Source organism: Schistocerca serialis, chromosome 5 (genome assembly GCF_023864345.2).
Source record: "Schistocerca serialis cubense isolate TAMUIC-IGC-003099 chromosome 5, iqSchSeri2.2, whole genome shotgun sequence".
Lineage (NCBI taxonomy): Eukaryota > Metazoa > Arthropoda > Insecta > Orthoptera > Acrididae > Schistocerca > Schistocerca serialis.
This window is the reverse complement of record NC_064642.1, coordinates 803,993,609-804,065,697: the sequence shown is the minus strand read 5'-3', so window position 1 is coordinate 804,065,697 and position 72,089 is coordinate 803,993,609.

Sequence of the window (72,089 nt, the reverse complement as noted above, 5' to 3'; positions counted from 1 at the left end):
CATGCTTTACTTCAGGTTTACTGTATCACTTGGACCATCACTTTGACGATGAAACACAAAAATGGCATCGGAATTAAATACAAAAGCCACAATGCAGACTTAATTACAAGTATACTGAGTCTTCTTACTGTCTATGCTTTTGAGCCTTTCCTGTAGGACCAGTTTTACATTCCGATGCTTTACTTCAGGTTTACTGTATCACTTGGACATTCACATTGACGATGAAACACATAAATCGCATCGGAAATAAATACAAAAGCCACAATGCCGACTTAATTACTAGAATACTGAGACTTCTTACTGTCTATGTTTTGAGCCTTTCCTGTGAGACCAGTTTTAGATTCCGATGCTTTACTTAAGGTTTACTGTATCACTTGGACCTTCACATTGACGATGAAACACATAAATCGCATCGGAATTTAATACAAAAACCACAATGTTGACTTAATTGCAAGAATACTAAGTCTTCTTACGGTCTATGTTATGAGCCTTTCCTGTGGGACCAGTTATAGATTCCGATGCTGTACGTCAGGTTTACTGTATCAATGGACCTTCACTTTGACGATGACACATTGAAATTGTGTCGGAATTAAATACAAAAGGCACAATGCCGACTTGAGTACAAGAAGACTGAGTCCTGTTACTGTCTATGTTTTGACCCTTTCCTGTGTCACCAGTTTTAAAGCAAGAAGCACAACTGCAGGTTTGCTGTATCCCTGGGACCTTCACAATGACGATGAAACACAGAAATTGGAACGGAATTAAATAGAAGTGGCACAATGCCAACTTAAGTACAAGATGACTGACTTTTCTTAGTGTCTATGTTTTGACCCTTTCTGTGTCACAAATTTTAGAGTCCGATGCACAACTGCAGGTTTACTGTATCCCTGGGACCTTCAAATTGACTACGAAACACAGAAATTGCATCGGAATTAATTACAAAAGGCACAAGTCCGATTTAAGAACAAGAAGACTGAGTCTGCTTACTGTCTATGTTTTGAGCCTTTCCTGTGAAACCTGTTTCAGATTCCAATGCTTCACTTCAGGTTTACTGTATCCCTTTCGACCTTCACTTTGACGATGATACACAAAAGTTACATCGGAATTAAATACAATTGGCACAATGCCGACATAAGAACAAGAAGACTGACTTTTCTTAGTGTCTATGTCTTGGGCCTCTCCTGTGTCACCAGGTTAATCGTACGATGCACTACTGCAGGTTTACTGTATCTTTTGGACCTTCACGTTGACGATGAAACACAGAAATTGCATTGGAATTAAATACAAAAGGCAGAATGCCGACTTAAGTACAAGAAGACTGTGTCTTCTTAATGTCTATGCCTTGACCCTTTCCTGTGAGACAAGTTTTAGATTCCGATGCATCACTTCAGGATTACTGATTCCCTTGGACCTTCACGTTGACGATGAAATACAGAAATTGCATCGGAATTAAATACAAAAGGCACAATGCCGACTTAAGTACAAGAGGACTAACTTTTCTTAGTGTCTATGGTTAGGTTAGGTTAGTGGTGTTTAACGTCCCGTCGACAACGAGGTCATTAGAGACGGAGCGCAAGCTCGGGTTAGGGAAGGATGGGGAAGGAAATCGACCGTGCTCTTTCAACGGAACCATCCCGGCATTTGCCTGAAACGATTTAGGGAAATCACGAAAACCCTAAATCAGGATGGCCGGAGACGGGATTGAACCGTCGTCCTTCCGAATGCGAGTCCAGTGTGCTAACCACTGCGCCACCTCGCTCGGTCTTAGTGTCTATGATTTGAGCCTTTCCTGCGTCACCAGTTTTAGAGCCCGATGCACAACTGCCGGTTTACTGTATCCCTTGGACTTTCACATTGACGATGAAACACTACATAGCGTCGGAAATAAATAGAATAGGCACAATGCCGACTTAAGTACAAAAAGACTGACTCTTCTTTATGTCTATGTTTTGAGCCTTTCCTGTGTCACCAGTTTTAGACTCCGTTGCACTACTGCAGGTTTACCGTATCCCTTGGACCTTTACATTGACGATGAAACACAGACATTGCATCGAAATAAAATACAATAGGCACAATGCCGACTAAAGTTCAGGATGACTGCCTTTTATAGTGTCTATGATTTGAGCCTTTCCTGTGTCTTCGGTTTTAGATTCCGATGCACAACTGCCGCTTTACTGTTTCCCTTGGACCTTCACTTTGACGATGAAACACTAAATTGGGTCGGAAATAAATAGAAATGGTACAATGCCGACTTAAGTACAAGATGACTGAACTTTCTTAGTGTCTATGATTTGAGACTTTCCTGTGTCACCAGTTTTAGAGTCCGATGCACAACTGCAGGTTTACTGTATCCCTTGGACCTTCACATTGACGGTGAAACACATAAATCGCATCGGAATTTAATACAAGAACCACAATGTTGACTTAATTGCAAGAATACTAAGTCTTCTTACGGTGTATGTTATGAGCCTTTCCTGTGAGACCAGTTTTAGATTCCGATGCTGTACGTCAGGTTTACTGTATCACTTGGACCTTCACTTTGACGATGACACATTAAAATTGTGTCGGAATTAAGTACAAAAGGCAGAATGCCGACTTAAGTACAAGAAGACTGAGTCTCCTTAATGTCTATGCCTTGATCCTTTCCTGTGAGACAAGTTTTAGATTCCGATGCATCACTTCAGGATAACTGTCTCCCTTGGACCTTCAAGTTGACGATGAAATACAAAAATTGCATCGGAATTAAATATAAAAGGCACAATGCCGACTTAAGTACAAGATGACAGACTTTCCTTAGTGTCTATGATTTGAGCCTTTCCTGTCTCACAAGTTTTAGAGTCGGATGCACAACTGCCGATTTACTGTATCCCTTGGACTTTCACTTTGTCGATGAAACACTAAATTGCGTCGTAATGAGATAGAAAAGGCACAATGCCGACTTAAGTACAAGAACGCTGACTTTTCCTAGTGTTAATGTTTTGGGCCTTTCCTGTGTCACTAGTTTTAGATTCCGATGTTCCACTTTAGGTTTACTGTATCCCTTGGACTTTCACATTGAAGATGAAACACAACAATTGTATCGGAATTAAAGCAAAAGGCACAATGCCGATTAAGTTCAAGATGACTGACCTATCTTAGTGTCTATGATTGGAGCCTTTCCTGTGAGACCAGTTTTAGATTCCGATGCTTCACTTCTGGTTTCGTGTATCCTTTGGACCATTACTTTGACAATGAAACACAAAAATTGCATCGGAATAAAATACAAAAGGCACAATGCAGTCTTAATTACAAGAATACTGAGTCTTCTCACTGTCTATGTTTTGAGCCTTTCCCGTGAGACCAAATTTAGATTCCCATTCTTTACTTCAGGTTTAATGTATCACTTGGACCATCACCTTGACGATGAAACACAAAAATGGCATCGGAATTAAATACAAAAGGCACAACGCCGACCTAAGTACAAGACGAATGACTTTTCTTAGTATCTATGATTTGAGCCATTCCTGCGTCACCAGTTTTAGAGCCCGATGAACAGCTTCCGGTTTACTGTATACCTTGGACTTTCACATTGAAGATGAAACACAAAAATTGCATCGGAATTAAATGCGAAAGGCACAATGCCGACTTAGGTACAAGTTGACTGCCTTTTCTTTGTGTCTATGTCTTGAGCCTTCCCTGTGTCACCGGTTTTAGATTCCGATGCACAACTGCCGGTTTACTGTATCCCTTGGACCTTCAATTTGACGATGAAACACTACATAGCGTTGAAAAAAATAGAAAAGGCACAATGCCGACTTAAGTACAAGAAGACTGACTCTTCTTTGTGTCTATGTTTTGAGCCTTTGCTGTGAGACCACTTTTAGATTCCGATGCTTTACTTCAGGTATACTATATCACTTGGACCTTCACTTTGACGATGAAACACAAAAATTGCATCGGAATTAAATACAAAAGGCACAATGCCGACTTGAGTACAAGAAGACTTAGTCCTCTTACTGTCTATGTTCTGACACTTTCCTGTGTCACCAGTTTTAGAGTTTGATGCACAACTGCATGTTTACTGTATCCCTGGGACCTTCACAATGACGATGAAACACAGAAATTGCATCGGAATTAAATAGAAAAGGCACAATGCCGACTTAAGTACAAGAAGAGTGACTTTTCTTAGTGTCTATGTTTTGACCCTTTATGTGTCACCAGTTGTGGCGTCCGATGCACAACTGCAGGTTTACTGTATCCCTGGGACCTTCACATTGACGATGAAACACAGAGATTGCATCGGAATTAATTACAAAAGGCAGAATGCCGACTTCAGTACAAGTAGACTAAGTCTTCTTACTGTCTATGTTTTGACCCTTTATTGTGAGACCAGTTTTAGAGTCCGATGCTCCACTTCAGGTTTACTGTATCCCTTGGACCTTCACATTAACGATGAAACACAAAAATTGCATCGTAATTAAATGCAAAAGGCGCAATGCCGACTTCAGTACAAAAAGACGGAGTCTTCTTAGTGTCTATGTTTTGAGCCTTTCCTGTCAGACCAGTTTTAGTTACCGATGCTTGATTTCAGGTTTCGAGTATCCCTTGGACCTTTACTTTGACGATGAAACACAAGATTTGCAGCGGAATGAAATACAAAAGGCACAATGCCGACTCAAGTACAAGAAGACAGCCTCTTCTTAGTGTCTATTTTTTTAGCCTTTCCTGCGTCACCAGTTTTAGAGCCCGATGCACAACTGCCGGTTTACTGTATCCCTTGGACTTTCACTTTGACGAAGAAACACTACATAGCGTTGAAAAAAATAGAAAAGGCACAATGCCGACTTAAGTACGAGAAGACTGACTCTTCTTTGTGTCTCTGTTTTGAGCCTTTGCTGTGAGACCACTTTTAGATTCCGATGCTTTACTTCAGGTTACTATATCACTTGGACCTTCACTTTGACGATGAAACACAAAAATTGCATCGGAATTAAATACAAAAGGCACAATGCCGACTTGAGTACAAGAAGACTTAGTCCTCTTACTGTCTATGTTTTGACACTTTCCTGTGTCACCAGTTTTAGAGTTTGATGCACAACTGCATGTTTACTGTATCCCTGGGACCTTCACAATGACGATGAAACACAGAAATTGCATCGGAATTAAATAGAAAAGGCACAATGCCGACTTAAGTACAAGAAGAGTGACTTTTCTTAGTGTCTATGTTTTGACCATTTTGTGTCACCAGTTGTGGAGTCCGATGCACAACTGCAGGTTTACTGTATCCCTGGGACCTTCACATTGACGATGAAACACAGAGATTGCATCGGAATTAATTACAAAAGGCAGAATGCCGACTTCAGTACAAGTAGACTAAGTCTTCTTACTGTCTATGTTTTGACCCTTTATTGTGAGACCAGTTTTAGAGTCCGATGCTCCACTTCAGGTTTACTGTATCCCTTGGACCTTCACATTAACGATGAAACACAAAAATTGCATCGTAATTAAATGCAAAAGGCGCAATACCGACTTCAGTACAAAAAGACGGAGTCTTCTTAGTGTCTATGTTTTGAGCCTTTCCTGTCAGACCAGTTTTAGTTACCGATGCTTCATTTCAGGTTTCGAGTATCCCTTGGACCTTTACTTTGACGATGAAACACAAGATTTGCAGCAGAATGAAATACAAAAGGCACAATGCCGACTCAAGTACAAGAAGACAGCCTCTTCTTAGTGTCTATTTTTTTAGCCTTTCCTGCGTCACCAGTTTTAGAGCCCGATGCACAACTGCCGGTTTACTGTATCCCTTGGACTTTCACATTGACGATGAAACACAAAAACTGCATCGGAATTAAATGCAAAAGGCACAATGCCGACATAGGTACAAGATGACTGCCTTTTCTTAGTGTCTATGATTTGAGCCTTTCCTGTGTCACCGGTTTTAGATTCCGATGAACAACTGTCGCTTTACTGTTCCCTTGGACCTTCAATTAGACGATGAAACACTAAATTGGGTCGGAAATAAATAGAAATGGCACAATGCCGACTTAAGTACAAGATGACTGACCTATCTTAGTGTCTATGACTTGAGCCTTTCCTGTGTCACCAGTTTTAGAGTACGATGCACAACTGCAGGTTTACTGTATCCCTTGGACCTACACATTGACGATGAAACACATAAATCGCATCGGAATTAAATACAAAAGTCACAATGCCGACTTAATTACAAGAATACTGAGTCTTCTTACTGTCTATGTTTTGAGCCTTTCCTGTGAGACCACTTTTAGATTCCGACGCTTTACTTCAGGTTTACTGTATCCCTTGGACCTTCACATTGACGATGAAACACAAAAATTGCATCGGAATTAAATGCAAAAGGCACAATGCCGACTTAGGTACAAGATGACTGCCTTATCTTTGTGTCTATGTCTTGAGCCTTTCCTGTGTCACCGGTTTTAGATTCCGATGCACAACTGCCGGTTTACAGTATCCCTTGGACCTTCACTTTGACGATGAAACACTAAATTGGGTCGGAAATAAATAGAAATGGTACAATGCTGACTTAAGTACAAGATGACTGAACTTTCTTAGTGTCTATGATTTGAGACTTTCCTGTGTCACCAGTTTTAGAGTCCGATGCACAACTGCAGGTTTACTGTATCCCTTGGACCTTCACATTGACGGTGAAACACATAAATCGCATCGGAATTTAATACAAGAACCACAATGTTGACTTAATTGCAAGAATACTAAGTCTTCTTACGGTGTATGTTATGAGCCTTTCCTGTGAGACCAGTTTTAGATTCCGATGCTGTACGTCAGGTTTACTGTATCACTTGGACCTTCACTTTGACGATGACACATTAAAATTGTGTCGGAATTAAATACAAAAGGCAGAATGCCGACTTAAGTACAAGAAGACTGAGTCTCCTTAATGTCTATGCCTTGATCCTTTCCTGTGAGACAAGTTTTAGATTCCGATGCATCACTTCAGGATAACTGTCTTCCTTGGACCTTCAAGTTGACGATGAAATACAAAAATTGCATCGGAATTAAATACAAAAGGCACAATGCCGACTTAAGTACAAGATGACAGACTTTCCTTAGTGTCTATGATTTGAGCCTTTCCTGTCTCACAAGTTTTAGAGTCGGATGCACAACTGCCGATTTACTGTATCCCTTGGACTTTCACTTTGTCGATGAAACACTAAATTGCGTCGTAATGAGATAGAAAAGGCACAATGCCGACTTAAGTACAAGAACACTGACTTTTCCTAGTGTTAATGTTTTGAGCTTTTCCTGTGTCACTAGTTTTAGATTCCGATGTTCCACTTTAGGTTTACTGTATCCCTTGGACTTTCACATTGAAGATGAAACACAACAATTGTATCGGAATTAAAGCAAAAGGCACAATGCCGATTAAGTTCAAGATGACTGACCTATCTTAGTGTCTATGATTGGAGCCTTTCCTGTGAGACCAGTTTTAGATTCCGATGCTTCACTTCAGGTTTCGTGTATCCTTTGGACCATCACTTTGACAATGAAACACAAAAATTGCATCGGAATAAAATACAAAAGGCACAATGCAGTCTTAATTACAAGAATACTGAGACTTCTCACTGTCTATGTTTTGAGCCTTTCCCGTGAGACCAAATTTAGATTCCCATTCTTTACTTCAGGTTTAATGTATCACTTGGACCATCACCTTGACGATGAAACACAAAAATGGCATCGGAATTAAATACAAAAGGCACAACGCCGACCTAAGTACAAGACGAATGACTTTTCTTAGTATCTATGATTTGAGCCATTCCTGCGTCACCAGTTTTAGAGCCCGATGAACAGCTTCCGGTTTACTGTATACCTTGGACTTTCACATTGAAGATGAAACACAAAAATTGCATCGGAATTAAATGCGAAAGGCACAATGCCGACTTAGGTACAAGTTGACTGCCTTTTCTTTGTGTCTATGTCTTGAGCCTTCCCTGTGTCACCGGTTTTAGATTCCGATGCACAACTGCCGGTTTACTGTATCCCTTGGACCTTCACTTTGACGATGAAACACTACATAGCGTTGAAAAAAATAGAAAAGGCACAATGCCGACTTAAGTACAAGAAGACTGACTCTTCTTTGTGTCTATGTTTTGAGCCTTTGCTGTGAGACCACTTTTAGATTCCGATGCTTTACTTCAGGTTTACTATATCACTTGGACCTTCACTTTGACGATGAAACACAAAAATTGCATCGGAATTAAATACAAAAGGCGCAATGCCGACTTCAGTACAAAAAGACGGAGTCTTCTTAGTGTCTATGTTTTGAGCCTTTCCTGTCAGACCAGTTTTAGTTACCGATGCTTGATTTCAGGTTTCGAGTATCCCTTGGACCTTTACTTTGACGATGAAACACAAGATTTGCAGCGGAATGAAATACAAAAGGCACAATGCCGACTCAAGTACAAGAAGACAGCCTCTTCTTAGTGTCTATTTTTTTAGCCTTTCCTGCGTCACCAGTTTTAGAGCCCGATGCACAACTGCCGGTTTACTGTATCCCTTGGACTTTCACATTGACGATGAAACACAAAAACTGCATCGGAATTAAATGCAAAAGGCACAATGCCGACATAGGTACAAGATGACTGCCTTTTCTTAGTGTCTATGATTTGAGCCTTTCCTGTGTCACCGGTTTTAGATTCCGATGAACAACTGTCGCTTTACTGTTCCCTTGGACCTTCAATTAGACGATGAAACACTAAATTGGGTCGGAAATAAATAGAAATGGCACAATGCCGACTTAAGTACAAGATGACTGACCTATCTTAGTGTCTATGACTTGAGCCTTTCCTGTGTCACCAGTTTTAGAGTACGATGCACAACTGCAGGTTTACTGTATCCCTTGGACCTACACATTGACGATGAAACACATAAATCGCATCGGAATTAAATACAAAAGTCACAATGCCGACTTAATTACAAGAATACTGAGTCTTCTTACTGTCTATGTTTTGAGCCTTTCCTGTGAGACCACTTTTAGATTTCGACGCTTTACTTCAGGTTTACTGTATCCCTTGGACCTTCACATTGACGATGAAACACAAAAATTGGATCGGAATTAAATGCAAAAGGCACAATGCCGACTTAGGTACAAGATGACTGCCTTATCTTTGTGTCTATGTCTTGAGCCTTTCCTGTGTCACCGGTTTTAGATTCCGATGCACAACTGCCGGTTTACAGTATCCCTTGGACCTTCACTGTGACGTTGAAACACTACATAGCGTTGAAAAAAATAGAAAAGGCACAATGCCGACTTAAGTACAAGAAGACTGACTCTTCTTTGTGTCTATGTTTTGAGCCTTTGCTGTGAGACCACTTTTAGATTCCGATGCTTTACTTCAGGTTTACTGTATCACTTGGACCTTCACTTTGACGATGAAACACAAAAATTGCATCGGAATTAAATACAAAAGGCACAATGCCGACTTGAGTACAAGAAGACTAAGTCCTCTTACTGTCTATGTTTTGACCCTTTCCTGTGTCACCAGTTTTAGAGTTTGATGCACAACTGCAGGTTTACTGTATCCCTGGGACCTTCACAATGACGATGATACACAGAAATTGCATCGGAATTAAATAAAAAAGGCACAATGCCGACTTAAGTACAAGAAGACTGACTTTTCTTAGTGTCTATGTTTTGACCCATTCTGTGTCACCAGTTGTGGAGTCCGATGCACATCTGCAGGTTTACTGTATCCCTGGGACCTTCACATTGACGATGAAACACAGAAATTGCATCGGAATTAATTACAAAAGGCAGAATGCCGACTTAAGTACAAGTAGACTAAGTCTTCTTACTGTCTATGTTTTGACCCTTTATTGTGAGACCAGTTTTAGAGTCCGATGCTCCACTTCAGGTTTACTGTATCCCGTGGACCTTCACATTGACGAAGAAACACAAAAATTGCATCGGAATTAAATACAAAAGGCACAATGCTGACTTAAGTACAAGAAGACTGAGTCCTCTTACTGTCTATGTTTTGACCCTTTCCTGTGTCACCAGTTTTAGAGTCCGATGCACAATTGCAGGTTTACTGTATCCCTGGGACCTTCACAATGACGATGAAACACAGAAATTGCATCGGAATTAAACAGGAAAGCCACAATGCCGACTTAAGTACGAGAAGACTGACTTTTCTTAGTGTCTATGTTTTGGGTCTTTCCTGTGTCACAAGTTTTAGAGTCGGATGCACAACTGCCGGTTTACTATATCCCTTGGACTTTCACTTTGTCGATGAAACACTAAATTGCGTCGTAATTAAATAGAAAAGGCACAATACCGACTTAAGTACAAGAACACTGACTTGTCCTAGTGTCTACGTTTTCAGCATTTCCTGTGTCACTAGTTTTAGATTCCGATGCTCCACTTCTGGTTTACTGTATCCCTTGGACTTTCACATTGACGATGAAACACAAATATTGAATCGGAATTAAATGCAAAAGGCACAACGCCGACTTAGGTACAAGATGACTGACTTTTCTTAGTGTCTATGATTTGAGCCTTTCCTGCGCCACCAGTTTTAGAGCCCGATGCACAACTGCCGGTTTACTGAATACCTTGGACTTTCACACTGACGATGAAACACAAAAATTGCATCGGAATTATATGCGAAAGGCACAATGCCGACTTAGGTACAGGATTACAGCCTTTTCTTTGTGTCTATGTTTTGAGCCTTTCCTGTGTCACCGGTTTTAGATTCCGATTCACAACTGCCGTTTTACTGTATCCCTTGGACCTTCACTTTGACGTCGAAACACTACATTGCGTCGGAAATAAATAGAAAATGCTCAATGCCGACTTAAGTACAAGATGACTGACTTTTTTTAGTGTGTATGATTTGAGCCTTTCCTGTGTCACCAGATTCAGAGTCCAATGCACAACTGCAGGTTTACTGTATCCCTTGGACCTTTACTTTGTCGATGAAACACAGCTATTGCATCGGAATTAATTACAAAAGGCACAATGCCGATTTAAGTACAAGTAGACTGTGTCTGCTTTCTGTGTATATTTTGAGCCCTTCCTGTGAGACCAGTTTTAGATTCCGATGCTTTACTTCAGGTTTACTGTATCACTTGTGAATGCCGTCTTAAGTACAAGAAGACTGAGTCTTCTTACTGTCCATGTTTTGACCCTTTCCTGTGAGAGAAGTTTTAGATTCCGATGCATCACTTCAGGTTTACTGTTTCCCTTGGACCTTCACTTTGACGATGAAACACAAAAATTACATTGGAATTAAATACAAAAGGCACAATGCCGACTTAAGTACAAGAAGACAGACTTTTCTTAGTGTCTATGTTTGAGCATTTCCTGTGTCAACAGTTTTACATTCAGATGCACAACTGCAGGTTTACTGTATCCCTTGGACCTTCTGATTGACGATGAAACACAGAAATTACATCGGAATTGAACACAAAAGGCAAAATAGCGACTTATGCACAAGAAGACTGACTTATCTTAGTGTCTGTGTTTAGATCCTATCATGTGTAACCAGTCGTATATCCCGATGCAGAACTATAGGTTTACTGTATCCCTGGGACCTTCACATTGACTATGAATCACAGAAATTGCATCGGAATTAATTACAAAAAGCACAACTCCGCTTTCAGTACAGGAAGACTGATTCTGCTTACTGTCTATGTCTCGAGCCCGTCCTGTGAATCCTGTTTCAGATTCCGATGCTTCACTTCAGGTTTACTGTATCCCTTTCGACCTTCACTTTGACGATGATACACAAAAATTACATCGGAATTAAATACAAATGGCACAATGCCGACTGAAGCACGAGAAGACTGACTTTTCTTAGTGTCTATGTTTTGAGTCTTTCCTGTGTCACAAGTTTTAGAGTCGGATGCACAACTGCCGGTTTACTGTATCCCTTGGACTTTCACTTTGTCGATGAAACACTAAATTGCGTCGTAATTAAATAGAAAAGGCACAATACCGACTTAAGTACAAGAACACTGACTTTTACTAGTGTCTATGTTTTCAGCATTTCCTGTGTCACTAGTTTTAGATTCCGATGCTCCACTTCTGGTTTACTGTATCCCTTGGACTTTCACATTGACGATGAAACACAAAAATTGAATCGGAATTAAATGCAAAAGGAACAACGCCGACTTAGGTACAAGATGACTGACTTTTCTTAGTGTCTATGATTTGAGCCTTTCCTGCGCCACCAGTTTTAGAGCCCGATGCACAACTGCCGGTTTACTGAATACCTTGGACTTTCACACTGACGATGAAACACAAAAATTGCATCGGAATTATATGCGAAAGGCACAATGCCGACTTAATTACAAGAATACTGAGTCTTCTCACTGTCAATGTTTTGAGCCTTTCCTGTGAGACCACTTTTAGATTCCGATGTATCACTTCAGGTTTACTGTATACTGTGGACCTTGACTTTGACGATGTAACACACGAATTGCATCGGAATTAAATACTAAATGCACAATTCCGACTAAAGTACTGGTAGACTGACTTTTCTTTGTGTGTATGTTTTGAGCTTTTCCTGTGTCACCAACTTTAGATTCCGATGCACAACTGCAGGATTACTGTATCCCTTGGACCTTTACTTTGTCGATGAAACACAGCTATTGCATCGGAATTAATTACAAAAGGCACAATGCCGATTTAAGTACAAGTAGACTGTGTCTGCTTTCTGTGTATATTTTGAGCCCTTCCTGTGAGACCAGTTTTAGATTCCGATGCTTTACTTCAGGTTTACTGTATCACTTGTGAATGCCGTCTTAAGTACAAGAAGACTGAGTCTTCTTACTGTCCATGTTTTGACCCTTTCCTGTGAGAGAAGTTTTAGATTCCGATGCATCACTTCAGGTTTACTGTTTCCCTTGCACCTTCACTTTGACGATGAAACACAAAAATTACATTGGAATTAAATACAAAAGGCACAATGTCGACTTAAGTACAAGAAGACAGACTTTTCTTAGTGTCTATGATTTGAGCCTTTCCTGTGCCGCAAGTTTTAGAGTCGGATGAACAACTGCCGGTTTACTGTATCCCTTGGACGTTCACTTTGTCGATGAAACACTAAATTGCGACGTAATTAAATAGAAAAGGCACAATGCCAATTTAGGTACAAGATGACTGACCTTTCTTTGTGTCTATAATTTGAGCCTTTCCTGCATCACCAGTTTTAGAGCCCGATGCACAACTGCCGGTTTACTGTATCCCTTTGACTTTCATATTGACGATGAAACACATAAATTGAATCGGAATAAAGTAAAAAAGGCACAATGCCGACTTAAGTACAAGATGACTGACTTTTCTTAGTGTCTATGATTTGACCCTTTCCTGTGAGACCAGATTTAGATTCCGATACTTCACTTCAGGTTTCGTGTATCCCTTGGACCATCACTTTGACAATGAAACACAAAAATTGCATCGGAATAAAATGCAGGAGGATCAATGCAGTCTTATTTACAAGAATACTTTGTCTTCTCAGTGTCTGTGTTTTGAGCCTTTCCTGTAAGACCAGCATTAGATTCCCATGCTTTACTTCAGGTTTACTGTATCACTTGGACCATCACTTTGACGATGAAACACAAAAATGGCATCGGAATTAAATACAAAAGCCACAATGCAGACTTAATTACAAGTATACTGAGTCTTCTTACTGTCTATGCTTTTGAGCCTTTCCTGTAGGACCAGTTTTACATTCCGATGCTTTACTTCAGGTTTACTGTATCACTTGGACATTCACATTGACGATGAAACACATAAATCGCATCGGAAATAAATACAAAAGCCACAATGCCGACTTAATTACTAGAATACTGAGACTTCTTACTGTCTATGTTTTGAGCCTTTCCTGTGAGACCAGTTTTAGATTCCGATGCTTTACTTAAGGTTTACTGTATCACTTGGACCTTCACATTGACGATGAAACACATAAATCGCATCGGAATTTAATACAAAAACCACAATGTTGACTTAATTGCAAGAATACTAAGTCTTCTTACGGTCTATGTTATGAGCCTTTCCTGTGGGACCAGTTATAGATTCCGATGCTGTACGTCAGGTTTACTGTATCAATGGACCTTCACTTTGACGATGACACATTGAAATTGTGTCGGAATTAAATACAAAAGGCACAATGCCGACTTGAGTACAAGAAGACTGAGTCCTGTTACTGTCTATGTTTTGACCCTTTCCTGTGTCACCAGTTTTAAAGCAAGAAGCACAACTGCAGGTTTGCTGTATCCCTGGGACCTTCACAATGACGATGAAACACAGAAATTGGAACGGAATTAAATAGAAGTGGCACAATGCCAACTTAAGTACAAGATGACTGACTTTTCTTAGTGTCTATGTTTTGACCCTTTCTGTGTCACAAATTTTAGAGTCCGATGCACAACTGCAGGTTTACTGTATCCCTGGGACCTTCAAATTGACTACGAAACACAGAAATTGCATCGGAATTAATTACAAAAGGCACAAGTCCGATTTAAGAACAAGAAGACTGAGTCTGCTTACTGTCTATGTTTTGAGCCTTTCCTGTGAAACCTGTTTCAGATTCCAATGCTTCACTTCAGGTTTACTGTATCCCTTTCGACCTTCACTTTGACGATGATACACAAAAGTTACATCGGAATTAAATACAATTGGCACAATGCCGACATAAGAACAAGAAGACTGACTTTTCTTAGTGTCTATGTCTTGGGCCTCTCCTGTGTCACCAGGTTAATCGTACGATGCACTACTGCAGGTTTACTGTATCTTTTGGACCTTCACGTTGACGATGAAACACAGAAATTGCATTGGAATTAAATACAAAAGGCAGAATGCCGACTTAAGTACAAGAAGACTGTGTCTTCTTAATGTCTATGCCTTGACCCTTTCCTGTGAGACAAGTTTTAGATTCCGATGCATCACTTCAGGATTACTGATTCCCTTGGACCTTCACGTTGACGATGAAATACAGAAATTGCATCGGAATTAAATACAAAAGGCACAATGCCGACTTAAGTACAAGAGGACTAACTTTTCTTAGTGTCTATGGTTAGGTTAGGTTAGTGGTGTTTAACGTCCCGTCGACAACGAGGTCATTAGAGACGGAGCGCAAGCTCGGGTTAGGGAAGGATGGGGAAGGAAATCGACCGTGCTCTTTCAACGGAACCATCCCGGCATTTGCCTGAAACGATTTAGGGAAATCACGAAAACCCTAAATCAGGATGGCCGGAGACGGGATTGAACCGTCGTCCTTCCGAATGCGAGTCCAGTGTGCTAACCACTGCGCCACCTCGCTCGGTCTTAGTGTCTATGATTTGAGCCTTTCCTGCGTCACCAGTTTTAGAGCCCGATGCACAACTGCCGGTTTACTGTATCCCTTGGACTTTCACATTGACGATGAAACACTACATAGCGTCGGAAATAAATAGAATAGGCACAATGCCGACTTAAGTACAAAAAGACTGACTCTTCTTTATGTCTATGTTTTGAGCCTTTCCTGTGTCACCAGTTTTAGACTCCGTTGCACTACTGCAGGTTTACCGTATCCCTTGGACCTTTACATTGACGATGAAACACAGACATTGCATCGAAATAAAATACAATAGGCACAATGCCGACTAAAGTTCAGGATGACTGCCTTTTATAGTGTCTATGATTTGAGCCTTTCCTGTGTCTTCGGTTTTAGATTCCGATGCACAACTGCCGCTTTACTGTTTCCCTTGGACCTTCACTTTGACGATGAAACACTAAATTGGGTCGGAAATAAATAGAAATGGTACAATGCCGACTTAAGTACAAGATGACTGAACTTTCTTAGTGTCTATGATTTGAGACTTTCCTGTGTCACCAGTTTTAGAGTCCGATGCACAACTGCAGGTTTACTGTATCCCTTGGACCTTCACATTGACGGTGAAACACATAAATCGCATCGGAATTTAATACAAGAACCACAATGTTGACTTAATTGCAAGAATACTAAGTCTTCTTACGGTGTATGTTATGAGCCTTTCCTGTGAGACCAGTTTTAGATTCCGATGCTGTACGTCAGGTTTACTGTATCACTTGGACCTTCACTTTGACGATGACACATTAAAATTGTGTCGGAATTAAGTACAAAAGGCAGAATGCCGACTTAAGTACAAGAAGACTGAGTCTCCTTAATGTCTATGCCTTGATCCTTTCCTGTGAGACAAGTTTTAGATTCCGATGCATCACTTCAGGATAACTGTCTCCCTTGGACCTTCAAGTTGACGATGAAATACAAAAATTGCATCGGAATTAAATATAAAAGGCACAATGCCGACTTAAGTACAAGATGACAGACTTTCCTTAGTGTCTATGATTTGAGCCTTTCCTGTCTCACAAGTTTTAGAGTCGGATGCACAACTGCCGATTTACTGTATCCCTTGGACTTTCACTTTGTCGATGAAACACTAAATTGCGTCGTAATGAGATAGAAAAGGCACAATGCCGACTTAAGTACAAGAACACTGACTTTTCCTAGTGTTAATGTTTTGGGCCTTTCCTGTGTCACTAGTTTTAGATTCCGATGTTCCACTTTAGGTTTACTGTATCCCTTGGACTTTCACATTGAAGATGAAACACAACAATTGTATCGGAATTAAAGCAAAAGGCACAATGCCGATTAAGTTCAAGATGACTGACCTATCTTAGTGTCTATGATTGGAGCCTTTCCTGTGAGACCAGTTTTAGATTCCGATGCTTCACTTCTGGTTTCGTGTATCCTTTGGACCATTACTTTGACAATGAAACACAAAAATTGCATCGGAATAAAATACAAAAGGCACAATGCAGTCTTAATTACAAGAATACTGAGTCTTCTCACTGTCTATGTTTTGAGCCTTTCCCGTGAGACCAAATTTAGATTCCCATTCTTTACTTCAGGTTTAATGTATCACTTGGACCATCACCTTGACGATGAAACACAAAAATGGCATCGGAATTAAATACAAAAGGCACAACGCCGACCTAAGTACAAGACGAATGACTTTTCTTAGTATCTATGATTTGAGCCATTCCTGCGTCACCAGTTTTAGAGCCCGATGAACAGCTTCCGGTTTACTGTATACCTTGGACTTTCACATTGAAGATGAAACACAAAAATTGCATCGGAATTAAATGCGAAAGGCACAATGCCGACTTAGGTACAAGTTGACTGCCTTTTCTTTGTGTCTATGTCTTGAGCCTTCCCTGTGTCACCGGTTTTAGATTCCGATGCACAACTGCCGGTTTACTGTATCCCTTGGACCTTCACTTTGACGATGAAACACTACATAGCGTTGAAAAAAATAGAAAAGGCACAATGCCGACTTAAGTACAAGAAGACTGACTCTTCTTTGTGTCTATGTTTTGAGCCTTTGCTGTGAGACCACTTTTAGATTCCGATGCTTTACTTCAGGTATACTATATCACTTGGACCTTCACTTTGACGATGAAACACAAAAATTGCATCGGAATTAAATACAAAAGGCACAATGCCGACTTGAGTACAAGAAGACTTAGTCCTCTTACTGTCTATGTTCTGACACTTTCCTGTGTCACCAGTTTTAGAGTTTGATGCACAACTGCATGTTTACTGTATCCCTGGGACCTTCACAATGACGATGAAACACAGAAATTGCATCGGAATTAAATAGAAAAGGCACAATGCCGACTTAAGTACAAGAAGAGTGACTTTTCTTAGTGTCTATGTTTTGACCCTTTATGTGTCACCAGTTGTGGCGTCCGATGCACAACTGCAGGTTTACTGTATCCCTGGGACCTTCACATTGACGATGAAACACAGAGATTGCATCGGAATTAATTACAAAAGGCAGAATGCCGACTTCAGTACAAGTAGACTAAGTCTTCTTACTGTCTATGTTTTGACCCTTTATTGTGAGACCAGTTTTAGAGTCCGATGCTCCACTTCAGGTTTACTGTATCCCTTGGACCTTCACATTAACGATGAAACACAAAAATTGCATCGTAATTAAATGCAAAAGGCGCAATGCCGACTTCAGTACAAAAAGACGGAGTCTTCTTAGTGTCTATGTTTTGAGCCTTTCCTGTCAGACCAGTTTTAGTTACCGATGCTTGATTTCAGGTTTCGAGTATCCCTTGGACCTTTACTTTGACGATGAAACACAAGATTTGCAGCGGAATGAAATACAAAAGGCACAATGCCGACTCAAGTACAAGAAGACAGCCTCTTCTTAGTGTCTATTTTTTTAGCCTTTCCTGCGTCACCAGTTTTAGAGCCCGATGCACAACTGCCGGTTTACTGTATCCCTTGGACTTTCACTTTGACGAAGAAACACTACATAGCGTTGAAAAAAATAGAAAAGGCACAATGCCGACTTAAGTACGAGAAGACTGACTCTTCTTTGTGTCTCTGTTTTGAGCCTTTGCTGTGAGACCACTTTTAGATTCCGATGCTTTACTTCAGGTTACTATATCACTTGGACCTTCACTTTGACGATGAAACACAAAAATTGCATCGGAATTAAATACAAAAGGCACAATGCCGACTTGAGTACAAGAAGACTTAGTCCTCTTACTGTCTATGTTTTGACACTTTCCTGTGTCACCAGTTTTAGAGTTTGATGCACAACTGCATGTTTACTGTATCCCTGGGACCTTCACAATGACGATGAAACACAGAAATTGCATCGGAATTAAATAGAAAAGGCACAATGCCGACTTAAGTACAAGAAGAGTGACTTTTCTTAGTGTCTATGTTTTGACCATTTTGTGTCACCAGTTGTGGAGTCCGATGCACAACTGCAGGTTTACTGTATCCCTGGGACCTTCACATTGACGATGAAACACAGAGATTGCATCGGAATTAATTACAAAAGGCAGAATGCCGACTTCAGTACAAGTAGACTAAGTCTTCTTACTGTCTATGTTTTGACCCTTTATTGTGAGACCAGTTTTAGAGTCCGATGCTCCACTTCAGGTTTACTGTATCCCTTGGACCTTCACATTAACGATGAAACACAAAAATTGCATCGTAATTAAATGCAAAAGGCGCAATACCGACTTCAGTACAAAAAGACGGAGTCTTCTTAGTGTCTATGTTTTGAGCCTTTCCTGTCAGACCAGTTTTAGTTAACGATGCTTCATTTCAGGTTTCGAGTATCCCTTGGACCTTTACTTTGACGATGAAACACAAGATTTGCAGCAGAATGAAATACAAAAGGCACAATGCCGACTCAAGTACAAGAAGACAGCCTCTTCTTAGTGTCTATTTTTTTAGCCTTTCCTGCGTCACCAGTTTTAGAGCCCGATGCACAACTGCCGGTTTACTGTATCCCTTGGACTTTCACATTGACGATGAAACACAAAAACTGCATCGGAATTAAATGCAAAAGGCACAATGCCGACATAGGTACAAGATGACTGCCTTTTCTTAGTGTCTATGATTTGAGCCTTTCCTGTGTCACCGGTTTTAGATTCCGATGAACAACTGTCGCTTTACTGTTCCCTTGGACCTTCAATTAGACGATGAAACACTAAATTGGGTCGGAAATAAATAGAAATGGCACAATGCCGACTTAAGTACAAGATGACTGACCTATCTTAGTGTCTATGACTTGAGCCTTTCCTGTGTCACCAGTTTTAGAGTACGATGCACAACTGCAGGTTTACTGTATCCCTTGGACCTACACATTGACGATGAAACACATAAATCGCATCGGAATTAAATACAAAAGTCACAATGCCGACTTAATTACAAGAATACTGAGTCTTCTTACTGTCTATGTTTTGAGCCTTTCCTGTGAGACCACTTTTAGATTCCGACGCTTTACTTCAGGTTTACTGTATCCCTTGGACCTTCACATTGACGATGAAACACAAAAATTGCATCGGAATTAAATGCAAAAGGCACAATGCCGACTTAGGTACAAGATGACTGCCTTATCTTTGTGTCTATGTCTTGAGCCTTTCCTGTGTCACCGGTTTTAGATTCCGATGCACAACTGCCGGTTTACAGTATCCCTTGGACCTTCACTGTGACGTTGAAACACTACATAGCGTTGAAAAAAATAGAAAAGGCACAATGCCGACTTAAGTACAAGAAGACTGACTCTTCTTTGTGTCTATGTTTTGAGCCTTTGCTGTGAGACCACTTTTAGATTCCGATGCTTTACTTCAGGTTTACTGTATCACTTGGACCTTCACTTTGACGATGAAACACAAAAATTGCATCGGAATTAAATACAAAAGGCACAATGCCGACTTGAGTACAAGAAGACTAAGTCCTCTTACTGTCAATGTTTTGACCCTTTCCTGTGTCACCAGTTTTAGAGTTTGATGCACAACTGCAGTTTTACTGTATCCCGTGGACCTTCACATTGACTATGAAACACTGATCAATGTGAAGGTCCAAGGAATACTGTAAACTTGCAGTTGTGCATCGTAATCTAAAACTGGTGACACAGGAATGGACCAGAACATAGACACTAAGAAAAATCCGACTTCTTGTACTTAAGTCAGCATTGTGCCTTTTCTATTTAATTCAGATGCAATTTCTGAGTTTCATCGTCAATGTGAAGGTCCAAGGGATACAGTAAACCTGCAATTTTGCATCGGACTCTTAAACTAGTCTCACAGGAAAGGGTCAAAACGTAAACAGTAAGAGGACTCAGTCTTCTTGTACTTAAGTCGGTATTGAGCCTTTTGTATTTCATTCCGAAGCAATATATGTGTTTCATCGTCAATGTGAAGGTGCAAGGGATACAGTAAACCTGCAGTTGTGCATCGGACTCTAAAGCTGGTGACAGAGGAAAGGCTCAAAACATATACACTAAGAAAAGTCTGTCTTCTAGTACTAAAGTAAGCATATTGCCTTTTGTATTTAATTTCGATGCAATTTTTGTGTTTCATCGTCAAACTGAAGGTCCAATTGATACAGTAAACCTGAAGTAAAGCATCGGAATCTAAAAGTAGTCTCACAGGAAAGGCTCAAAACATAGACAGTAAGAAGACTCAGTATACTTGTAATTAAGTCTGCATTGTGGCTTTTGTATTTAATTCCGATGCGATTTAAATGTTTCATCGTCAATGTGAATGTCCAAGTGATACAGTAAACCTGAAGTAAAGCATCGGAATCTAAAACTGGTCTCACAGGAAGGGCTCAAAATATACACAGAAAGCAGACACAGTTTACCTGTACTTAAAAAGGCATTGTGCCTTTTGTAATTAATTCCGATGCAATAGCTGTGTTTCATCGACAAAGGAAGGGTCCAAGGAATACAGTAATCCTGCAGTTGTGCATCGGAATCTAAATTTGGTGACACAGGAAAAGCTCAAAACATACACACAAAGAAAAGTCAGTCTTCCAGTACTTTAATCGGAATTGTGCATTTAGTATTTAATTCCGATGCAATTCATGTGTTACATCGTCAAAGTCAAGGTCCACAGTATACAGTAAACCTGAAGTGATACATCGGAATGTAAAACAGGTTTCACAGGAAACGCTCAAAACATAGACAGTAAGCAGACTCAGTATTCTTGTAATTAAGTCGGCATTGTGACTTTTGTATTTAATTCCGATGCGATTTATGTGTTTCATCGTCAATGTGAAGGTCCAAGGGATACAGCAAACCTGCAGTTGTGCATCGGACTCTAAAACTGGTGACACAGGAAAGGCCCAAGTCATAGACACTAAGATAGGTCAGTCATCTTGTACTTAAGTCGGCATTGTGCCATTTCTATTTATTTCCGACCCAATTTAGTGTTTCATCGTCTAATTGAAGGTCCAAGGGAACAGTAAAGCGACAGTTGTGCATCGGAATCTAAAACCGGTGACACAGGAAAGGCTCAAATAATAGACACTAAGAAAAGGCAGTCATCTTGTACCTATGTCGGCATTGTGCCTTTTGCATTTAATTCCGATGCAATTTTTGTGTTTCATCGTCAATGTGAAAGTCCAAGGGATACAGTAAACCGGCAGTTGTGCATCGGGCTCTAAAACTGGTGACGCAGGAAAGGCTCAAAAAATAGACACTAAGAAGAGGCTGTCTTCTTGTACTTGAGTCGGCATTGTACCTTTTGTATTTCATTCCGCTGCAAATCTTGTGTTTCATCGTCAAAGTAAAGGTCCAAGGGATACTCGAAACCTGAAATGAAGCATCGGTAACTAAAATTGGTCTGACAGGAAAGGCTCAAAACATAGACACTAAGAAGACTCCGTCTTTTTGTACTTAAGTCGGCATTGCGCCTTTTGCATTTAATTCCGATGCAATTTTTGTGTTTCATCGTCGAAGTGAAGGTCCAAGTGATATAGTAAACCTGAAGTAAAGCATCGGAAACTAAAAGTGGTCTCACAGCAAAGGCTCAAAACATAGACACAAAGAAGAGTCAGTCTTCTTGTACTTAAGTCGGCATTGTGCCTTTTCTATTCTTTTCAACGCTATGTAGTGTTTTAACGTCACAGTGAAGGTCCAAGGGATACTGTAAACCGGCAGTTGTGCACCGGAATCTAAAACCGGTGACACAGGAAAGGCTCAATACATAGACACAAAGAAAAGGCAGTCATCTTGTACCTAAGTCGGCATTGTGCCTTTTGCATTTAATTCCGATGCAATTTTTGTGTTTCATCGTCAATGGGAAGGTCCAAGGGATACAGTAAACCTGAAGTAAAGCGTCGGAATCTAAAAGTGGTCTCACAGGAAAGGCTCAAAACATAGACAGTGAGACGACTCAGTATTCTTGTAATTAAGACTGCATTGTGCCTTTTGTATTTTATTCCGATGCAATTTTTGTGTTTCATTGTCAAAGTGATGGTCCAAAGGGTACACGAAACCTCAAGTGAAGCATCGGAATCTAAAACTGGTCTCACAGGAAAGGCTCCAATCATAGACACTAAGATAGGTCAGTCATCTTGAACTTAAGTCGGCATTGTGCCTTTTGCATTTCATTCCGATACAATTTTTGTGTTGCATCCTCAATGTGAAAGTCCAAGGGATACATTAAACCTAAAGTGGAACATCGGAATCTAAAACTAGTGACACAGGAAAGGCTCAAAACATAGACACTAGGAAAAGTCAGTGTTCTTGTACTTAAGTCGGCATTGTGCCTTTTCTATTTCATTACGACGCAATTTAGTGTTTCATCGACAAAGTGAAAGTCCAAGGGATACAGTAAATCGGCAGTTGTGCATCCGACTCTAAAACTTGTGAGACAGGAAAGGCTCAAATCATAAACACTAAGGAAAGTCTGTCATCTTGTACTTAAGTTGGCATTGTGCCTTTTGTATTTAATTCCGATGCAATTTTTGTATTTCATCGTCAACGTGAAGATCCAAGGGAGACAGTTATCCTGAAGTGATGCATCGGAATCTAAAACTTGTCTCACAGGAAAGGGTCAAGGTATAGACATTAAGAAGACTCAGTCATCTTGTACATAAGTCGGCATTCTGCCTTTTGTATTTAATTGCGACACAATTTTAATGTGTCATCGTCAAAGTGAAGGTCCAAGTGATACAGTAAACCTGACGTACAGCATCGGAATCTAAAACTGGTCTCACAGGAAAGGCTCATAACATAGACCGTAAGAAGACTTAGTATTCTTGCAATTAAGTCAATATTGTGGTTCTTGTATTAAATTCCGATGCGATTTATGTGTTTCATCGTCAATGTGAAGGTCCAAGGGTTACAGTAAACCTGCAGTTGTGCATCGGGCTCTAAAACTGGTGACGCAGGAAAGGCTCAATTCATAGACACTAAGAAAAGTCAGTCATCTGGTACTAAAGTCGGCGTTGTGCCTTTTGTATTAAATTCCAATGCGATTTTTGTGTTTCATCGTCAAAGTGAGGGTCCAAGTGATACAGTAAACCTTAAGTAAAGAATCGGAATCTAAAATTGGTCTCACAGGAAAGGCCCAAAACATAGACAGTAAGAAGACTCAGTATTCTTGTAATTAAGTCGGCATTCTGCTTTTGTATTTAATTTCCATGCAATTTCTGTGTATCATTGTCAATGAGAAGGTCCCAGGGATACAGTAAACCTGAAGTAAAGCATCGGAATGTAAAAGTGGTCTTACAGGAAAGGCTCAAAACATAGACAGTAAGAAGACTCAGTATACTTGTAATTAAGTCTGCATTGTGGCTTTTGTATTTACTTCCGATGCGATATATGTGTTTCATCGTCAATGAGAATGTCCAAGTGATACCGAAAACCTGAAGTAAAGCATCGGAATATATAACAGGTCTCACAGGAAAGGCTCAAAACATAGACAGTAAGAAGACTCAGTATTCTTGTAATTAAGTCGGCATTGTAGCTTTTGTATTTAATTCCGATGCGATTTATGTGTTTCATCGTCAATGTGAAAGTCCAAGGGATACAGTAAACCGGCAGTTGTGCATCGGGCTCTAAAACTGGTGACGCAGGAAAGGCTCAAATCATAGACACTAAGAAAAGTTAGTCCTCTTGTACTTAAGTCGGCATTGTGCCTTTTGTATTTAATTCCGATGCAATTTCTGTATTTCATCGTCAACGTGAAGGTCCAAGGGAATCAGTAATCCTGAAGTGATGCATCGGAATCTAAAACTTGTCTCACAGGAAAGGGTCAAGGCATAGACATTAAGAAGACACAGTCTTCTTGTACTTAAGTCACCATTCTGCCTTTTGTATTTAATTCCGATGCAATTTCTGTGTTTCATCGTCAATGTGAAGGTCCAAAAGATACAGTAAACCTGCAGTAGTGCATCGTACGCTAAACCTGGTGACATCTACATCTACATCTACATCTACATTGATACTCCGCAAGCCACCCAACGGTGTGTGGCGGAGGGCACTTTACGTGCCACTGTCATTACCTCCCTTTCCTGTTCCAGTCGCGTATGGTTCGCGGGAAGAACGACTGTCTGAAAGCCTCCGTGCGCGCTCTAATCTCTCTAATTTTACATTCGTGATCTCCTCGGGAAGTATAAGTAGGGGGAAGCAATATATTCGATACCTCATCCAGAAACGCACCCTCTCGAAACCTGGACAGCAAGCTACACCGCGATGCAGAGCGCCTCTCTTGCAGAGTCTGCCACTTGAGTTTATTAAACATCTCCGTAACGCTATCACGGTTACCAAATAACCCAGTGACGAAACGGGCCGCTTTCTTTGGATCTTCTCTATCTCCTCCGTCAACCCGACCTGGTACGGATCCCACACTGATGAGCAATACTCAAGTATAGGTCGAACGAGTGTTTTGTAAGCCACCTCCTTTGTTGATGGACTACATTTTCTAAGCACTCTCCCAATGAATCTCAACCTGGTACCCGCCTTACCAACAATTAGTTTTATATGATCATTCCACTTCAAATCGTTCCGTACGCATACTCCCAGATATTTTACAGAAGTAACTGCTACCAGTGTTTGTTCCGCTATCATATAATCATACAATAAAGGATCCTTCTTTCTATGTATTCGCAATACATTACATTTGTCTATGTTAAGGGTCAGTTGCCACTCCCTGCACCAAGTGCCTATCCGCTGCAGATCTTCCTGTATTTCGCTACAATTTTCTAATGCAGCAACTTCTCTGTATACTACAGCATCATCCGCGAAAAGCCGCATGGAACTTCCGACACTATCTACTAAGTCATTTATATATATTGTGAAAAGCAATGGTCCCATAACACTCCCCTGTGGCACGCCAGAGGTTACTTTAACGTCTGTAGACGCCTCTCCATTGATAACAACATGCTGTGTTCTGTTTGCTAAAAACTCTTCAATCCAGCCACACAGCTGGTCTGATATTCCGTAGGCTCTTACTTTGTTTATCAGGCGACAGTGCGGAACTGTATCGAACGCCTTCCGGAAGTCAAGAAAAATAGCATCTACCTGGGAGCCTGTATCTAATATTTTCTGGGTCTCATGAACAAATAAGGCGAGTTGGGTCTCACACGATCGCTGTTTCCGGAATCCATGTTGATTCCTACATAGTAGATTCTGGGTTTCCAGAAATGACATGATACGCGAGCAAAAAACATGTTCTAAAATTCTACAAGAGATCGACGTAAGAGATACAGGTCTATAGTTTTGCGCATCTGCTCGACGACCCTTCTTGAAGACTGGGACTATCTGTGCTCTTTTCCAATCATTTGGAACCCTCCGTTCCTCTAGAGACTTGCGGTACACGGCTGTTAGAAGGGGGGCTAGTTCTTTCGCGTACTCTGTGTAGAATCGAATTGGTATCCCGTCAGGTCCAGTGGACTTTCCTCTATTGAGTGATTCCAGTTGCTTTTCTATTCCTTGGACACTTATTTCGATGTCAGCCATTTTTTCGTTTGTGCGAGGATTTAGAGAAGGAACTGCAGTGCGGTCTTCCTCTGTGAAACAGCTTTGGAAAAAGGTGTTTAGTATTTCAGCTTTACGCGAGTCATCCTCTGTTTCAATGCCATCATCATCCCGTAGTGTCTGGATATGCTGTTTCGAGCCACTTACGGATTTAACGTAAGACCAGAACTTCCTAGGATTTTCTGTCAAGTCGGTACATAGAATTTTACTTTCGAATTCAATGAACGCTTCACGCATAGCCCTCCTTACGCTAACTTTGACATCGTTTAGCTTCTGTTTGTCTGAGAGGTTTTGGCTGCGTTTAAACTTGGAGTGGAGCTCTCTTTGCTTTCGCAGTAGTTTCCTAACTTTGTTGTTGTACCACGGTGGGTTTTTCCCGTCCCTCACAGTTTTACTCGGCACGTACCTGTCTAAAACGCATTTTACGATTGCCTTGAACTTTTTCCATAAACACTCAACATTGTCAGTGTCGGAACAGAAATTTTCGTTTTGATCTGTTAGGTAGTCTGAAATCTGCCTTCTATTACTCTTGCTAAACAGATAAACCTTCCTCCCTTTTTTTATATTCCTATTAACTTCCATATTCAGGGATGCTGCAACGGCCTTATGATCACTGATTCCCTGCTCTGTACATACAGATTCGAAAAGTTCGGGTCTGTTTGTTATCAGTAGGTCCAATATGTTATCTCCACGAGTCGGTTCTCTGTTTAATTGCTCGAGGTAATTTTCGGATAGTGCACTCAGTATAATGTCACTCGATGCTCTGTCCCTACCACCCGTCCTAAACATCTGAGTGTCCCAGTCTATATCTGGTAAATTGAAATCTCCACCTAAGACTATAACATGCTGAGAAAATTTATGTGAAATGTATTCCAAATTTTCTCTCAGTTGTTCTGCCACTAATGCTGCTGAGTCGGGAGGTCGGTAAAAGGAGCCAATTATTAACCTAGTTCGGTTGTTTAGTGTAACCTCCACCCATAATAATTCACAGGAACTATCCACTTCTACTTCACTACAGGATAAACTACTACTAACAGCGATGAACACTCCACCACCGGTTGCATGCAATCTATCCTTTCTAAACACCGTCTGTACCTTTGCAAAAATTTCGGCAGAATTTATCTCTGGCTTAAGCCAGCTTTCTGTACCTATAACGATTTCAGCTTCGGTGCTTTCTATCAGCGCTTGAAGTTCCGGTACTTTACCAACGCAGCTTCGACAGTTGACAATTAGAATACCGATTGCTGCTTGTTCCCCGCATGTCCTGACTTTGCCCCGCACCCGTTGAGGCTGTTGCCCTTTCTGTACTTGCCCAAGGCCATCTAACCTAAAAAACCGCCCAGCCCACGCCACACAACCCCTGCTACCCGTGTAGCCGCTTGTTGCGTGTAGTGGGCTCCTGACCTATCCAGCGGAACCCGAAACCCCACCACCCTATGGCGCAAGTCGAGGAATCTGCAGCCCACACGGTCGCAGAACCGTCTCAGCCTCTGATTCAGACCCTCCACTCGGCTCTGTACCAAAGGTCCGCAGTCAGTCCTGTCGACGACGCTGCAGATGGTGAGCTCTGCTTTCATCCCGGTAGCGAGACTAGCAGTCTTCACCAAATCAAATAGCCGCCGGAAGCCAGAGAGGATTTCCTCCGATCCATAGCGACACACATCATTGGTGCCGACATGAGCGACCACCTGCAGATGGGTGCACCCTGTACCCTTCATGGCATCCGGAAGGACCCTTTCCACATCTGGAATGACTCCCCCCGGTATGCACACTGAGTGCACATTGGTTTTCTTCCCCTCTCTTGCTGCCATTTCCCTAAGGGGCCCCATTACGCGCCTGACGTTGGAGCTCCCAACTACCAGTAAGCCCACCCTCTGCGACTGCCCGGATCTTGCAGACTGAGGGGCAACCTCTGGAACAGGACAAGCAGCCATGTCAGGCCGAAGATCAGTATCAGCCTGAGACAGAGCCTGAAACCGGTTCGTCAGACAAACTGGAGAGGCTTTCCGTTCAGCCCTCCGGAATGTCTTTCGCCCCCTGCCACACCTTGAAACGACCTCCCACTCTACCACAGGTGAGGGATCAGCCTCAATGCGGGCAGTATCCCGGGCAACCACAGTCGTAGTCCGATCAGGGGATGCGTGGGACGAGCTGGCCGTCCCCGACAAACCCCCATCCCGACCCCCACAGTGATGCCCATTGGCAACGGCCTCAAGCTGTGTGACCGAAGCCAACACTGCCTGAAGCTGGGAGCGAAGGGATGCCAACTCAGCCTGCATCCGAACACAGCAGTTGCAGTCCCTATCCATACTAAGAACTGTTTTGCTAAGAACGTGTGAACTAATCTACAGAGAGCGCAAACAAATCGACAAAATTTAAACGGTTATTAAAATACAAGATTGCCTAGTAAATGCAGTAATGCTGCTACTTGCGCACTGCTGACACTGCTCGGCGGCGGAAGGAGACTAAGCGAAATTACACAATTCAGGTACTAAAACACAGGAGAGGCTCAAGACATAGACACTAAGAAAAGTCAGTCTTCTTGTTCTTAAGTCGGCATTGTGCCAATTGTATTTAATTCCGATGTAATTTTTGTGTATCATCGTCAAAGTGAAGGTCGAAAGGGATACAGTAAACCTGAAGTGAAGCATCGGAATTTGAAACAGGTTTCACAGGAAAGGCTCAAACAATAGACAGTAAGCAGACTCAGTCTTCTTGTACTTAAATCGGACTTGTGCCTTTTGTAATTAATTCCGATGCAATTTCTGTGTTTCATAGTCAATTTGAAGGTTCCAGGGATACAGTAAACCTGCAGTTGTGCATCGGACTCTAAAATTTGTGACACAGAAATGGTCAAAACATAGACACTAAGAAAAGTCAGTCATCTTGTACTTAAGTTGGCATTGTGCCACTTCTATTTAATTCCGTTCCAATTTCTGTGTTTCATCGTCATTGTGAAGGTCAGGGATACAGTAAACCTGCAGTTGTGCATCTTGCTTTAAAACTGGTGACACAGGAAAGGGTCAAAACATAGACAGTAACAGGCCTCAGACTTCCTGTACTTAAGTCGGCATTGTGCCTTTTGTATATAATTCCGACACAATTTCAATGTGTCATCGTCAAAGTGAAGGTCCAAGTGATACAGTAAACCAGACGTACAGCATAGGAATCTATAACTGGTCTCACATGAAAGGCTCATAACATAGACCGTAAGAAGACTTAGTATTCTTGCAATTAAGTCAACATTGTGGTTTTTGTATTAAATTCCGATGCGATTTATGTGTTTCATCGTCAATGTGAAGTTCCAAGTGATACAGTAAACCTTAAGTAAAGCATCGGAATCTAAAACTGGTCTCACAGGAAAGGCTGAAAACATAGACAGTAAGAAGTCTCAGTATTCTTGTAATTAAGTCGGCATTGTGGCTTTTGTATTTATTTCCGATGGGATTTATGTGTTTCATCGTCAATGTGAATGTCCAAGTGATACAGTAAACCTGAAGTAAAGCATCGGAATATAAAACTGGTCTCACAGGAAAGGCTCAAAAGCATAGACAGTAAGAAGACTCAGTATACTTGTAATTAAGTCTGCATTGCGGCTTTTGTATTTAATTCCGATGCCATTTTTGTGTTTCATCGTCAAAGTGATGGTCCAAGTGATACAGTAAACCTGAAGTAAAGCATGGGAATCTAATACTGGTCTTACAGGAAAGGCTCAAAACACAGACACTGAGAAGACAAAGTATTCTTGTAAATAAGACTGCATTGTTCCTTTTGCATTTTATTCCGATGCAATTTTTGTGTTTCATTGTCAAAGTAATGGTCCAAGGGATACACGAAACCTGAAGTGAAGCATCGGAATCTAAAACTGGTCTCACAGGAAAGGGTCAAATCATAGACACTAAGAAAAGTCAGTCATCTTGTACTTAAGTCGGCATTGTGCCTTTTGTATTTTATTCCGATGCAATTTATGTGTTTCATCGTCAATATGAAAGTCAAAGGGATACAGTAAACCGGCAGTTGTGCATCGGGCTCTAAAACTGGTGATGCAGGAAAAGCTCAAATTATAGACACAAAGAAAGGTCAGTCATCTTGTACCTAAGTTGGCATTGTGCCTTTTCTATTTAATTACGACGCAATTTAGTGTTTCATCGACAGAGTGAAAGTCCAAGGGATACAGTAAACCGGCAGTTGTTCATCCGACTCTAAAACTTGTGGCACAGGAAAGGCTCAAATCATAGACACTAAGAAAAGTCTGTCTTCTTGAACTTAAGTCGGCATTGTGCCTTTTGTATTTAATTCCAATGTAATTTTTGTGTTTCATCGTCAAAGTGAAGGTCCAAGGGAAAGAGTAAACCTGAAGTGATGCATCGGAATCTAAAACTTGCACACAGGAAAGGGTCAAAACATGGACAGTAAGAAGACTCAGTCTTCTTGTACTTAAGTCGGCATTCAGCCTTTTGTATTTAATTCCGATGCAATTTTTGTGTTTAATCGTCAATGTGAAGGTCCAAAATATACAGTAAACCTGCAGTAGTGCATCGTACGCTAAACCTGGTGACACAGGAAAGGCTCAAGAGAAAGACACTAAGAAAAGTCAGTCTTCTTGTACTTAAGTCGGCATTGTGTCTAATCTATTTAATTCCCATACAATTTCTGTGTTTCATCGTCAATGTGAAGGTCCGAGGGATACAGTAAGCCTGCAGTTGTGCATCGGAATCTAAATTTGGTGACACAGGAAAAGCTCAAAACCTAGACACTATGAAAAGTCAGTCTTCTTGTACTTAAGTCGGGATTGTGCATTTTGTATTTAACTCCGATGCAATTCCTGTGTAGCATCGTCAATGTCAAGTTCCAATGGATACAGTAAACTTGCAGTTGCGCATCGTACTCTAAAACAGGTGACACAGGAACGGCTCTAAACATAGACACTAAGAAAAGTCAGTCTGCTTGTACTTATGACGGAATTGAGGCTCTAGTATTTACTTCCGATGCAATTTCTGTGTAACATCGTCAATGTGAAGGTCCAAGGGATACTGAAACTTGCAGTTGTGCATCGTAATCTAAAACTGGTGACACAGGAATGGCCTAAAACATACACACAAAGAGAAGTCAGTCTTCTTGCACTTAACTCGGCAGTGTGGCTTTTGCATTTAATTCCGATGCAATTTTTGTGTTTCATCGTCAAAGTAAGGTCCAAAGGATACAAGAAACCTGAAGTGAAGCATCAGAATCCAAAACTGGTCTTACAGGAAAGACTCAAACGTACAAACTAAGAAAAGTCAGTCCTCTTGTACATAACTTGGCAGTGTGATTTTTGTATTTAATTCCGATGCAAATCTGTGCTTCATCGTCAATGTAAACGTCCAAAGGGTACAGTAAACCTGCAGTTGTGCATCGGAATGTGAAACTGGTGACACAGGAATGGCTCACAACATAGACACTACGAAAAGTCAGTCTTGTTGTACTTAAAACGGCATTGGGGCTCTTGTGTTTAATTCCGATGCTATTTCTGTGTAACATCGTCAATGTGAAGGTCTAAAGGATACAGTAAACATGAAGTGAAACAACGGAATCTAAAAATGGTCTCACAGGATAAGGTCAAAACATAGACACTAAGAAAAGTCAGTCTTCTTGTACTAAAGTTGGTATTATGCCTTTTGTATTTAATTCCGATGCAATTTTTGTGTTTCATCGTCAAAGTAAAGTTCCAAGGGATACACGAAACCTGAAGTGAAGCATCGGAATCTAAAAGTGGTGACACAGGATTGGCTCAAATCATTGCCTCTAAGAAGAGTTGGTCTTCTTGTCCTTAAGTCGGCATTCTGCCTTTTGTATTTCATTCCGATGGAAATATTGTGTTTCATCATCAAAGTGAAGGTCGAAAGGGATACAGTAAACCTGAAGTGATGCATCGGAATCTAATAACGGTCACACAGGATAAGGTCAAAACATAGACAGTAAGAAGACTCAATCTTCTAGTACTTCAGTCGGCATTGTGCCATTTGTATTTAATTCCGATGCTATGTTTGTGTATCATCGTCAAAGTAAAGGTGCAAGGGATACACGAAACCTGAAATGAAGAATCAGAAACTAAAACTGGTCTCACAGGAAAGGATCAAATCATAGACAGTAAGAAGACTCGGTCTTCTTGTACTTAAGTCGGTATTATGCCTTTTGTATTAAATTCGGATCCAATTTTTGTTTTTCATCGTCAATGTGAATGTCCCAGGGATACAGTAAACCTGCAGATTTGTATCGGAATCTTAATTTGGTGACACAGGAAATGCTCAAATCAAAGACACTAAGAAAAGTCAGTCTTCTTGTACATAGGTCGGCATTGTGCCTTTTGTATTTCATTCCGATGCAATATCTGTGTTACATCGTCAAAGTGAAGAACCAAGGTATACAGTAGGACTGAAGTGATGCATCTGAATCTTAAACTGGTCTCACAGGAATGGCTCAAAACATGGACAGTAAGAAGACTCAGCCTTTTTGTACTTAAGTCGCCATTATGCCTTTTGTTTTTAATTCCGACGCAATTTCTATGTTTCATCGTCAATGTGAAGGTCCAAGGGGTACAGTAAACCAGCAGTTGTGCATAGGGATCTAAAACAGGTGACACAGGAAAGGCTCAAAACAGAAAAGTCAATCTTCTTGTACTTAAGACGGCATTGTGTCTTTTGTATTTAATTCCGATGCAATTTCTGTGTAACATCGACAATGTGAAGGTCTAAGGGAGACAGTAAAGCAGAACTGATGCATCAGAATCTAAAAATGGTCTCACAGGAGAAGGTCAATGCATAGACAGTAAGAAGACTCAATCTTCTTGTGCTTAAGTCGGCATTAAGCCTTTTGCATTTAATTCCGATGCAATTTCTGTGTTTCATCGTCAATGTGAATGTCCAAGGTATACAGTAAACCTGCAGTTGTGCATCGGAATCTAAAACTAGTGACACAGAAAAGGATCAAAACATAGACACTAAGAAAAATCAGTCTTCTTGTAGTTATCTCTTCAATGTGCCTTTTCTATTTAATTCGGGCGCAATTTAAAGTTTCATCGTCAAAGTGAAGGTCCGAGGGATACAGTAAACAGGCGGTTGTGCATCGGAATCTAAAACCGGTGACACAGGAATTGCTCAAAACATAGACACTAAGAAAAGGCGGTCATTTTGTTCTTAAGTCGGCATTGTGCTTTTGTATTTAATTCCGATGCAATTTCTGTGTTTCATCGTCAATCTGAAGGTCCAAGGGATACAGTAAACCTGCAGTTGGGCATCGGAATCTAGAACTGGTGACACAGGAAAGGCCTTAACATAGACACAATGATAAGTCAGTCTTCTTGTACTTAACTCGGCAGTGTGCCCTTTGTATTTATTCCGATTCAATTTTTGTGTTTCATCGTCAATGTGAAGGTCCAAGGGATACAGTAAACCTGCAGTTGTGCATCAGAAATCTAAAACTGGTGACACAGGAAAGGCTCAAAGCATAGACGCTAAGGAGAGTCAATCTTCTTGTACTTAAGTCGGCGTTGTGCCTATTGTATTTAATTTCGATGCAATATCTGGGTTTCATCGTAAATGTGATGGTCCAAGGAATACAATAAACCTGCAGTTGTGCATCGGAATCTAAAACTGGTCTTAAAGGAAAGGCTCAAAACATAGACAGTTAGAGGACTCAGTCTTCTTGTAGTTAAGTCGGCATTGTGCCTTTTGTATTTAATTCCGATGCAATTTCTGTAATTCATCATCAATGTGAATGTTCAACGGATACAGTAAACCTGCAGTTTTGCATCGGAATCTACAACTGGTGACACAGGAAAGGCTCAAAACAAAGACACAAAGAAAAGTCAGTCTTCTGGTACTTACCTCGGCAGTGTGCCTTCTGTATTTAATTCCGGTGCAATTTTTGTGTTTCATCGTCATAGTGAAGGTCCAAGGGATACAGTAAACCTCCAGTTGTGAATCGGAATCTAAAAGTGGTGACACATTAAAGGCTCAAAACATAGACACTAAGAAAAGTCAGTCATCATGTACTTAAGTCGGCATTGTGCCTTTTATATATAATACCGATTCAATATCTGTGTGTCATCGTCAATGTGAAACTCCAAGGGATACAGTAAACCTGCAGTTGTGCATCTAACGCTGAAACTGCTGACACAGGAAAAGCTCAAAACAGAGACACTAAGAAAAGTCGGTCGTCTTGTACTTAAGTCGGCATTGTGCCTTTTGTATTTAATACCGATGCAGTTTTTGTGTTTTATCGTCAATGTGAAGGTCCAAGGGATACAGTAATCCTGAAGTGATGCATCGGAATCTAAAACTGGTCTCACAGGAAAGGCTAAAAACATAGACATTAAGAAGACTCAGTCTTCTTGTACTTAAGTCGGCATTAAGCCTTTTGCATTTAATTCCGATGCAATTTCTGTGTTTCATCGTCAATGTGAATGTCCAAGGTATACAGTAAACCTGCAGTTGTGCATCGGAATCTAAAACTAGGGACACAGAAAAGGATCAAAACATAGACACTAAGAAAAATCAGTCTTCTTGTAGTTATCTCGGCAATGTGCCTTTTCTATTTAATTCGGGCGCAATTTAAAGTTTCATCGACAAAGTGAAGGTAAGAGGGATACAGTAAACACGCGGTTGTGCATCGGAATCTAAAACTGGTGACACAGGAATTGCTCAAAACATAGACATTAAGAAAAGGCAGTCATTTTGTTCTTAAGTCGGCATTGTGCTTTTGTATTTAATTCCGATGCAATTTCTGTGTTTCATCGTCAATGTGAAGGTCCCAGGGATACAGTAAACCTGCAGTTTTGCATCGGAAACCAAAGCAGGTGACACAGGAAAGGCTCAAATCATAGACACTAAGAAAAGTCAGTCCTCTTGTACTTAAGTCGGCATTGTGCCTTTTGTATTTAATACCGATGCAGTTTTTGTGTTTTATCGTCAATGTGAAGGTCCAAGGGATACAGTAATCCTGAAGTGATGCATCGGAATCTAAAACTGGTCTCACAGGAAAGGCTAAAAACATAGACATTAAGAAGACTCAGTCTTCTTGTACTTAAGTCGTCATTAAGCCTTTTGCATTTAATTCCGATGCAATTTCTGTGTTTCATCGTCAATGTGAATGTCCAAGGTATACAGTAAACCTGCAGTTGTGCATCGGAATCTAAAACTAGTGACACAGAAAAGGATCAAAACATAGACACCAAGAAAAATCAGTCTTCTTGTAGTTATCTCGGCAATGTGCCTTTTCTATTTAATTCGGGCGCAATTTAAAGTTTCATCGTCAAAGTGAAGGTCCGAGGGATACAGTAAACAGGCGGTTGTGCATCGGAATCTAAAACTGGTGACACAGGAATTGCTCAAGACATAGACACTAAGAAAAGGCAGTCATTTTGTTCTTAAGTCGGCATTGTGCTTTTGTATTTAATTCCGATGCAATTTCTGTGTTTCATCGTCAATCTGAAGGTCCAAGGGATACAGTAAACCTGCAGTTGTGCATTGGAATCTAAAACTGGTGACACAGGAAAGGCTCAAAACATAGACGCTAAGGAGAGTCAGTCTTCTTGTACTTAACTCGGCAGTGTGCCTTATGTATTTCATTACGAAGCAATTTTTGTCTTTCATCGTCAAAGTAAAGGTCCAAGGGATACACGGACCCTGAAATGAAGCATCGGAAACTAAACTGGTCTCTCAGGAAAGCCTCAAAACATAGACGGTAAGAAGACACCGTGTTTCTGTACTTAAGTCGGCATTGTGCATTTGGTATTTAATTCCGATGCAATTTCCGTGTTTCATTGTCAATGTGAATCTCCAAGGTATACAGTAAACCTGCAGTTGTGCTTCCGACTCTATAACTGGTTCACAGGAATGGGTCAAAACGTAGACAGTGGGGAGACTCAGTCTACTTGTACTTTAGTCGGCATAGAGCCTTTGGTATTTGATTCCGATGCAATTTCTGTGTTTCATCGTCAATGTGAACGATCAAGGGATACAGTAAACCTGCAGTTTTGCATCGGAATCTACAACTGGTGACACAGGAAAGGCTCACAACAAAGACACAAAGAAAAGTCAGTCTTCTGGTACTTACCTCGGCAGTGTGTCTTCTGTATTTAATTCCGATGCAATTTTTGTGTTTCATCGTGACAGTGAAGGTCCAAGGGATAAGGTAAACCTCCAGTTGCGAATCGGAATCTATAAGTGGTGACACAGGAAAGGCTCAAAACATAGTCAGTAGGAAGACTCAGTCTTCTTGTACTTAAGTCGGCATTGTGCCTCTTGTATTGGATTCCGATGCAATTTCTGTGTTTCATCGTCAATGTGAACGATCAAGGAATACAGTAAAACTGCAGTTTTGCATCGGAATCTACAACTGGTGACACAGGAAAGGCTCAAAACAAAGACACAAAGAAAAGTCAGTCTTCTGGTACTTACCTCGGCAGTGTGCCTTCTGTATTTAATTCCGATGCAATTTTTGTGTTTCATCGTCATAGTGAAGGTCCAAGGGATACAGTAAAAATGAAGTGAAGCATCGGAATCTAAAACTGGTATCACAGGAAAGGCTCAAAACATGGAGAGTAAGAAGATTTAATCTTCTTGTACTTAAGTCGGCATTGTGCCTATTGTATTTAATTTCGATGCAATACCTGTGTTTCATCGTAAATGTGATGGTCCAAGGAATACAATAAACCTGCAGTTGTGCATCGGAATCTAAAACTGGTCTTAATGGAAAGGCTAAAAACATAGACAGTTAGAAGACTCAGTCTTCTTGTAGTTAAGTCGGCATTGTTCCTTTTGTATTTAATTCCGATGCAATTTCTGTAATTCATCGTCAATGTGAATGTTCAACGGATACAGTAAACGTGCAGTTTTGCATCGGAATCTACAACTGGTGACACAGGAAAGGCTCAAAACAAAGACACAAAGAAAAGTCAGTCTTCTGGTACTTACCTCGGCAGTGTGCCTTCTGTATTTAATCCGGTGCAATTTTTGTGTTTCTTCGTCATAGTGAAGGTCCAAGGGATACAGTAAACCTCCAGTTGTGAATCGGAATCTAAAAGTGGTGACACAGGAAAGGCTCAAAACATAGACACTAAGAAAAGTCAGTCATCATGTACTTAAGTCGGCATTGTGCCTTTTATATTTAATACCGATGCAATTTCTGTGTGTCATCGTCAATGTGAAACTCCAAGGGATACAGTAAACCAGCAGTTGTGCATCTAACTCTGAAACTGTTGACACAGGAAAGGCTCAAAACAGAGACACTAAGAAAAGTCAGTCCTCTTGTACTTAAGTCGGCATTGTGCCTTTTGTATTTAATACCGATGCAGTTTTTGTGTTTTATCGTCAATGTGAAGGTCCAAGGGATACAGTAATCCTGAAGTGATGCATCGGAATCTAAAACTAGTCTCACAGGAAAGGCTAAAAACATAGACATTAAGAAGACTCAGTCTTCTTGGACTTAAGTCGGCATCAAGCCTTTTGCATTTACTTCCGATGCAATTTCTGTGTTTCATCGTCAATGTGAAGGTCCAAGGTATACAGTAAACCTGCAGTTTTGCATCGGAATCTAAAACTAGTGACACAGAATAGTCAGTCTTCTTGTAGTTATCTCGGCAATGTGCCTTTTCTATTTAATTCGGGCGCAATTTAAAGTTTCATCGTCAAAGTGAAGGTCCAAGGGATACAGTAAACAGGCGGTTGTGCATCAGAATCTAAAACTGGTGACACAGGAATTGCTCAAAACATAGACACTAAGAAAAGACAGTCATTTTGTTCTTAAGTCGGCATTGTGCTTTTGTATTTAATTCCGATGCAATTTCTGTGTTTCATCGGCAATCTGAAGGTCCAAGGGATACAGTAAACCTGCAGTTGGGCATCGGAATCTAAAACTGGTGACACAGGAAAGGCCTAAACATAGACACAATGAAAAGTCAGTCATCTTATACTTAACTCGGCAGTGTGCCCTTTGTATTTATTCCGATTCAATTTTTGTGTTTCATCATCAATGTGAAGGTCCAAGGGATACAGTAAACCTGCAGTTGTGCATTGGAATCTAACACTGGTGACACAGGAAAGGCTCAAAACATAGACGCTAAGGAGAGTCAGTCTTCTTGTACTTAACTCAGCAGTGTGCCTTATGTATTTCATTACGAAGCAATTTTTGTCTTTCATCGTCAAAGTAAAAGTCCAAGGGATACACGGACCCTGAAATGAAGCATCGGAAACTAAACTGGTCTCTCAGGAAAGCCTCAAAACATAGACGGTAAGAAGACACCGTCTTTCTGTACTTAAGTCGGCATTGTGCATTTTGTATTTAATTCCGATGCAATTTCCGTGTTTCATTGCCAATGTGAATCTCCAAGGTATACAGTAAACCTGCAGTTGTGCTTCGGACTCTAAAAATGGTTCACAGGAAAGGGTCAAAACATAGACAGTGGGGGGACTCAGTGTTCTTGTACTTTAGTCGGCATAGAGCCTTTTGTATTTCATTCCGATGAAATATCTGAGTTTCATTGTCAATGTGAAAGTCCAAGGGATACAGTAAACTTGCAGTTGTGCATCGGAATCTAAAACAGGTGTCACAGGAAAAGCTCAAAACATAGTCAGTAGGAAGACTCAGTCTTCTTGTACTTAAGTCGGCATTGTGCCTCTTGTATTTGATTCCGATGCAATTTCTGTGTTTCATCGTCAATGTGAACGATCAAGGGATACATTAAACCTGCAGTTGTGCACCTGATTCTAAAACCAGTGACACAGGAAAGGCTCATAGTACTGTCAGTAAGAAGACTCAGTCTTCTTGTACTTAAGATGGCATTGTGCCTTTTGTATTTAATTCCGATGCAATACTTGTGTTTCATTGTCAAAGTGAAGGTCCAAGGGATGCAGTAAACCTGCTGTTGAGCATCGGAATCGAAAACTGGTGACAAAGGAAAGGCTCAAATCATAGACACTATGAAAAGTCAGTCTTCTTGTACTTAAATCGGCTTTGTGCCTTTTGTGTTTAATTCTGATGCAATTTTTGTGCTTCATCGACAAAGTGAAGGTTCAAGGCATACATAAAGCCTGAAGTTGTGCATCGGACCCTAAAACTGGTGACACAGGAAACGCTCTAAACATAGACACTAAGAAAAGTCAGTCTTCTTGTACTTAAGTCGCATTGTGGCTTTTGCATTTAATTCCGTGCAATTTCTGTGTTTCATCGTAAGTGTGAAGGTCCAAGGGATACAGTTAACCTGAAGTGAAGCATCGGAATTTAAAACTGGTCGCACAGGAAATGCTCAAACATAGACAGTAAGAAGACTCAGTCTTCTTGTACGTATGTCGGCATTGTGCCTTTTGTATTTGATTCCGATGCAATTTCTGTGTTGCATCGTCAACGTGAAGGTCCGAGGGAAACAGTAAACCTGCAGTTGTGCATCGGAATCTGAAACTGGTGACACAGGAAAGGCTCAAATCATAGACAGTAACAAGACTCAGACTTCTTGTACTTAAGTTAACATTGTGCCTTTGTATTTAATTCCGATGCAATTTCTGGGTTTCATCGTCAATGTGAAGGTCAAAGCGATACAGTAAACCTGCAGGAGTGGAACGGAATCAAAAGCAGGTGACACAGCAAAGGCTCAAAACATAGACTGTAAAGAGAGTCAGTTTTCTTGTACTTAAGTCGGCATTGAGACTTTTGTATTTAATTCCGATGCAATTTCTGAGTTTCATAGTCAATGTGAAAGTCCAAGAGATACAGTAAATATGCAGTCGTGCATCGAATCTAAAACAGGTGACACAGGAAAGGCTCAAAACATAGACAGTAAGAAGACACAGACTTCTTGTACTTAAGTCGGCATTGTGCCTTTCGTATTTGATTCCCAAGCAATTTCTGTGTTACATCGTCAATGTGAAAGATCAAGGGATACAGTAAACCTGCAGTTGTGCACCGGAATCTAACACCGGACACAGGTAAGGTTAAAAAAATAGTCACTAAGAATAGTCAGTCTTCTAGTACTTAAGTCGGCATCGTGCCTTTTGTATTTAATTGCGACGCAATTTTTGTGTTTCGTCGTCAAAGTGAAGGTCCAAGGGATACAGTAAACCTGTAAGGAAGCATCGGAATCTAAAACTGGTCTCACAGGAAAGGCACAAAGCTTAGACAGTACGAAGACTCAGTCTTCTTATACTTAGGTCGGCATTGTGATTTTTGTATTTAATTCCGATGCAATTTCTGTGTTTCATTGTGAACGTGAAGGTCCAAGGACTACAGTAAACCTGCAGAAGTGCATCGGAATCTAAAACCGCTGACACAGGAAAGGCTCAACGGATAATCAGTAAGAAGACTCTGTCTTCTTGTACTTAAGATTGCATTATGCCTTTTGTATTTAATTCCGATGCAATTTTTAAACTTTCATCGTCACATTGATGCTCCAAGGGATCCAGTAAACATGCAGTTGTACATCGGAATCTAAAACTGGTGACACAGGAAAGGCTCAAACCATTGATACTAAGGAAAGCCAGTCTTCATGTACTTAAGTCGGCATTGTGCCTTTTTGTTTTAATTCCGATGCAATAACTGTGTTTCATTGTCAAATTGTAGGTCCAAGGGATACAGTAAACCTGCAGTTGAGCTTCGGAATCGAAAACTGGTGACAAAGGAAAGGATCAAATCATAGACACTAAGAAAAGTCAGTCATCTTGTACTTAAATCGGCATTGTGCGTTTTGTATTTAATTTCGATGCAATTTTTGTGCTTCATCGACAAAGTGAAGGTCCAAGGCATACATAAAGCCTGAAGTTGTGCATCGGACCCTAAAACTGGTGACACAGGAAACGCTCTAAACATAGACACTAAGAAAAGTCAGTCTTCTTGTACTTAAGTCGCATTGTGGCTTTTGCATTTAATTCCGTGCAATTTCTGTGTTTCATCGTAAGTGTGAAGGTCCAAGGGATACAGTTAACCTGAAGTGAAGCATCGGAATTTAAAACTGGTCGCACAGGAAATGCTCAAACATAGACAGTAAGAAGACTCAGTCTTCTTGTACGTATGTCGGCATTGTGCCTTTTGTATTTGATTCCGATGCAATTTCTGTGTTGCATCGTCAACGTGAAGGTCCGAGGGAAACAGTAAACCTGCAGTTGTGCATCGGAATCTGAAACTGGTGACACAGGAAAGGCTCAAATCATAGACAGTAACAAGACTCAGACTTCTTGTACTTAAGTTAACATTGTGCCTTTGTATTTAATTCCGATGCAATTTCTGGGTTTCATCGTCAATGTGAAGGTCAAAGCGATACAGTAAACCTGCAGGAGTGGAACGGAATCAAAAGCAGGTGACACAGCAAAGGCTCAAAACATAGACTGTAAAGAGAGTCAGTTTTCTTGTACTTAAGTCGGCATTGAGACTTTTGTATTTAATTCCGATGCAATTTCTGAGTTTCATAGTCAATGTGAAAGTCCAAGAGATACAGTAAATATGCAGTCGTGCATCGAATCTAAAACAGGTGACACAGGAAAGGCTCAAAACATAGACAGTAAGAAGACACAGACTTCTTGTACTTAAGTCGGCATTGTGCCTTTCGTATTTGATTCCCAAGCAATTTCTGTGTTACATCGTCAATGTGAAAGATCAAGGGATACAGTAAACCTGCAGTTGTGCACCGGAATCTAACACCGGACACAGGTAAGGTTAAAAAAATAGTCACTAAGAATAGTCAGTCTTCTAGTACTTAAGTCGGCATCGTGCCTTTTGTATTTAATTGCGACGCAATTTTTGTGTTTCGTCGTCAAAGTGAAGGTCCAAGGGATACAGTAAACCTGTAAGGAAGCATCGGAATCTAAAACTGGTCTCACAGGAAAGGCACAAAGCTTAGACAGTACGAAGACTCAGTCTTCTTATACTTAGGTCGGCATTGTGATTTTTGTATTTAATTCCGATGCAATTTCTGTGTTTCATTGTGAACGTGAAGGTCCAAGGACTACAGTAAACCTGCAGAAGTGCATCGGAATCTAAAACCGGTGACACAGGAAAGGCTCAACGGATAATCAGTAAGAAGACTCTGTCTTCTTGTACTTAAGATTGCATTATGCCTTTTGTATTTAATTCCGATGCAATTTTTAAACTTTCATCGTCACATTGATGCTCCAAGGGATCCAGTAAACATGCAGTTGTACATCGGAATCTAAAACTGGTGACACAGGAAAGGCTCAAACCATTGATACTAAGGAAAGCCAGTCTTCATGTACTTAAGTCGGCATTGTGCCTTTTTGTTTTAATTCCGATGCAATAACTGTGTTTCATTGTCAAATTGTAGGTCCAAGGGATACAGTAAACCTGCAGTTGAGCTTCGGAATCGAAAACTGGTGACAAAGGAAAGGATCAAATCATAGACACTAAGAAAAGTCAGTCATCTTGTACTTAAATCGGCATTGTGCGTTTTGTATTTAATTTCGATGCAATTTTTGTGCTTCATCGACAAAGTGAAGGTCCAAGGCATACATAATGCTTGAAGTTGTGCATCGGGCTCTAAAACTGGTGACACTGGAAACGCTCTAAACATAGACACTGAGAAAAGTCAGTCTTCTTGTACTTAAGTTGCATTGTGCTTTTATATTTAATTCCGATGCAATTTTTGTGTTTCATCGTCAATGTGAATGTCCAAGGGATATAGTAATCCAGACGTGAAGCATCGGAATCCAAATCTGATCCCACAGGAAAGGCTCAAAACATAGACAGTAAGAATACCCAGTCTTCTTGTACTTAAGTCGCCATTGTGAGTTTTGTAATTAATTCCGATGCAATTTCTGATTTTCATCGTCAATGTGCAAGTCCAAGGGATACAGGAAACTTGCAGTTGTGCATCGGAATTTAAAACTGGTGAGCCAGGAAAAGTTCAAATTAGAGACAGGAAGAAGAGTGAGTCTTCTTGTACTTAAGTCGGTATCGTGCCATTTTTAATAAATTGCGACGCAATTTTTGTGTTTCGTCGTCAAAGTGAAGGTCCAAGGGATAGAGTAAACCTGAAAGGAAGCATCGGAATCTAAAACTAGTCTCACAGGAGAGGCATAAAGCTTAGACAGTACGAAGACTCAGTCTTCTTATACTTAGGTCGGCATTGTGATCTTTGTATTTAATTCCGATGCAATTTCTGTGTTTCATCGTGAACGTGAAGGTCCAAGGACTACAGTAAACCTGCAGATGTGCATCGGAATCTAAAACCGGTGACACAGGAAAGGCTCAAAGTATAGTCAGTAAGAAGACTCACTCTTCTTGTACTTAAGATTGCATTATGCCTTTTGTATTTAATTCCGATGTAATTTTTGTGTTTCAACGCCAAAGTCAAGGTCCAAGTGATACATTAAACCGTCAGTTGAGTATCAGAATCTAAAACTGGTGACACAGGAAAGGCTCAAATCATAGACACTATGAAAAGTCAGTCTTCTTGTACTTAAGTCGGCATTGTGCCTTTTGTATTTAGTTCCGATGCAATTTTTAAACTTTCATCGTCACATTGATGCTCCAAGGGATCCACTAAACATGCAGTTGTCCATCGGAATCTAAAACTGGTGAGACAGGAAAGGCTCAAACCATTGATACTAAGGAAAGCCAGTCTTCATGTACTTAAGTCGGCATTGTGCCTTTTGGTTTTAATTCCGTTGCAATACCTGTGTTTCATTGTCAAAGTGTAGGTCCAAGGGATACAGTAAACCTGCAGTTGAGCTTCGGAATCGGAAACTGGTGACAAAGGAAAGGATCAAATCATAGACACTAAGAAAAGTCAGTCATCTTGTACTAAAATCGGCATTGTGCCTTTTGTATTTAATTTCGATGAAATTTTTGTGCTTCATCGACAAAGTAAGGTCCAAGGCATACATAAAGCCTGAAGTTGTGCATCGGACTCTAAAAATGGTGACGCTGGAAACGCTCTAAACATAGACACTAAGAAAAGTCAGTCTTCTTGTACTTAAGTAGCATTGTGCTTTTATATTTAATTATGATGCAATTTTTGTGTTTCATCGTCAATGTGAGTGTCCAAGGGATATAGTAATCCTGAAGTGAATCATTGGAATCTAAAGCTGATCTCACAGGAAAGCCTCAAAACATAGACAGTAAGAATACCCAGCCTTCTTGTACTTAAAACGCCATTGTGGATTTTGTAATTAATTCCGATGCAATTTCTGATTTTCATCGTCAATATGCAAGTCCAAGGGATACAGGAAACTTGCAGTTGTGCATCGGAATTTAAAACAGGTGACCCAGGAAAGGTTCAAATCAGAGACAGGAAGAAGAGTGAGTCTCTTGTACTTAAATCAGCATTGTCCCTTTTGTATTTAATTCCGTGAAATTTCTGTGTTTCATCGTAGGTGTGAAGGTCCAAGGGATACAGTAAACTTGCAGTCGTGCATCGGAATCTAAAACAGGTGACACAGGAAAGGCTCAAAACATAGACAGTAAGAAGACACAGTCTTCTTGTACTTAAGTCGGCATTGTGCCTTTTGTATTTGATTCCCATGCAATTTCTGTGTTTCATCGTCAATGTGAACGATCAAGGGATACATTAAACCTGCAGTTGTGCACCGGAATCTAAAACAGGTGACTTAGGTAAGGCTCAAAAAATAGACACTAAGAATAGTCAGTCTTCTTGTACTTAAGTCGGCATCGTGCCTATTGTATTTAATTGCGACGCAATTTTTGTGTTTCGTCGTCAAAATAAAGGTCCAAGAGATACAGTAAACCTGAAAGGAAGCATCGGAATGTAAAACTGGTCGCACAGGAAATGCTCAAACATAGACAGTAAGAAGACTCAGTCTTCTTGTACATATGTCGGCATTGTGCCTTTTGTATTTAATTCCGATGCAATTTCTGTGTTGCATCGTCAATGTGAAGGTCCGAGGGAAACAGTAAAAACCTGCTGTTGTGCATCGGAATCTGAAACTGGTGACACTGGAAAGGCTCAAATCATAGACAGTAAGAAGACTCAGACTTCTTGTACTTAAGTTGGCATTGTGGCTTTGTATTTAATTCCGATGCAAATCGGTGTTTCATCGTCAATGTGAAGGTCCCAGGGATACAGTAAACATGCAGTTATGCATCGGAATCTATAACTAGTGACACAGGAAACGCTAAAACCATAGACGCTAGGGAAAGTCAGTCTTCTTGTACTTAAGTCGGCATTGTGCCTTTTGATATTAATTCCGATGGAATTTTTGTGTTTCATTGTCAAAGTGAAGGTCCAAGGGTTAGAGTAAACCTGCAGTTGAACATCGGAATCTAAAACTGGTAACACAGGAAACGCTCTAATCATAGACACTAAGAAAAGTGAGTCCGCTAGTACTGAAGTCGGCATTGTGCCTTTTGTATTTAATTCCGATGCAATTTCAGTGTTTCATCGTCAATGTGAACGATCAAGGGATACATGAAACCTCCAGTTGTGCACCGGAATCGAAAACAGGTGACACAGGTAAGGCTAAAAAAATAGACACTAAGAATAGTCAGTCTTCTTGTACTTAAGTCGACATCGTATCATTTGTATTTAATTGCGATGCAATTTTTGTGTTTCATCGTCAAAGTGAAGGTCCAAGGGATACAGTAAACCTGAAAGGAATCATCGGAATCTAAAACTGGTGTCACAGGAAAGGCACAAAGCTTAGACAGTAAGAAGACTCAGTCTTCTTGTACTTAGGTCGGCATTGTGCCTTTTGTATTTAATTTCGATGCAATCTTTGTGCTTCATCGACAAAGTGAAGGTCCAAGGGAACCATAAAGGCTGAAGTTGTGCATCGTACTCTAAAACTGGTGACACTGGAAACGCTCTAAACATAGACACTAAGAAAAGTCAGTCTTCTTGTACTTAAGTCGCATTTTGCCTTTTATATTTAATTCCGATGCAATTTTTGTGTTTCGTTGTCAATGTGAATGTCCAAGGGATATAGTATTCCTGAAGTGATGCATCGGAATCAAAAACTGGTCTCACAGGAAAGGGGCAAAACAGAGACAGTAGGAAGACTGAGTCTTCTTGTACATAAGTCGGCATTCAGCCTTTTGTATTTAATTCCAATGCAATTTCTGAGTTTCATCGTCAATGTGAAGGTCCCTGGGATACAGTAAACCGGCAGTTATGCATCATACTCTAAAAAAGGTGACACAGGTAAGACTTAACAAATAGACACTAAGAAATGTCTGCATTCTTGTACTTAACTCGGTATTGTGACTTTTGTATTTAATTTCGATGCAATTTCTGTGTTTCATCGTCAAAGTGAAGTTCGAAAGTGATACAGTTAACCTGAAGTGAAGCATCGGAATCTAAAACAGGTCTCACAGGAAAGGCTCAAAACATAGACAGTAAGCAGACTCAGTCTTCAGGTACTTAAATCGGCATTGTGAGTTTCGTAATTAATTCCGGTGCAAGTTTTGTGTTTCATCGTCAATGTGAAGGTCCAAGGGATACAGTAACCCTGAAGTAAACCATCGGAATCTAAAACTGCTCTCACAGGAAAGTGTCAAAACATAGACAGTAAGAGGACTCAGTCTTCTTGTACTTAAGTCGGCATTGTGCCTTTTGTATTTGCTTCCGATGCAATTTCTGTGTTTCATCGTCAATTTGAAGGTCCAAGGGATACATTAAACCTGCAATTGCGTATCGGAATCTAAAAATGGTGACAGAGGAAAGCCTCAATCGTAGACACGAGGAAGAATCAGTCTTCGTTTACTTAAGTCGGCATTGTGCCTTTTGTATTTATTTCAAATGCAATTTTCGTGTTTCATCGTCAAAGTGATGGTCCAAGGGATCCCGGAAACCTGAAATGAAGCATCGGAATCTAAAACTGGTGACACAGGAAAGGCTCAAAACATAGACTCTAAAAAGTCAGTCATCTTGTACTTATTTCGGCATTGTGCCGTTTGTATTTAATTCCGATGCAATTTTTGTGTTTCATCGTAAAAGTGAAGGTCTAAGGGATACACAAAAACTGAAGTGCACCATCGGAATTTATAACTGGTCACACGTGAAAGGCTCCAATCATAGACAGTAACATCACTCAGTCTTCTTGTACTTAAGTCGTCATTGAGCCTTTTGTATTTCATTCCGATGCAATATCTGTGTTTCATCGATAATGTGAAGGTCCAAGGGATAGAGTAAACCTGCAGTTGTGCATCAGACTCTAAAACTTTTGTCACAGGAAAGTCTCAAAACATAGACACTACGAAAAGTCAGTCTTCTTGTACTTAAGTCGGTATTTTGACTTTTGTATTTAATTCCGATGCAATTTTTGTGTTTTATCGTCAAAGTGAAGGTCGAAAGTGAGACAGTAAACTTGAAGTGAAGCTTCGGAGTCTAAAACAGGTCTCACAGGAATGGCTCAAAACATAGACAGTAAGCAGACTCAGTCTTCTGGTACTTAAATCGGCATTGTGCCTTTCGTAAGTAATTCCGATGCAATTTCTGTGTTTCATCGTCAATGTGAAGGCCCAAGGGATACAGTAAACCTGAAGTAAAGCATCGGAATCTAAAACGGGTCTCACAGGAAAGGTTCAAAACATAGAGAGTAAGAATACTCAGTCTTCTAGTAATTAAGTCTGCGTTGTGGCTTTTGTATGTATTTCCGATGCAATTTATGTGTCTCATCGTCAATGTGAAGGACCAAGGGATACACTAAACCTGCAGCTCTCCATCGGACTCTAAAACTGGTGACACAGGAAAGGCTCAAGACATAGACACTAAGAAAAGGCAGCCTTCTTGTACTTAAGTCTGCATTGTGCCTCTTGTATACCATTCCGATTCAATTTCTGAGCTTCATCGTCAATGTGAAGGTCCAAGGGATACAGTAAAAATGCGGTTGCGCGTCGGACTCTAAAACTGGTGACACAGGAAAGGGTCAAAGCATGGACACTAAGATAAGTCATTCTTCTAGTACTTAAGTCGGCATTGTGACTTTTGAAATTAATCCCGATGCAATTTTTGTTTTTCATCGTCAAAGTGAAGGTCCAAGGGATACACTAACCCTGAAGTAAAGCATCGGAATCTAAAACTGGCCTCACAGGAAAGGCTCAAAACATAGTTAGTAAGAAGACTCAGTCTTCTTGTAAATAAGTCGGCATTGTCCATTTTGTATTTATTTCCGATGCAATTTCTGTGTTTCTTAGTGAATGTGAAGGTCCAAGGGATACAGAAAACCTGCAGTTGTGCATCGGACTCTAAAACTAGTGACACAGGAAAGGCTCAGAACATAGACACTAAGAAATGTCAGTCTTCTTGTACTTAAGTCAGCATTGTGCCTTATTGAATTTAATTCCGATGCAATTTTTGTGCTTCATAGCCAAAGTGAAGATGCAAGGGATCCAGGAAAGTTGAAGTGAAGCATCGAAATCAAAAACTGGTCTCACAGGAAACGCTCAATTCATAGACAGTAAGAAGACTCAGTCTTCTTGTACTGAACTCGGCATTCAGCCTTTTGTATTTAATTCCAATGCAATTTCTGTGTTTCATCGTCAATGTGAAGGTCCCAGGGATCCAGTATACCTGCAGTTATGCGTCATACTCTAAAACAAGTGACACAGGAAAGGCTTAAAACATAGACACTAAGAAAAGTCAGTCTTCTTGTACTTAAGTTGGCATTGTGCCATTTGTATTTCATACCGATGTAATATCTGTGATTCATCGTCAATGTGAAGTTCCAAGGGATACAGTAAACCAGCAGTTGTGAATCGGACTCTAAAACTGGTGATACAGGAAAAACTCAATGCATAGACACCAAGAAAAGTCAGTCATCTTGTACTTAAGTCGGCATTGTGCCTTTTGTATTCAATTCCGATACAACTTCTGTGTTTCATCGCCAATGTGGAGGCCCAATGGATACAGTAAACCGACAGTTGTGCAACGGAATCTAAAACTGGTGACACAGGAAAGGCTCAAAACAATCACACTAAAAAGTCAGTCTTCTTGTACTTATGTCGGCATTCTGCCTTTTGTATTTAATTCCGATGCAATTTTTGTGTTTCATCGTCAATGTGAAAGTCCAAGGGATACAGTATACCTGCGGTTATGCATCATACTCTAAAACAGGTGACACAGGAAAGGATTAAGACATAGACACTAAGAAAAGTCAGTCTTCTTGTACTTCATCGCAATTTAGTGTTTCATCCTCAAAGTGAAAGTCCAAGTGATACAGTAAACCTGCAGTTGGTCATCGGAATCTAAAACTGGTAATACAGGAAAGGCTCAAAACATAGACACTGAGAAAAAGATGTCATCTTGTACTTATGTCAGCATTGTGCCATTTGTATTTAAATCCGATGCAATTTCTGTGTTTCATCGTCAATGTGAAGGTCCAGGGATACAGTAAACCTGCAGTTGCGCATCGGAATCTAAAACCGGTGACACAGGAAATGCTCAAGGCATAGACACTAAGAAAAGTCAGTCTTCTTGTAGTTAAGTCGGCATAGTGCCTTTTGTATTTAATTCCGACGCAAATTAGTGTTTCATCGTCAAAGTGAAGGTCCAAGTGATACAGTGAACCTGCAGTTGTGCATCGGAATCTAAAACTGGTGACAGAGGAAAGGCTCAAAACATATACACTAAGCAATGTCAGTCTTCTTGTAATTAAGTCGGCATTGTGCGTTTTGTATTTCTTTCCGATGCAATTTCTGTGTTTCATCGTCAATGTGAACGTCCAAGGGATACAGTAAACCTGCAGTTGTGCATCGGAATCCAAAACTGATGACACAGGAACGGCTCAAAGCTTAGGCACTAAGAGAAGTCAGTCTTCTTGTACTTAAGTCGGCATTGTGCCTTTTGTATTTAAATCCGATGCAATTTTTTTGTTTCATCGTCAATGTGAAAGTCCAAGGGATACAGTAAACATGAAGTGATGCATCGGAATTTAAAACTGGTCTCACAGGAAAGCGTCAAAACATAGACAGTAAGAAGACTCAGTCTTCTTTTAGTTAAGTCGGCATTCTGCCTTTTGTATTTCATTCCGATACAATTTTTGTGCTTCATCGTCAATGTGAAGGTCCATGGGTACAGTAAACCTGCAGTTTTGCTTCGGACTCTAAAACTGGTTTGACAGGAAAGGGTTTAAACATAGTCGGTAATAGGACACAGTCTTCTTGTACTTAAGTCGGCATTCTGCCTTTTTGTACTTCATTCCGATTAAGTATCTGTGTTTCATCGTCAATGTGAAGGTCGAAGGGACACAGTAAACCTGCAGTTGTGCATCGGACTCTAAAACTAGTGACACTGGAAAGGCTCGAAACATAAACACTAAGAAAAGTCAGTCCTCTTGTACTTTAGTCGGCATTGTGCCTTTTGAATTTAATTCCGATGCAATTTCTGTGTTTCATCGTCAATGTGAAAGTCCTAGGGATACGGTAAACCTTCAGATGTGCATCGGGCTCTAAAACTGGTGACACAGGAAAGGCTCAAAACATAGACAGTAAGAAAAGTCAGTCTTCTTGTACTTAAGTCGGCATTGTGGCTTTTATATTTATTCCGATGCGATTTCCGTGTTACATCGTCAATGTGAAGGTCCTAGGGATACAGTGAACCTGAAGTGATGCATCGGAATCTGAAACCGGTCTCACACGAAAGGGTCAAGGGATAGACAGTAAGAAGAAGCAGTCTACTTGTACTTAAGTCGGCATTGTGAGATTTGTCATTAATTCCGGTTAAAGTTCTGTGTTTCATCGTCAATGTGAAGGTCCCATGGATGCAGTAACATGCAGTTGTGCATCGTACTCTAAAACAGGTGACACAATAAAGGCTCAAAACATAGGCACTAAGAGAAGCAAGTCCTCTTGTACTTATGTCGGCATTGTGTCTTTTGTATTTAATTCCGATGCAATCTTTGTGTTTCATCATCAATGTGAAGGCCCAAGGGATACAGTAATCCTGAAGAGATGCATCGGAATTAAAAACTGGTCTCACAGGAAAGGGTCAAAACATAGACAGTACGGAGACTCAGTCTTCTTGTAGTTAAGTCATCATCGTGCCATTTGTAATTAATTTCGATGCAATTTCTGTGTTTCATCGTCAATGTGAAGGTATGGGGATACAGTAAACCTGCAGTTGCGAATCGGAATCTAAAACTGGTGACGCAGGAAAGGCTCAAAACATAAAAACGAAGAGAAGTCAGTCTTCTTGTACTTAACTAAGCAGTGTGCCTTTTTTATTTAATTCCGATGCAATTTTTGTGTTTCATCGTCAAAGTGAACGTCCAAGGGATGCAGTAAACCTGCAGTTGTGCATCGGACTCTAAAACTGGTGACACAGGAAAGGCTCCATTATAGACACTAAGAAAAGTCAGTCTCCTTGTACTTAAGTCGGCATTGTGCCTTTCGTATTTAATTCCATAGCAATTTCAGTGTTTCATCATCAAAGTGAAGGTCCAAATGACCCAGTAAACCTAAAGTGATGCATCGGTATCTGAATCTGGTCTCACAGGAGTGGCTCAAAACATAGCCAGTATGAGGAGTCAGCCTTCTTGTACTTAAGTCGGCATTGTGCCTTTTGGATTTAATTCCGATGCAATTCTGTGTTTCATTGTCATTGTGAAGGTCCCATGGATACGGTAAACCTGCAGTTGTGGATCGTACTCGATAAACGGGTGACACACGAAAGTCTTAGAACATAGACACTAAGAGAAGTCAGTCTTCATGTACTTAAGTCGGCTTTGTGGTTTTTGTATTTAATTCCGATGCAAGTTCTGTCTTTCATCGTCAATGTGAAGGTCCAAGGTATACACTAAAACTGCAGTTGTGAATCGGACTCTAAAAATGGTGACGCAGGAAACTCTCAAAACATAGACACTAAGAAAAATCAGTCGGCATTGTGAGTTTTGTCTTAAATTCCGAAGCAATTTCTGTGTTGCAGCGTCAAAGTGAAGATCCAAGGGATACAGTAAACCTGAAGTGATGCATCGCAATCTGAAACCGGTGACAGAGGAAAATCTCAAAACATAGACACTAAGAAACGTCAGTCTTCTTGTGCTTAACTCGGTACTGTGCCTTTTGTATTTCTTTAAGATGCAAATGTTGTGTTTCATCGTCAAAGTGAAGGTCCAAGGGATACTGTAAACCTGCAGTTGTGCTTCGGAATCTAAAACTGGTGACAGAGGAAAGGCTCAAAACATAGACACTAAGCAATGTCAGGCTTTTTGTACTTAATTCGGCAATTTGACTTTTGTATTTCATTCCGATACAATTTTTGTGCTTCATCGTCAATGTGAAGGTCCAAGGGGTACAGTAAACCTGCAGTTGTGCTTCGGACTCTAAAACTGGTCTGACAGGAAAGTGTTTAGACATAGACAGTAATAGGACACAGTCTTCTTGTTCTTAAGTCGGCATTCTGCCTTTTTGTACTTCATTCCGATTAAGTATCTGTGTTTCATCGTCAATGTGAAGGTCCAAGGGATACAGCAAATCTACAGTTGTGCATCGGACTCTAAAACTGGTGACACAGGAAAGGCTCCAAACATAGACACTAAGAAAATCAGTCTTCTTGTACTTAAGTCGGCAATGTGCCTCTTGTATTTAATTCCGATGCAATTTTTGTGTTTTATCATCAAAGTGAAGGTCCAAAAGACACAGTAAACATAAATTGATGCATCGGAATCTGAAACTGGTCTCACAGGAATTTCTCAAAACATAGCCAGTAAGAGGAGTCAGTCTTCTTGTACTTTAGTCGGCATTGTGCATTTTGAATTTAATTCTGATGCAATTTCTGTGGTTCTTCGCTAATGTGAAGCTCCAAGGAATACAATAAACCTGCAGTAGTGCATCGGAATCTAAAACTGGTGACACAGGAAAGCCTCAAAGCATAAAAACTAAGAAAAGTCAGTCTTCTTGTACTTCACTCGGCAGCGTGCCTATTGTATTTAATTCCGATGCAATTTTTGTGTTTCTTTGCCAATGTGAAAGTCCAAGGGATCCAGTAAACCTGCAGTTGTGCATCGGAATCTAAAACTGGTGACACAGGAAAGGCTCAAAACATAAAAACTAAGAAAATTCAGTCCTCTTGTACTTATGTCGGCATTATGCCTTTTGTATTTAATTCCGACGCAATATAGTGTTGCATCGTCTAAGCGAAGGTCCAAGGGATACAGTAAACATGCAGTTGTGCATCAGAATGTAAAACTGGTGACACAGGTACGGCTCAAAGCTTAGGCACTAATAAAAATCAGTCATCTTGTACCTAAGTCAGCATTGTGCCTTTTGTATTTAATTCCGATGCAATTCTGTGTTACATCGTCAATGTGAAGGTCCCATGGATACGGTAAACCTGCAGTTGTGCTTCGGACTCAAAAACTGGTGACACAGGAAAAGCTCCAAACATAGACACTAAGAAAAATCAGTCTTCTTGTACTTAAGTCGGCATTGTGCCTTTTGTATTTAATTCCGATGCAATTCTGTGTTACATCGTCAATGTGAAGGTCCCATGGATATGGTAAACCTGCAGTTGTGCTTCGTACTCTAAAACAGGTGACACACGAAAGGCTCAAAACATAGGCACTGAGAGAAGTCAGTCTTGTTGTACTTGAGTCGGCTTTGTGCTTTTTGTATTTAATTCCGATGCAATTTTTGTATTTCATCGTCAATGTGAGTGTCAAAGGGATACAGTTATCCTGAAGTGAATCGTCGGATTCTAAAACTGGCGTCACAGGAAAGGCTCAAACCATATACGGTAAGAAGACTCAGTCTTCTTGTAGTTAAGTCGGCATAGTGCCTTTTGTATTTAATTCCGATGCAATATCTGTGTTTCATCGTCAATAGGAAGGTCCAGGGGATACAATAACCTGCAGTTGCGAATCGGAATCTAAAACTGGTGACACATAAAAGGCTCAAAACATAGACACTAAGAAAAATTAGTCTTCTTGTACTTAAGTCGGCATTGTGTCTTTTGCATTTAATTCCGATGCAATTTATATGTTTCATCGTCAATGTGATGGTCCACGGGATACAGTAATTACAAAGTGAAGCATCGGAATCAAAAACAGGTCTCACAGAAAAGGCTCAAAACATAGACAGTAAGAAGACTCTGTCTTCTTGTAGTTAACTCGGCATTATGCAGTTTGTATCTAATTCCGATGCAATTTCTGTGTTTCATCGTCAATGTGAAGGTCCAGGGGATACAGTAATCTTGTAGTTGCGCATCGGAATCAAAATATGGTGACACAGGCAAGGCTCAAAACATAGGCACTGAGAAAAGTCAGTCTTCTTGTACTTTAGTTGGCATTGTGCTTTTTGAATTTAATTCCGATGCAATTTCTGTGTTTCATCCTCAATGTGAAAGTCCAAGGGATACGGCAAACCTTCAGATGTGCATCGGACTCTAAAACTGGTGACACAGGAAAGGCACAAAACATAGACCGTAAGAAAAGTCAGTCTTTTTGTACTTAAGTCGGCATTGTGGCTTTTGTATTTATTCCGATGCGATTTCCGTGTTACATCGTCAATGTGAAGGTCCTAGGGATACAGTGAATCTGAAGTGATGCATCGGAATCTGAAAGCGGTCTCACACGAAAGGGTCAAAGGATAGACAGTAAGAAGAATCAGTCGTCTTGTACTTAAGTCGGCATTGTGAGATTTGTAATTAATTCCGGTTCAAGTTCTGTGTTTCATCGTCAATGTGAAGGTCCCATGTATACAGTAAACATGCAGCTTTGTATCGTACTCTAAAACAGGTGACGCAATAAAGGCTCAAAACTTAGACACTAAGAGAAGCACGTCCTCTTGTACTTATGTCGCCATTGTGCCTTTTGTATTTAATTCCGATCCAATCTTTGTGTTTCATCGTCAATGAGAAGGCCCAAGGGATACAGTAATCCTGAAGAGATGCATCGGAATCAAAAACTGGTCTCAAAGGAAAGACTCAAAGCATAGACAGTAGGAGGACTCAGACTTCTAGTACTTACGTCGGCATTGTGCCATTTGTATTTAATTCCGATGCAATTTCTGTGGTTCATCGTCAATGTGAAGGTCCAAGGGATACAGTAAACCTTCAGTTGTGCCTCGGAATCTAATACTGGTGACACAGGAATGGCTCAAACCATAAAAACTAAGAAAAGTCAGTCTTCTTGTACTTAACTAAGCAGTGTGCCTTTTGTATTTAATTCCGATGCAATTATTGTGATTCTTCGTCAAAGTGAACGTCCAAGAGATCCAGTAAACCTGCAGTTGTGCATCGGAATCTAAAACTGGTGACACAGGAAAGGCTCCAATCATAGACATTAAGAGAAGTCAGTCTTCTTGTACTTAAGTCGGCATTGTGCCTTTTGTATTTATTTCCGATGCAATTTTTGTGTTTTATCTTCAATGCGTAGGTTCAAGGAAAATAGTAATCCTGAAGTGAAGCATCGGAATCTAAAACTGGTCTCACAGGAAAGGCTCAAAGCATAGACAGTGAGAAGAGTCAGTCTTCTTCTACTTAAGTCGGCATTGTGCCTTTTGTATTTAATTCCGATGCAATTTTTGTGTTTCATCGTCAATGTATAGGGCCAGTTGATACAGTGTACCTGCAGTTGCGCATCGGAATCTAAATATGGTGACACAGGGAAGGCTTAAAACATAGACGGTAAGAAGACTCAGTCTTCTTGTACTTAAGTCGGCATTGTGATTTTTGTATTTCTTTCCGATGCGATTTCTGGACTTCGTCGTCAATGTGAAGGTCAAGGGGATACAAAAAACCTGCAGTTGCGCAACGGAATCTAAAACCGGTGAACCTACTGTTGTGCAACGGACTCTAAAACTGGTGACACAGGAAAGGCTCAAAAGATAGACACTAAGAAAAGTCATTCTTCTTGTACTTAAGTAGGATTTGTGCTTATTTTATTTAATGCCGATGCAATTTCGGTGTCTCATCGTCAATGTGAGGGTCCAAAGGTTACAGTAATCCTGCAGTTGCGCTTCAGAATCTATAACTGGTGACACAGGAAAGGCTCAAAACATAGACACTAAGAAAAGTCAGTTTTCTTGTACATAAGTCGGCATTGTGCCTTTTGTATTTAATTCCGACGCAATTTAGGGTTTTATCGTCAAGCTGTATGTCCAAGGGATACAGTAAACGTGCACTTGTGCACCGGAATCTAAATCTGCTGACGCAGGAAAGGCTCAAAACATTGACACTAAGATAAGTCAGTCTTCTTGTACTTACCTCGGCCGCGTGCCTTTTGTATTCAATTCCGATGCAATTTTTGTGTTTCATCGTCAAATTGAAGGTCCAAGGGATGCAGTAAACCTGCAGTTGTGCATCGGAATCTAAAGCAGGTGTCACAGGAAAGGCTTGAAATATAGGCAGTAAGAGGACTCAGTCCTCTTGTACTTAAGTCGTCATTGTGCCTTTTGTATTTAATTCCGATCAATTTCTGTGTTTCCTCATCAATGTGATGGTCCAAAAATACAGTAAACCTGCAGTTGTGCATCGGACTCTAAAACTGGTGACACAGGACACGGTCAAAGCATAGCCACTAAGAAACATCAGACTTCTTGCACTTAAGTCGGCATTCTGCCTTTTGTATTTCATTCCGACCCAATTTCTGTGTTTCATCGGCAATGTGAAGGTCCAAGGGATACAGTAAATCTGTAGTTGTGAATCGGAATCTAAAACAGGTTACACAGAAAATGCTCAAATCATAGACAGTAGGAGGACTCAGTCTTCTTCTACTTAAGTCGGCATTGTGCCTTTTTTTTTTTTTAAATTCCGACGCAACCTTTGCGTTCCATCATCATCGCGAAGGTAAAAGAGATACTGTAGACATTCAGTTGTGCATCGGACTATAAAACTGGTGACACAGGAAGCGCTCAAAACATAGACAATTAGAAAAGTCAGTCTTGTTGTACTTAAGTTGGCATTGTGCGTTTTGTATTTAATTCCAATGCAATTTTTGTGTTTCATCGTCAAAATGAAGCTCCAAGGGATACAGCAAACCAGCAGTTGTGCATCGGAATCTAAACAGGTGACAAGGGATAGGCTCAAAACATAGACACTAAGAAAAGTCAGTCTTCTTGTACTTAAGTCGGCATTGTGCGTTTTGTATTTAATTTCGGTGCAATTTCTGTGTTTCATCGTCAATGTGAAGGTTTAAGGGATACAGTAAACCAGCAGTTGTGCTTCGGAATCTAAAACTGGTGACACAGGAAAATCTCGAATCATAGACACTATAAAAGTCAATCTTCTTGTGCTTCTGTCGGCATTGTGGATTTTGTAATTAATTCCGATGCAAATTCTGTGTTTCTTCGTCAATGTGAGTGTCCAAGGGATTCAGTAAACCTGACGTGATGCATCGGAATCTAAAACTGGTCTCACAAGGAAGGCTCAACACATAGACTGTAAGAAGACTCGGTCTACTTGTACTTAAGTCGGAATTGTGCCTCTTGTATTTAATTCCGAAGCAATTTTTGTGTATCATAGTCAAAGTGAAGGTACAAGGGAGACAGAAAAATTGAAATGAAGCATGGGAATCTAAAACTGGTCTCCCATCAAATGCTCAAACATTGACGGTAAGAAGCGTCAGTCTTCTAGTCGGCATTGTGGCTTTTGTATTTAATTGCGATGCAGTTTTTGTGTTTCATCGTCAAAGTGAAGGTCAAAGGCATACAGTAAACCTGAAGTGAAGCATCGGAATCTAAAACTGGTCTCACAGGAAAGGCTCAAATCATAGACACTAAGAAATGTCAGTCATCTTGTACTTAAGTCTTCATTGTGCCTTTTGTATTTAATTACGATGCAATTATTGTGTTTCTTCGACAATGTGAAGGTCTAAGGGATACAGTAAACATGAAGAGAAGCATCAGAATGTATAACTAGTCTCACAGGAAAGGCTCAAATCATAGACACTAAGAAAAGTCAGTCTTCTTGTACTTAAGTCGGCATTGTGCCTTTTGTATTTAATTACGATGCAATTGCTGTGTTTCATCGGCAATGTGAAAGTCCAAGGGATACAGTAAACCTGCAGCTGCGCATCGGAATCTAAATCTGGTGATACAGGAAAGGCTCGATGCGTAGATACTAAGACAAGTCAGTCTTCTTGTACCTAAGTCGCCATTGTGGCTTTTGTTTTTAATTCTGATGCAATTTCTGTATTTCATCGTCAATGTGAAGGTCCAAGGTGTACCTGCAGTTGTGCTTCGGACTCTAAAACTGGTCCCACAGGAAAGGGTTTAAATATAGACAGTTATAGGACACAGTCTTCTTGTACTTAAGTCGGCATTCTGCCTTTTTGTAATTCATTCCGATGAAATATCTGTGTTTCATCGTCAATGTGAAGATCTAAGGGATACAGTAAAATTGAAGTGAAGAATCCGAATCTAAAACTGGTCTCACAGTAAAGGCTCAAATCATAGACGGTAAGTAGACTCAGTCTTCTTGCACTTAAGTCGGCATTGTGCTTTTTGTATTTAATTCCGATGCAATTGTTGTTTTTCATCGGCAAAGTGAAGGTCCAAGGGATACGGTAAACATGAAGTGAAGCATCGGAATCTAAAACTGGTCTCACAGTAAAGGCTCAAATCATAGACGGTAAGTAGACTCAGTCTTCTTGCACTTAAGTCGGCATTGTGCGTTTTGTGTTTAATTCCGAAGCATTTTGTGTGTTTCATCGTCAAAGTGAGAGTCCAAGGGATACAGTATACCTGAAGTGAAGCATCGTAATCTAAAACTGGTCTCACAGTGAAGGTACAAAACATAGACACTAAGAACACTCAATCCTCTTGTGCTAAAGTAGGCATTGTAGCTTTTGTATTTATTTCCGATCGAATTACTGTGTTGCGACTTCAATATGTAGGTGAAAGGGCTACAGCAAACCTGAAGTGAAGCATCGGAATCTAAAACTGGTCTCACAGGAAAGGCTCAAAACATAGACTGTAAGAAGACTCTGTCTTCTTGTACATAAGTCAGCAATGTGCCCTTTGCATGTAATTCCGATGCAATTACTGTGTTTCATCGTCAAAGTAAAGGTCCAAGGGATACAGTAAACCTGCAGTCGTGCATCGGAAACTAAATCTGGTGACACAGGACATGTTAGAAACATAGACACTAAGACAAGTCAGTATTCTTGTACTGAAGTCGGCAATGTGCCTTTTGTAATGAATTCCGATGCAATTACTGTGTTTCATCGTCAATGTGAAGGTCCAAAGGAGACGGTAAATCAGCAGTTGTGCATCGGAATCCAAAGCAGGGGAAACAGGAAAGGCTCAACACATAGACACTAAGAAAAGTCAGTCTTCCTGTACTTATGTCGACATTGTGCCTTTTGTATTTAATCCTGATGCAACTACTGTGTTTCATCGGCAATGTGAAGGTCCAAGGGATACAGTAAACCAGCAGTTGTGCATCGGAATCGAAAACTGGTGACACAGGAAAGGTTGAAAACATAGACACTTAGAAAAGTCAGTCGCCTTGTGCATAAGTCGGCCATGAGTCTTTCATATTTAATTCCGCTGCAATTGTTGTGTTTCATCGTCAAAGTGAAGGTTCAAATCATACAGTAAACCTGAAGCAAAGCATCGGAATCTAAAACTCGTCTCACGGGAACGGCTCAAAACATAGACGTAAGAAGACTCAGTCTTCTTGTACATAAGTCGGCATTGTGCCTTGGAGTTTAATTCCGATGAAAATACTGTGTTTTATCGTCAAAGTGAAGGTCCAAGGGATACTGTAAACCTGAAGTGAAGCATCGGAATCTAAAACTGGTCTCACAGTGAAGGTTCAAAACATAGATAGTAAGGAGACTCAGTCCTATTTAACTTAAGTCGGCATTGAGCCTTTTCTATTTAATTCCGATGCAATTACTGTGTTACATCGCCAATGTGAAGGTCTAAGCGATACAGCAAACCTGAAGTGAAGCTTCCGAATAAAAAACTGGTCTCACAGGGAAGGCTCAAATCATAGACAGAAAGAAGACACAGTCTTCTAGAACTTAAGTCGGCATTGTGCCTTTTGTATTTAATTCCCATGCAATTTCTGTGTTTTATCGACAATGTGAGGGTCCAAGGGACACAGTATACCTGAAGTGAAGCATCAGAATCTAAAACTGTATTCACAGGAAAGGCTCAAAACATAGATACTAAGAAAAGACAGTCTTCTTGAACTTAAGTCGTCATTGTGCCTTTTGTATTTAATTTCGATGCAATTACTGTGTTTCATCGTCAATGTGAAGGTCCAAGGGATACAGTAAACCTGAAGTGAAGCATCGGAATCTAAAACTGGTCTCACAGTGAAGGTACAAAACATAGACACTAAGATGACTCAGTCCTCTTGTGCTTGAGTAGGCATTGTAGCTTTTGTATTTATTTCCGATCGAATTACTGTGTTGCATCTTCAATATGTAGGTGAAAAGGCTACAGCAAATCTGAAGTGAAGCATCGTAATCTAAAACTGGTCTCACAGGAAAAGCTCAAAACATAGACTGTAAGAAGACTCTGTCTTCTTGTACATAAGTCGGCAATGTGCCCCTTGTATTTAATTCCGATGCAATTACTGTGTTTCATCGTCAAAGTAAAGGTCCAAGGGATACAGTAAACCTGCAGTCGTGCATCGGAATCTAAAACTGGTGACACAGGAAAGGCTTAAACATGCACACTAAGAAAAGTCAGTTCTCTTGTACTTAAGTCGGCATTGTGCATTTTGTATTTAATTCAGATCCAATTACTGTGTGGCATCGTGAATGTGAAGTTCCAACGGATACAGTAAACCTGAAGTGAAACATCGGAATCTAAAACTGGTCTCACACGGAAGGCTCAAATCATAGACAGTAAGAAGACACAGTCTTCTAGTTTAATTCCGATGCGATTTTTGAGCTTTATCGTCAAAGTAGAGGTCCAAGGGATACAGTAAATCTGAAGTGAAGCATCGGAATCTAAAACTGGTCTCACAGGAAAGGCTCAGAACATAGACACTAAGAAAAGTCAGTCTTCTTGTACGTAAGTCGGCCATGAGCCTTTTATATTTATTTCCGATGCAATCTTTGTATTTCATCGTCAAAGTGAAGGTACAAGGGATACAGTTAACCTGCAGTTGTGCAACGGAATCTAAAACTGGTGACACAAAACAGGTTCGAAACATAGACACTAAGAAAAGTCATTCTTCTTGTACTGAAGTCCGCACTGTGCCTTTTTTGTTATTTCCGATCCAATTACTGTGTTGCATCATCAATGTGAAGGCGAAAGGGATACAGCAAACGTGAAGTGAACCATCGGAATCTAAAACTTGTTTCACAGGAAAGGCCCAAAACATAGACAGTATGAAGACCCAGTCAACTAGTACTTAAGTCTTCATTGTGCCTTTTGTATTTAATTCCGATGCTTTTTCTGTGTCTCATCGTCAAAGTGAAAGTCCAAGGGATACAGTAAACCTGAAGTGAAGCATCGTAATCTAAAACTGGTCTCGCAGTGAAGGCTCAAAACATAGACAGTAAGAACACTCAGTCCTATTGTACTTAACTTGGCATTTTGCCTTTTGTATTTAATTCCGATGCAATTACTGTGTTTCATCGTCAATGTGAAGGTCCAAGGGATACAGTAAACCTGAAGTGAAGCATCGGAATCTAAAACTGGTCTCACAGGAAAGGCTCAAAACATAGACGGTAAGAAAACTCAGTCTTCTTGTACATAAGTCGGCATTGTGCCCTTTGTATTTAATTACGATGCAATTAATGTGTTTCATCGTCGAACTGAAGGTCCATGGGATACAGTATATCTGCAGTCGTGAATCGGAATCTAAAACTGGTGACACAGGAAAAGCTTAAACATAGACACTAACAAAAGTAAGGCCACTTGTACTTAAGTCGGCATTGTGCATTTTGTTTTTAATTCAGATGCAATTGTTGTGTTTCATCGTCAAAGTGAAGGTCCAAGGTATACAGTAATCCAGCAGTCGTGCATCGGAATCTAAAACTGGTGACACAGGAATGGCTTAAAGTATAGACAGTAAGAAGACTCAGTCTTCTTGTACTTAAGTCGGCATTGTGCGTTTTGTATTTAATTCCAATGCCATTACTGTGTTACATCGTGAGTGTGCAGGTCTAAGCGATACAGCACACCTGAAGTGATTCATCAGAATCTATAACTAGTCTCACAGGGAAGGCTCTAATCATAGACAGAAAGAAGGCACAGTCTTCTAGAACTTAAGTCGGCATTATGCTTTTTGTAATTAATTAGGATGCAATATCTGTGATTCTTCGTCAATGTGATGGTCCAAGGGATGCTGTAAAGTTGAAGTGAATCTTGGGAATCTAAAACTAATCTCACAGGATAGGCTCAAAACATAGACACTAAGAAAACTTAGTTGTCTTGTACTTAAATCGGCATTGTGCCTTTTGTATTTAATTCTGATGCAATTTCTGTGTTTCATCGTCAATGTGAAGGTCCAAGGGATACAGTAAACCTGACGTGAAGCATCGGAAACTAAAACTGGTCTCACAAGGAAGGTTCAAAATTTAGGCACTAAGAAAAATAAGTCTTCTTGTACGTAAGGCGATATTGTGCCTTTTGTATTTGATTTCAATGCAATTTCTGTGTTTCATCGTCTATGTGAATGTCCAAGGGATGCAGTAAACCTGAAGTGAAGCATCGGAATCTAAAACTGGTCTCACAGGGAAGGCTCATATCATAGACACTAGGAAGACACAGTCGTCTAGTACTTAAGTCGGCATTTTGACTTTTGTATTTAATTCCATTGCAATTCCTATGTTTCATCGTCGATGTGAAGGTCCAAGGGATACAGTAAACCTGAAGTGAAGCATCGGAATCTAAAACTGGTCTCACAGGGAAGGCTCATATCATAGACACTAGGAAGACACAGTCGTCTAGTACTTAAGTCGGCATTTTGCCTTTTGTATTTAATTCCATTGCAATTCCTATGTTTCATCGTCGATGTGAAGGTACAAGGGATACAGTAAACCTGAAGTGAAGCATTGGAATCTAAAACTGGTCTCAGAGGAAAGCCTCAAAACATAGACGGTGAGAAGGCTCAGTCTTCTAGTACTTAAGTTGGCATTGTGCTTTTTGTATTTAATGCCGATGCTATATCAGTGTTTCATCGTTAATGGGAAGGCCCAAGGGATACAGTAAACCTGAATTGAAGCATCGGAATCTAAAATTGGTCTCTCACGAAAGGCTCAAAATATATACGGTAAGAAGACTCTATCTTCTAGTACTTAGGTTGACATTGTGCCTTTTGTATTTAATTCCGATGCAATCTCTGTGTTTCATCGTCAATGTGAAGTTCAAAGGGATACAGTAAACCTACAGTTGTGCATTGGAATCTAAAACTGGTGACACAGGAAGGGCTCGAAACATTGACACTAAGAAAGTCAGTCTTGTTGTACTTAAGTCGGCATTGTGCCTTTTGTATTTAATTCCGATGCAATTTCTGTGTTTCATCGTCAATGTGAAGTTCCAAGTGATACAGTAAACCTGAAGTGAAGCATCAGAAACTCAAACCGGTCTCAGAGGAAAGGCTCAAATCATGGACGGTAAGAAGACTCAGTCGTCTTGTACATAGGTCGGCATTGTGCCCTTTGTATTTAATGCCGATGCAATTTCTGTGTTTCATCGTCAATGTGAAGGTCCAAAGGATACAGTAAACATGAAGTGAAGCATCGGAATCTAAAACTGGTCTCACAGGAAAGGCTCAAAACATAGACACTAAGAAAAGTCAGTCGTCTTGTACTTATGTCGGCATTGTGTGTTTTGTATTTAATTCCGATGCAATAGTTGTGTTTCACCGTCAAAGAGAAAGTCCAAGCGATACGGTAATCCTTCAGTCGTGGATCGGAATCTAAAACTAGTGACACAGGAAAGGTTTAAGCATAGACACTAAGAAAAGTCTGTCTTCTTGTACTTAAGTCGGTTTTGAGCATTTTGTGTTTAATTCCGATGCAATTATTGTGTTGCATCGTCAATGTGAAGGTCCTAAGGGTACAGTGACCCTGAAGTGAAGCATCCGAATTCAAAACTGGTCTCACAGGGAAGGCTTAAATCATAGACAGTAAGAAGACACAGTTGTCTAGTACTTACGTCGGCATTGTACCTTTTGTATTTATTTCGAGTGCAATTTCTGAGTTCCATCGTCAATGTGAAGGTCCAGGGGATACAGTTAACCTGAAGTGAAGCATCGGAATCTAAAACTGGTCTCACAGGATAGGCTCAAATCATAGACACTGAGAAAGGTCAGTCTTCTTGTACTTAAGTCGGTATTGTGCCTTTTGTATTTAATTCTGATCCGATTTCTTTGTTTCAGCGTCAACGTGAAGGTCCAAGGGATACAGTAAACCAGAAGTGAAGCATCGTAATCCAAAACTGGTCTCACAGGAAAGATTCAAAGCATGGACACTATAAAACATCAGCCTTCTTGTATTTAAGTCGGCACTGTGCCATTTGTATTTAATTACGATGCAATTACTGTGTTTCATCGTCAAAATGAAGGTCCAAGGGATACAGTAAACCTGCAGTTGTGCATCGGAATCTAAAACTGGTGACACAGGAAAGGCTCAAAGTATATACAGTAAGAAGACTCAGTCTTCTTGCACTTAAGTCGGCATTGTATCTTTTGTATTTAATTCCTATGCAATTTCTGTGTTTCAACGTCAAACTGAAGGTACAATGGATACAGTAAAATGGACGTTAACCATCGGAATCTTAAACTAGTCTTACTGGAGAGGCTCAAAACATAAACACTAAGAAAGGACAGTCTTCTTGAACATAAGTCGGCATTGTGCCTTTTGTATTTCATTCCGATGCAATGTCTGTGTTTCATCGTCAATGTGAAGGTCCAAGAGATACAGAGAAGCTGCAGTTGTGCATCGGAATCTAAAACTGGTGACACAGGAAAGGCTCGAACATAGACACTAAGGAAAGTAAGTCTTCTTGTACATAAGTCGGCATTGTGCATTTTGTATTTAATTCCGTTGCAATTTCAGTGTTTCGTCGACATTGTGAAGGTCCAAGGGTTACAGGAAACTTGAAGTGAAGCATCGGAATCTAAAACTGGTGTCACGGGAAAGGCTCAAACATTAGACGGTAAGAAGACTCAGTCTTCTCGTACTTAAGGTGGCACTGTGCCTTTTGTATTTAATTCCGAAGCAATTTCTGTGCTTACTCGTCAATGTGAGGGTCCAAGGGATACAGTAAACCTGATGTGAAGCATCGAAATTTGAAAGAGGTCTCTCAGGGAAGATTCAAAACATATACACTAAGAAAAATCAATTTTATTGTAATTAATTCGGCATCGTGCCTTTTGTATTTAATTCAGATGCATTTATGGTGTTTCATCATAAATGTGAAGGTCCAAGGGATACCTTAAACCAGCAGTTGTGCATCGGAATCTAAAACTGGTCACATAGAAAAGGCTCAAAACATAGACACTAAGAGAAGTCAGTCTTCATGTACGTAAGTCCGCATTGTGCCTTTCGTTTTTAATTCCGAAGCAATTTCTGTGTTTAATCGTAAATGCGAAGTTCCAAGGGATACAGTAAACTTCCAGTTATGCATCGGAATCTAAAACTGGTGACACAGGAAAGGGTCAAAACATATACACTAAGAAAAGTCAGTCTTCTTGAACTTAAGTCGGCATTGTGAGTTTTGTATTTAATTCCGATACAATTTCTGTGATTCATCTTCAATGCGAAGTTCCAAGGGATACAGTAAACTTCCAGTTATGCATCGGAATCTAAAACTGGTGACACAGGAAAGGGTCAAAACATATACACTAAGAAAAGTCAGTCTTCTTGAACTTAAGTCGGCATTGTGCCTTTTGTATTTAATTCCGATTCATTTCCTGTGTTTAATCGTCAATGGGAAGGTCCAAGGGATACAGTAAACCTGACGTGAAGCATCGGAATCTGAAACTGGTCTCACAGGGAAGGTTCGAAACACAGAAACAAAGAAAAGTCAGTCTTATTGTACCTAAGTCGGCATTGTGCCTTTTGTATTTAATTCCGGTGCAATTTCTGTGTTTCATCGTCAATGTGAAGGTCCAAGGGATACAGAAAAACCCGAAGTGAAGCATCGGAATCTAAAACTGGTCTCACAAAAAAGGTTCAAAACATAGACCGTAAGAAGCCTTAGTCTTCTTGTACTTACGTCAGCATTGTGCCTTTTGTATTTATTTCCGAAGTTATTTCAGTGTTTCATCGTCAAAGTGAAGGTGCAAGGGATACAGTAAATCTGAAGTGAAGCATCGGAATCTAAAACTGGGGACACAGGAAAGGCTCAAAGCATAACCAGCAAGAAGACTCACTCTTTTTGTACTTAAGTCGGCATTGTGCCTTTTGTATTTGATTCCGATGCAATTACTGTGTTTCATCGTCAAAGTGAAGGTCCAAGGGAAACCACAAAACAGCAGTTGTGCATCGGAATCTAAATCTGGTTATAAGGAATAGGCTCAAAACATAGACACTAAGAAAAGTCAGTCTTCTTGAACTTAAGTCGGCATTGTGCGTATTGTATTTAATTCCGATGCAATTTCTGTGTTTCATCGTCAATGTGAAGGTCCAAGGAATACAGTAAACCAGAAGTGAATCATCGTAATCTAAAACTGGTTTCACAGGAAAGGCTCAAATCATAAACAGTAAGAAGACTCAGTCCTCTAGTACTTAAGTCGGCATTGTGTCTTTTGTATATAATTCCGATGCAATTTCTGTGTTTCATCGTCAATGAGAAGGTCCAAGGGATACAGTTAACCTGAAGAGAATCATCGAAATCTAAAACTGGTTACATAGGAATGGCTCAAAACATAGACACTAAGAAAGGTCAGTCTTCTTGTACTTAAGTCGGCATTGTGCCTTTTGTATTAAATTCCGATGCAATTACTGTGTTTCATTTTCAATGCGATGGTCCAAAGGATACAGTATACCTGCAGTTGTGGATCGGAATCTAAAACTAGTCTCACAGGAAAGGCTCAAAGCATAGAGAGTAAGATGACTCAGTCTTCTTGTACTTAAGTCAGCGTTGTGCCTTTTGTATTTAATTCCGGTGCAATTACTGTGTTTCATCGTCTATGTGAAGGTCCAAGGGGTTCAGTAAACCTGAAGCAAAGCATCGGATTCTAAGACTGGTCTCACAGGAAAGACTCAAATCATAGCCGGTAAGAAGACTCAGACTTCTTGTACCTAAGTCGGCATTGTGCCTTTAATATTTGATTCCTGATGTGTTGGCAAATGTGCCAACACCTTGTAGATAGAGGCGGCCGAAATGCACGCTATCTAACTCAGATGGGCGTGAATTCTGGAACAGGATAAGTAGTGAACTCTAATAAGAAAAGTATAGAGCTCCTCGAATACTTAACTTTTATTTATCCTTGTTGTGAATACAACGTTCTTGATGAGACATTTCATACGATCACTATCAAAATATGTAAGGCTAATGGCGCCTTTCTAGGTCGTAGCCATGGACTTAGCTGATGGCTATTCTAACTGGCTCTCGGCAAATAAGAGAAAGGCTTCGTCAGTGTAGTCGCTAGCAAAGTCGTCGTACAACTGGGGCGAGTGCTATTCCGTATCTCGAGACCTGCCTTGTGGTGGCGCTCGGTCGGCGATCACACAGTGGCGACACGCGGGTCCGACATGTGCTAAATGGACCGCGGCCGATTTAAGCTACCACCTAGAAGTGTGGTGTCTGGCGGTGACACCACAATTCCGATGCAATTTCTGTGTTTCATCGTCAATGTGAAGGTCCAAGGGATACAGTAAACCTGACGTGAAGCATCGGAATCTAAAACTGGTCTCACAGGGAAGGCTCAACATATAGACAGTAAGAAGACTCAGTCTACTTGTACTTAAGTCGGCATTGTGCCCATTGTATTTAATTCCGATGCAATTTTTGTGTTACATCGTCAAAGTGAAGGTCCAGGGGATTCAGTAAACCTGAAGTGAAGCCTTGGAATCTAAACCTAGTCTCACAGGAAAGGCTAAAAGCATAGATACTATGAAAAGTCAATCCTCTTGCACTTAAGTCGTCACCGTGCCTTTTGTATTTATTTACGATGCAATTACTGTGTTTCATCGTCAAAATCAAGGCCCAAGGGATACAGTAAACTTGAAGTGAAGCATCAGAATCTAAAACTGGTCTCACAGGAAAGGCTCAAAACATGGACACTAAGAAAAGTCAGTCTTCTTGCACTTAAGTCGGCATTGTGCCTTTTGCATCTAATTCCGATGCAATTTTTGTGTTTCATCGTCAAAGTGAAGGTCCAAGGGATCCAGTAAATTGGCCGTGAAGCATAGGAACCTAAAACTGGTAACACAGGAAGGGCTCAAAACATAGACAGTAACAAGACTCAGTCTACTCGTACTAAAGTCGGCATTGTGCCTTTTGTATTTAATTCCTATGGAATTTCTGTGTTTCAACGTCAACGTGAAGGTCTGAGGGATACAGTAAATTGGACGTAAAGCGTCGAAATCTTAAACTAGTCTCACAGGAGCGGCTCAAAACATAGACACTAAGAAAAGTCAGTCTTCTTGTACTTAAGGCGGCCTTACGTCTTTTTTATTTAATTCCGATTCAATTTTTGTGTTTCATCGTCAAGGTGAAGGTCCAAGGGATTCCGTAAACCTGAAGTGAAGCATCGGAATTAAAACTAGTCTCACAAGAAAGTCTCAAAGCATAGACACTATGTAAAGTCAGTCTTCGTGTACTTAAGTCGGCATTGTGATTTTTGTATTTAATTCCAATGCAATTTCTGTGTTTCATCGTCAATGTGAAGGTCCAAGGGATACAGTAAACTTAAAGTGAAGCATCAGAATCTAAACCTGGTCTCACAGGAAAGGCTTAAATCACAGACGGTAAAAAGACTCAGTCTTTACGTACTTAAGGCGGCATTGTGCCTTTTGTATTTAATTCCGATGCAATTTCTGTGTTTAATCGTCAATGGGAAGGTCCAAGGGATACAGTAAACCTGACGTAAAGCATCGGAATCAGAACATGGTCTCACAGGGAAGGTTCGAAACATAGAAACTAAAAAAAGTCAGTCTTATTGTACCTAAGTCGGCATTGTGCCTTTTGTATTTAATTCCGATGCAATTTCTATGTTTCATCGTCAATATGAAGGTCCAAGGGATACAGAAAAACCCGAAGTGAAGCATCGGAATCTGAAACTGGTCTCACAGGAAAGGCTCAAAACAGACGGTAAGAAGCCTTAGTGTTCTTGTACTTACGTCGGCATTGTGCCTTTTGTATTTAATTCCGATGCAATTTTTGTGTTTCATCGTCAAACTGAAGGTGCAAGGGATACAGTAAATCTGAAGTGAAGCATTGGAATCTAAAACTGGTGACACAGGAAAGGCTCAAAACATAACCAGTAAGAGGACTCACTCTTCTTGTACTTAAGTCGGCATTGTGCCTTTTGTATTTAATTCCGATGCAATTACATGTGTTTCATCGTCAAAGTGAAGGTCCAAGGGATACAGCAAAACAGCAGTTGTGCATTGGAATCTTAATCTGGTTACAAAGAATAGGCTCAAAACATAGACACTAAGAAAAGTCAGTCTTCTTGACCTTAAGTCGGCATTGTGCCTTTTGTATATATTTCCGATGCAATTTCTGTGATTCATCGTCAATGTGAAGGTCCATATAATACAGTAAACCAGAAGTGAAGCATCGGAATCTAAAACTGGTTTCACAGGAAAGGCTCAAATCATAGACAGTGAGAATATTCAATCCTCTAGTACTTAAGTCGGCATTGTGTCTTTTTATATGATTCCGATGCAATTTCTGTGTATCATCGTCAAAGAGAAGGTCCAAGGGACACAGTTAACCTGAAGTGAAGCATAGGAATCTAAAACTGGTTACATAGGAAAGGCTCAAAACATAGACGCAAAGAAAGGTCAGTCTTCTTGTACTTAAGACAGCATTGTGCCTTTTGTATTTAGTTCCGATGCAATTTGGAGTTTCGTCGTCAATGTGAAGATCAAAGGGATCCAGTAACCCTGAAGTGAAGCACCCGAATCTAAAACTGGACTCACAGGAAAGGCTCAAATCATAGACACTAAGAATAGTCAGTGGCCTTGAACTTAAGTCGGCGTTGTGAATTTTGTATTTAATTCCGATGCAATTACTGTGTTTCATCGTCAATGTAAAGGTCCAAGGGATACAGTAAACATGCAGTTGTGCATCGGAATCTAAAACTGGAGACACACGAGAGGCTCGAAACATAGACACTTAGAAAAATCAGTCTTCTAGTACTTAAGTCGCCATTTTGCCTTTTTTAATTAATTCCACTGCAATTTCACTGTTTCATCGTAAAAGTGAAGGTCCAAGGGATTCAGTAAACCTGCTGTTGTGCATCGTAATCTAAAACTGGGGCCACTGGGAAGGCTCAAAATACAGACAGTAAGAGAAGTCAGTCTTCATATACTGAAGTCGGCATTGTGCCTCTTGTATTTAATTGCGATGCAGTTTCTGTGTTTCATCGTCTATGAGAAGGTCGAAGGGGTACAGTAAACCTGAAGCGAAGCATTGGAATCTATAACTTGTCTCACAGGAAAGGCTCAAGACATAGACTGTAAAAAGACTCAGTCTTCTTTTACTTAAGTCGGCATTCTGCCTTCTGTATTTTTTTCAAATGCAATTTATGTTTATCGTCGTCAAAGTGAAAGTCCAAGGGATACAGTAAAGCTAAAGTGAAGCATCGGAATCTAAAACTGGTGACACAGGAAAGGCTCAATACATAGACAGAGAGAAGACTCAGTCATCTTGTACTTAAGTCGGCATTGTGACTTTTTTTATATTTAATTCTGATGCAATTTCTGTGTTTCATCGTCAATGTTAAGGTCCAAGTAATGCAGTAACCGTGACGAGAAGCATCGGAATCAAAAACCGGTCTCATAAGGAAGGCTCAAAAGTAGACAGTACGAAGACTCAGTCCTCTTGTACTTAACTCGGCATTGTGCCTTTTGTAATGAATTCCGATGCAATTTCTGTGTTTCATGGGCAAAGGGAAGGTCCAAGGGATACAGTTAACATGAAGTGAAGCATCGGAATCTAAAACTGCTCTCACAGGAAAGGCTCAAAACATAGACAGTATGAAGACTCAGTCTTCTAGTACTTAAGTCGGCATTGTGCCTTTTGTATTTCATTCCGATGCAATTTCTGTGTTCCATCGTCAAAGTGAAGGTCCAAGGGATACAGTAAACCATCATTTGTGCATCACAATCCAAAACTGGTGACACAGGTAAAGCTAAAACATAGACACTAAGAAGAGTCAGTCTTCTTGCACTTAAGTCGGCAGTTTCATCGTCAAAGTGAAAGTCCAAGGGATACAGTAAGCCTGAAGTGAATCATCGGAATCTAAAACTGGTTTCACAGGAAAGGCTCATTACATAGACGGTAAGAAGACTCAGTCTTCTTGTACATAACTCTGCGTTGCGCCCCTTGTAATCAATTCCGAAGCAATTACTGTATTTCATCGTCAAAGTGAAGGTCCAAGGGATACAGTAAACCAGCAATCGTGCATCGGAAACAAAAACTGGTGACACAGGAAAGGTTTAAACATAGACACTAAGAAAAGTCAGTCTTCTTGTACTAATGGCGGCATTGTGCCATTTGTATTTAATTCCGCTGCAATTTTTGTGTTTCATCGTCAAAGAGAAGGACCAAAGGATACTGTAAACCTGAATTGAAGCATCGGAATCTAAAACTGATTTCACAGGAAAGGATCCATACATAGGCACTAAGAATAGTCAGTCTTCTTGTACTGAAGTCGACATTTTGCCTTTTGTATTTATTACCGATGCAATAACTGTTTTTCACCGTCAAAGTGAAGGTCCAAGTGATACAGTAAATTGGAAGTGAAGCATCGGAATATAAAA